Consider the following 72089-nt stretch of genomic DNA (forward strand, 5'->3'; position numbering starts at 1 on the left):
GGGAGCATTTAAAGGCTCTACCTACTCTACAGGGCACCCTCATTTCTAGGGACAGTGGGTGGTGGACAGAGTGCTCCTCTGCTGCAAACAGGCCACTTAGCCAATGTGGGGATTTGAGCCATGGCAGAGGTGGGTCAATGAGACATATTGTCCACCCACCCTTTGATGGTAAAGGGAGTTCTTACCATGATCTGCTGCTCCTTTGTACGAGGTTCTAGGGAGGAGGGGCTTCCCTGGTGGCTTAGACAGTAAAGAATCTGCCTGCAATGCAGGAGACCTGGGTTCAATCCCTGGATCTGGAAGATCCCCTGGAGAAGGGAATGACTACCCACTACAGTATTCTTGCCTGGAGAATTCCATGGACAGAAGAGCCTGGCGGGCTACTGTCCGTTAGCTTGCAAAGAGTTGGACACGACTAAGCGATAAACACTTAAAAACTAGGCAGGAGTGCTGTGTACACTGCTAAGAGCTGTTCCCCTGTGGAGGTATATTGGGTTTCTGCCCCTTTCCAAAGCTGGAACCAATATCCTAGGGATTCTCTCTGTTTCTAGCTCAAGATGGAATCACAGACACATCTGATTCAAACGGTAGCCCTATTTGGGAGAGGCCCAGTGCTTTCATCTGTTTTGCCAGTACTGTCCTCCCAAAGGCGGCTTCCTGCCCTGATTTCTGGTCCCACACCTGCCCAACTTACCCAGGTAGCACTAAGGGAAGAAGGCACTTTGCCAGACAGGAAGTTTAAGTCCTAGCAAACCCCAAAATCCCCAGAAGGCTTGCTCCTCTTTCACGTACTTAATGGCTGGATAGGCTGGCATCTTATCAATCCCAGCTTCTGAGACAACACTTGTCATACCCAACCCGATGAATCCCAAAAACTGTGTGGGAATCTTCTGTGGGTTCAGGACACAGCCTCTCCCTGGAAGATGTTCCGGAAACATCTGCAGAGTGCCCTGCAGCAGAGGTAAGTCTTCACACATCAGCACTGTAAGATCCATGAAATGAGCCCGTTTCATGATGTGGGGAAGGAGAACAGAAAGAGATCTCAGGCTAGCATCCCGTGCCACAGTGTGGAACTGTACGGGCAGCCTTGGGGAAGCACTTGAAAGGCCCATTACTGCCCCTCCCTTGTGAAGACAAACTGATCTTGTGACTCAGAGGCCAGGAGTATATTGAAAAAAAGCAATGACCAAGGGTAGCACAGGTCCTCTACTAGGACCTGCACCTGTACACTCATGGCACCAGGACCAGGGGCAAAGGATCTATGGTGATGGCAGTTTGGGGCACAGCCACTGTGGTTAATGACAGCTTCTTGGTAGACGACAGTTATCCACCACGAGTCAACTGTCTTTTTTACTGGCCATACGAGGCTGCTGAAAGCACTGTGTGCTGGGTGTACAATACCCACTCAGCACAATTCTTGGATAGCTTCCCCTCTTGCCTTATGCCCAACTCCCAAACAATTTATATTGTTTGACAGGTACCACTCTTCCCAGGAGTAGCAGATTTACTGGTTCCCAGCTGTTACATTCCCCTCGGCACTGGTTTGATTTCTCTGACCTGGAGGCAGAATTTGCCACCAGAGGTTGGCAGATTTTGATCTTGTAGAATATCAGTGTTCGATATATCCTCTGGTATTGGAGAAATTAAAAATCTCGTATTCTCACAGGGAGAACACCCAGTGCACGCACGCCAAGTTCCTTTGGTCGTGGCCAACTTTTTGTGGCCCCCTGGACTGTAGACTGAATGGAATTCTCCAGGTAAGAATACTGGAGTGGGATGCCATGTCCTCCTCCAGAGGATCTTCCTGACCCAGAGATTGAACCTACATCTCTCAAGTCTCCCGCACTGTCAGGCCGGTTCTTTACCACTAGCACCACCTGGCGGAGAAGGCAATGGTGCCCCACTCCAGCACTCTTGCCTGGAAAATCCCATAGACGGAAGAGCCTGGTAGGCTGCCGTCTGTGGGGTCACACAGAGTCGGACACAACTGAAGCGATTTAGCAGCAGCAGCAGCAGCAGCAGCAGCACCACCTGGGAAACCCAGAACACCCAGTTATGCGGCATCAAAGAAACCTTTCCTTATGGCAACTGTGTGCCTTCTGTAATTACTGATGGCACTAAGGGCACCAGAAAACTCCTGAGAGATACCATGTATTCTGCTCCAGTATCAACCAAAGCTGTTAGCTTTCACTTATTTCTGGGGGACCAGTGACTAGTGAGCTCACCTCACTAGTGAGGCCTCCAGTTGCCCTCAATGCTCATCATCAGAAAGGAACACTAGCCTGCATCCTCAGCCCAGGGCATAGGAGGCCAACACCCAATAGGACTGCAGCCCTGAGGCCACTGCTGGAGTAGGCAAAGCAGCAGGTATGGCCGGACCAGGTGGGGCAGAGCTGAACTGGTGTGCAGATTGTAAGGCTTGTCCTGGGCCAAGCAGCCCAGCCTTGGGTTGCTGGACTATCTTTTCATGGAGGGTCCCACTGGCAATGAGGTCAAACCACGTTTGCTTCCAGGGTACTTTCACCAGACTCTTTCTTCACAGCTCACCATGGATATCAGGGTCCTAGAGCAGGTACTGGGGACGTAATGGAGTATCCTGGCCTTATCCTGCCATGAACGAGGCCCAGTCAGGGCCTTCAGAGACAGCAGACGGCCTGTTTCATTCCCAGCTCCCTAAGGATTTGTCGTACCTTCTCTACAGATTTCCAGAGTCCCATGTGCTCAGGAAGATCCCTCTCTTTGAGCCAAGTGTCCTTGCGAGCTAGAATAATCCAACCTATGAGGGAACGAGTACCTTGAACCCCAACAGTCCCCTCCAGCCCCGCTGTGCAGGCACAGCCAAGGGCAGGGTGTGTGGTCATGCTGTTCATTTTCTCTGCCTCCCCCACTCATCAGAGAAATGCCACCACCTGCCTCCCACCCCTACCCAATTCCACAGCCACATGAAACCTGGCCTGGACACTTTCCTGACCTCTTGTTGGAACCTGGCAGCTGTGTCGATAAGCTCAGCAGAATATGGATTCTCTCACCGTCAATGCTTCCTGAACCCAGGACGGTCCGACCGCTGGGGCTGTCACTGTGCTTTGGCCTTCCTTTGGACCAGGGAGCAGACAGCATGGAGCATCTTGTCCTTTTCACTTCAGTCACCACAACATCCTCCTCTTTGTTCCCCTCACTTTCCCAGGGTTCCCACCTCTTAGCATCCCAAGCACTGACACCTTAATCCGAGGCAGTCTGCACTCTCCTGGCTTTGCAAAACGGCACGCTAAGGTCTCTGAATTCTTATCCTGCTCTCCCACCTTGTCTGCCAGCCCCAAAGCCAGCAGAGTAGTGGACAGCTCCAAGTCCTTCTCTCACCTCAGATTTTCTTGATTTTCTAACTTGAGCTTAAGCCTCTAGTAGAGTATCAGTGTCCAGCCCAACTGCCCTCAGCAGAGGCCAGCCCACCACACAGCATTCCATTTCCTTCCCTTGCATGCTACAGTGTGCTGTGTGCAGTTCCTCAAACAAGGACCTCATAGCCGTCAGTGTCTTGGGCGTCACTCCCATATTCACACAATGGCCTGCAGCATCTGACATGCAGCCACCCCGCCCCGCAGAGAGATGAATGGCCAACTCGGGATCCCCCAGGGAAGCCTCAGTCCCAAGACCCAGTTCTTTGGTCTCCTGTCCAGCTCACCAACTGTCAGTTTGCAGTCTCCAGGCACAGAGGGCAAAGAGAGACTGAAAAAAGAGGCAGCCTGCTCCAGGTTGGTAGGTGGCAGGTTTAATAAGCAAAGAAACTACTTACCTGGCCTGCCTTGGGTGGTCACAGGATGAGTAAATCTCCTCGCTCACTTCAAAGTTTACACAGAGGCTGTAACTGGGTTTAGTCCCATATATTACCCAGACAGTCTCAACAACACACTTCCCTCCCCAAGTTGCACCCTTGAAAGTAGCTCCCACTGTGGGGGCAGTGGCAGAGAGTGTACAGAGAGTGCCTGCCAAGGACAGGCTCAGGGTGAGGAGCCTGCCACACCTGGATCCAGCTCACAGGTCAGCCAGCAGTCAGGTCCTCTCAGTGATCTCCCCCAACAGCACCCAGTATTTGTATCTGCTGAATCTGGCAGCCAAATGTCAATACCTCCAGTAACCTTAGAAGCAATAACATGCTGAAGTGGGCAGAGCCACTGTCAATGGGAGTCTGATGACTAAAACCTAGGGCACCTGCTCCTTTAGGTTTTACATGATGAGAGATCAAGGTCTACTGTGTTAAGCCATTAAGATTTGTGAGCTAAATTGGGGCTCTGTGACTACCTAGAGGGGTGGGATGGGTGGAAAGGAGGTTCAGGAGGGAGAGGACACGTGTATGCCTATAGCTGATTCATGCTGATGTATGGTAAAAACCAACAAAATTCTGTAAAGCAATTATTCTTCAATTTAAAAATAAACTTTAAAAAAAAAATTTGTGAGCTAACACAATACAAACAATAGTAACATGATTCATTCTAATATAAGTGCCAAGAATTTACCATCCAGGCCCTACAGGAAGGCCACACAGAGAATGAAAATTGCTTGGGTCTGGAGTCACACCAATATGTCCTGGGTTCAAATTTCTGCTGTATCAGGTCCTAATTTTGTTGCTTTAATAGCCTCAGTCTCTTCATCTAGATAATGGTAAAGTCAATGCCTTCTTGAGAAAATATTTTAAAAATTAAGCAGGACAATACATGCAAAACAAAAACCCCAAAATGATATCTGGAACAAAATATATCAGTTAATGAATTTATTATCTAAAACATAGGATAATTTTGTATTTTGAATATTGAGCTGCAAAATGATTAATTCTGTGCCTTTTAAATTAAGCTTTATTTTATTATTTATCATTATTAAATCCTTAAGACTCAGTCTTATAATTAGCACTTTTTTATCTCACTGTCTCTGAGCTTAGTCATTGGCTTTACTGATTTTTCAGCTAAGATCAGTCTTTTCTCTGAGTTTTCCAATTGGACTCTCACCACAAAATGGACTGGTTTCCGTTCACCATTCTCAACACAAAGCCCAGCAGGCACTGTGGGCAAAGTCTGAAATCTGACTTTCCTCTTTACTGCTGAGCACATCTCAAATTGATCAGCTCACTAGGTAGAATTTGAAAGTCACTTTCATTAGAAATAAGATAACCATCAAATCACCCTATTACTATTAGAAGCCAGGATGCTTGCCATCACAAATCCCAAGACTGAGGCACATGCCCCAGACAATTCAGAAACTGGGTGCCCAGAAAGCATAAAACATTGGCCTGGTTTCTGACTTAGACACTTACTGTATAACAGGAAAATTGAAGACTAATTTGAAATCAGGGTTTTTTTAATGGTTATTTGTTGATAAACCATTTTAATCAATCCTCTAAGTCTTGAAGGTGATCAAAATTATGTTTCAGAAGCAGACCTGTTCTCATAAATCTCTTCTCAAAGAAAGTAACTAAAAATTAAAGTGAATCCCTGATTCCTATTGCTCTGGAATTAATCATTTTCTGCCACTTTCTAAATGTAGTTATAAACTATAAAAGCCAATAGTATAATATAGCACAGGGAATATAGCCAAGACTTTATAATAACTTTAAATGGAGTATAATCTATAAAAATTTTGAATCACTATGTTGTACACCTAAAACTAATATAAAATTGTAAATCAGATATATCTCAATTTAAAAAAACAGTTTAGGAAAGGGGCTTAACCTGGAATGCATGAACCTCCTGAAGCTTTAAAACAGCATTTTGAGAGCCTCTAAGAATGATCCAGGTCTGCATGGGTATCAGTAGTAGGGATACAAAGAGCACCCCCACAATCCTATTTCCCACACTGCTGAGTGCAGCCAGCTGCAAGAGTGCACATGGCCACCAAACAGTTGTAGAGTCCTTTTATTTTTAATAGTCACCTGCTTAATGTACACCCATTATGGATTATTGGTTAAGCTCAGCAAGTTTAAGAAACATCAACATTAGCAACCAATTCAGCATAAAAGTGATAGTAATTCTCACATTTCACCTCAAAATGATATTTTACAGAATGCTAAACTACATCCTCTGATAAAGATTTTTATATAGTACTTCAAGATGCTTTCAATACTTAAAAAAAAAAGATTAAGAAGATGAAACACAGCTTCCCAGGTGGCGCTGGTGGTAAAGAACTCACCTGCCAATGCAAGAGACCTAAGAGATGAGGGTTCCACCCCTGTGTCAGGAAGATCCCCTGGACAAGATCCCCTGGAGCAGGAAATGGCAGCCCACTCCAGTATTCTTACCTGGGAAATCCCAAGGACAGAGAAGCATGGCAGGCTACAGTCCATGGGGTCACAAAGAGTCAGACACGACTGAAGCGACTCAGTACTCACGACTTAGGATGCAAGAAGATGAAACAGAGTGACAGTTATATTAAATGCGGTATTTTAACTCAATGGACATAAAGGTTCTCCACACCTGCAAAGCAGTATAGAAAAGCGTTTACAAAAGAGAAGGCATAAAATTTTTTGTTTCTCATCAGAGGGAAAACAGAACACACAAAAAAGATAGCAAATAAAGCAAATGCTTTTTATTTAAAGCACAAAATGCAAGAACTCCATACATCAGGTTTTTAAGCCCAGAGATAAATCCACACACATATGGACACCTTACCTTTGACAAAGGAGGCAAGAATATACAATGGAGTAAAGACAATCTCTTTAACAAGTGGTGCTGGGAAAACTGGTCAACCACTTGCAAAAGAATGAAACTAGATCACTTTCTAACACTGCACACGAAAATAAACTCAAAATGGATTAAAGATCTAAATGTAAGACCAGAAACTATAAAACTCCTAGAGGAGAACATAGGCAAAACACTCTCCGACATAAATCACAGCAGGATCCTCTATGATCCACCTCCCAGAATTCTGGAAATAAAAGCAAAAATAAACAAATGGGATCTAATTAAAATTAAAAGCTTCTGCACAACAAAGGAAAATATAAGCAAGGTGAAAAGACAACCTTCTGAATGGGAGAAAATAATAGCAAATGAAGCAACTGACAAACAACTAATCTCAAAAATATACAAGCAACTTATGCAGCTCAATTCCAGAAAAACAAACCACCCAATCAAAAAATAGGCCAAAGAACTAAATAGACATTTCTCCAAAGAAGACATCCGGATGGCTAACAAACACATGAAAAGATGCTCAACATCACTCATTATCAGAGAAATGCAAATCAAAACCACAATGAGGTACCATTTCACACCAGTCAGAATGTCTGTGATCCAAAAATCTGCAAGCAATAAATGCTGGAGAGGGTGTGGAGAAAAGGGAACCCTCCTACACTGTTGGTGGGAATGCAAACTAGTACAACCACTATGGAAAACAGTGTGGAGATTCCTTAAAAAATTGCAAATAGAACTGCCTTATGACCTAGCAATCCCACTGCTGGGCATACACACCGAGGAAACCAGAATTGAAAGAGACACATGTACCCCAATGTTCATCGCAGCACTGTTTATAATAGCCAGGACATGGAAACAACCTATATGTTCATCAGCAGATGAATGGATAAGAAAGCTGTGGTACATATACACAATGGAGTACTACTCAGCCGTTAAAAAGAATACATTTGAATCAGTTCTGATGAGATGGATGAACCTGGAGCTGATTATACAGAGTGAAGTAAGCCAGAAAGAAAAACACCAATACAGTATACTAACACATATATATGGAATTTAGAAAGATGGCAATGATGACCCTGTATGCAAGACAGCAAAAAAGACACAGAGGTGTATAGCGGACTTTTGGACTCAGAGGGAGAGGGAGAGGGTGGGATGATTTGGGAGAATGGCATTGAAACATGTATACTATCATGTAAGAATCGAATCGCCAGTCTATGTCCGATGCAGGATACAGCATGCTTGGGGCTGGTGCATGGGGATGACCCAGAGGGATGTTGTAGGGAGGGAGGTGGGCGGGGGGTTCATGTTTGGGATCGCATGTACACCCAGGGTGGATTCATGTCAGTGTATGGCAAAACCAATACAGTATTGTAAAGTAAAATAAAGTAAAAAAAATAAAAAATAAAAAATAAAAACATACACATATTTTCTTCTATTTTATATACCTCCAAACAATGTGATGGGGCATTATGTCTGCAGCCTGCTCTTGGAAGGGTCAAGGGAAAAAATTTCTTTGTCCCATTCTTATAACTCTTCCAGAGGCTTTTAACTAGTTCAAAATGTTAGAAACTAAGTTACTCTTAAATATCTATTTTATCCTAAAATCAAACACAAAATAGTCATTTTCAATTTATTATTTGTTGAAAAGCCTCATTCTAATGTATCAATTTAAAATAGTTCATGTTTCTTGCTAAATACATCTAAATATTTTAGATCATTACATTTACATGTATTACGTGTATTATGTGTATTTAAAGTATGTTAAAGACTTCAGTTTTTAATATTCTTATCTAAAATAAGATCTCTTTAACTCACATTAGTACCTCATCCGATAACTTTCAAAATAATGGATTGAAATGATAAGATTATATTTTACCGTGAAAAGAGCCGGGGTATCAAATAGGTTTGCTCCTATCCAAGCCCCATCGTGTTCATTATGGATCAACTTCAGAATGGGGAAAATGAAGCTTTCAGTGTCTCAGCTCCAGCACAGATACGCCATCTCTCACAGCAGAGTACAGAAGGGTAGATTTGGAGCCAAGAGACCATGGCTTCACAACTGGAAGCCATAATTGGGAGTTTCCCAATGGATGCAACTGTTCCATTTTCTCCAGTGAGTGAGATCAGAAGGCAGATGGTTACATTGGTCTAGAGTTGCAAATTTGATAAGCGGGTGCCATGGAAAACAGATGGGAAGAGAGCTGAAAGTTTCAGTGAGAGAATAGTTTAAATTATTCACTGCTAAGGCAGGTCCTAGATAGACTTTTTTTTTAAATAAAGAGAAACGAGGTGGAGGAATGATAGACCAAAAGAAAAACTGGACCTTGTGAGGAACATACCAAGGTGGTGTGTAGGTAAAGATCATGATATAAAGAATGGCAAAACAGTTGTAAACTGGGGAGTTGGAGGGATTGTCCGGATGGATATTTTAAACACCCAGATTGACAGGGGCATGCATGCTAAATTGCTTCAATCGTGTCCAACTCTTTGTGACCCTATGGACTACAGCCCACCAGGCTCCTCTGTCTATGGATTTCTTCAGGCAAGAATACTGGAGTGGGTTGCCACGCCCTCCTCCAGGGGAATTTTCCTGATCTAGGTCAGACTCACATCTCACTATGTTTCCTGCACTGGCAGGCAGATTCTTTATCACTAGCACCACCAGATTGACAGGAGTTCAAGGTAAAGAGAAATTTTGTAATCCAGATGCCAGGGTACGTAACAAATTCTGAAAATCAACCAGAGAATGTTGTTAAAAAGATAAATTTTGGAGTTTAAATAGCAAGACTTCAGGTCCAAGTTCCTCCATTTACTAGCTGATCTGGGACACATTATTTATTCCCTACACATTATTTACTCTCCTTTTCCTTATATGCAAAAACACCACTAGTAAATTTCACAGATTTTTTGTGAGAACTAAGGACTATTTAAAGAAACTTATAACAGTGTCTGAATAGAAAAACCTGTTCCTCTATGCACTTTCCTTTCTGCTTGCCCACTTGAGCTTATTTCTTTCTTGTATTACCTTGACCAAGGCACCCAGTAGGGGCTTGTACTGAATGAATCTTGGTTTTCCAGCCTCCAGTAATTCTCACTGACCACCAATCAGCCTTAAGCCAATGTCCCATATTTTAGATGTGTCCAAGGCAGCACTACATTTCTGGGTGTAAAATTTATTATGATTAGGATACTTAATGCTACTGCTAGCATTAAAAGTTCAGAGTGTAGGTCAAAGTGCTGGAAGAAAGGGCAGCCCTGGAAAGTCGAGCCAGGAGGGAAGAAAGGAAGAACAAACATGAAGGAAAGGAGAGAGGCGACACAACGGGCTTGCATCCTGGGCGGGGACCAAGATTCCAAGAATGTAATTACCTGGCCTTGAGTTCCTCTTGGATTCTGGGGACACACTAACTCCTTGGGTGGTGAACCTGGGTAGGGCTCCAAGTGTGGTTTGGCTTGATGGCTAAGAGGCTTCATTTATCAGAATTCTGGTATCATTCCCTCTCTAGGCCCTTCAACTTTGAATTTTTGAGGTCAGGCCTGCTACAGAGCCTCTAATCCCTATCCAAGTTTTGATACCCAAGCCCATTTGACAAGTGTGCAGTATGCACAAAAAAGAGGGTACAATTGACTTCTATCAGATTAAACCTGCAGTTGAATTTTATCATGAATAAATTTACTCCTTGAAAAGAAACTGAAAATTTGTTCCAGGATGATGCCTTTCCCTAAAAGGTCCTAATTCTACCCATAATATATAAAAATTGATTCCTTAAATTTTCAAAACCAGAAAGTATTGTCATCACTATCATGTAATCACCATCACGCTGCCACCTCCATCCATTGCTTTCACAGCCATCATCCTTATCATTCTCTTTCTTCCCCTCCCTCTCATTACTGAATATTTTTGAGTGTTTACTGTTGTAGGACATCATGCTAGGTGGCATCTTTGCCTCGGTACACAAGTGCAGTCTTTAGTCCTCTAGGACACAGTAATGAGGAATGAGGGATCTTGTTTTTGCTTTAAAGCCATATGTACTCAGGAAGGACAAGCAGCAGATTCCTCTTGTCCCATCTCAGGACTGACCCAGTGGAGTCTACTGAGTCAGACAACATTTCTTCCACATGCAGTAGTTTCATTGTGTGTTTATGAAATTGAGCTCTCCCAATGTCCCCAACACTGCTATTAAAAAAAAAAAAAAAAAAAAAGGAAGGAAGAGAGGGAGGGTGGTGGGGAGGAAGCAAATTCTAATATACCTGTGTCTATGAAAAGAAGTGATTCAGTTCAGTTCAGTTCAGTCACTCAGTCGTGTCCGACTCTTTGCGACACCATGAATTGCAGAATGCCAGGCCTCCCTGTCCATCACCAACTCCCGGAGTTCACCCAAACTCGTGTCCATCGAGTCGGTGATGCCATCTAACCATCTCATCCTCTGTCGTCCCCTTCTCCTCCTGCCCCCAATCCCTCCCAGCTTCAGGGTCTTTTCCAATGAGTCAACTCTTCACATGAGGTAGCCAAAGTATTGGAGTTTCAGCTTTAGCATCAGTCCTTCCAATGAACACCCAGGACTGATCTCCTTTAGGATGGACTGGTTGGACCTCCTTGCAGTCCAAAGGACTCTCAAGAGTCTTCTCCAACTCCACAGCTCAAAAGCATCAATTCTTCAGTGCTCAGCTTTCCTCACAGTCCAACTCTCACATCCATACATGACCACTGGAAAAACCATAGCCTTGACTAGACGGACCTTTGTTGGCAAAGTAATGTCTCTGCTTTTGAATATGCTATCTAGGTTGGTCATAACTTTCCTTCCAAGGAGTAAGCATCTTTTAATTTCATGGCTGCAAGAAATTATTACATTCAGATAAAAAAAAATTGGCTGCTTCACAAAGTATGCATAAAAATATCAACAATTTACCAGAACCACAAATTCCTCAGAACCCCTGAATATATTACCTCTCTAAAGATTAAGTATTAAATACACACACTGACACACACACCACAGCTTGTGTGCCCCCTGTCAAAAGCATATTTAAAGCCATTTACATTATCACTGTGAATTGAGTTTTCCTTACATTGAACCTAAATAACCAGAATCCACCTCTTTGTAACTTCTGTCCCATTTGTCCTGCTTTTACCCAAGATGGGGCAAGTCTCATCTGTTATTATGACTAAGTCTGTTACTATAATTTCTATACATCTTTACAAGCTGAACACTCCGGGTTCCTTCTACTCCTTCTTGACTGACAGCACTTCCATTTTCTTGGCTTCTTTTCTGTGAGGTATTCCCTTTGTCCACATCACTTCTGAATGGAGTACCTATGCAGAGTGGACTGATGTTCTCAAAACCAGATTTGTAGTGCCAGTAGGACCATCTGAAGATGGCACCATTTTTATCTCATTTGAAATTTTTAGCTAAAAACTCAATTTTGAATTTGCTATGAAAACACATCCCACCCTCACAAACTTCTGTGCCTGCTGAGTCTGCCAGTGGCTATTTCTCAGCATTCAACTACCTCATGCTGTTGAAAGATGTGCTGCCATGTATTTAGAGGGATGGAGTTAGATCCTGGAGTCCACGATTACGCTCTGCAAATAAAGCATTGTTATGGCTGTTAAAACTTTTACAAAGGAAATGCTCTCCAGCTGCTCTCCTTTCCCTGAATTAATTAGCTTTGCTAGAGATGATTAATGTCAGCAGCTCATTCTATAAGGTATGCAGGATTCATCCCTATGGTGCTGTTACATTTCATATCTTAGGTCAGGATTTGTTTGGGGCTGATACAAGATTTAGAAAATAGAGCAGATATATGGCATGATTTTTTAAGATGGTAAGAGTCAAACAGCAAAAATTTGTTTATAACAAATTAAGAGGCAACAGTATACAAACCAACAAGATGACATAGAACCAATGTATCCACACATCATTTTAAATATGTAATTAGTAAAATAGCTAATGTTTGTTTACTGCTTTTTAATTGTCAGAGACAGTATAATAACTCTGTAAAATGGGCATTTTTAGCTGCATTTACAGATGAGGAAATGGAAGCCCTCTGGGGTGCTCTGTGTCACAAAACTAGTGAGTATCAGAACCAAGATTTGAAACCAAACTATGCTGCTTCCAAATCATCTCCTGGTTCCTGTTAGCTCCAGTCAAAGCCACTCTGAAAAATCCAGTGATAGTAAGGACATGCAGTACGAAGAGGCTTCAAAGACTACTCGCAAGAGTGTCAACTGGTACAATCTTTCCAAGAGTATTTTCACATTCTGTGTCAAAAACCTTACAATTTACCCAACAGAAACTGAACATACACTGACATACATATGTTCAGCAAGGTCAATGGAAGCATGTAAAATAATGTACATGTACTGTTATAATCATTGCAAAATTAGTAAGAATTATGTCTATAGAATAAAAGTTATACATACAATTTACTTAAATGCACATATAAAACAGAATATAAAGTATATTGTTTATAAAGATGGACATATATACACATATTTTTTCCAGTTTCATTGAAAAATAATTGACATACATCAATGCATGAATTTAAGGTATACAGCATGATGATTTGATTTGCATATATTATTAAATGATTACCACTATAGGTTCAGCTAACATCCATCTTCTGATACACATATAATTTTTTAAGAAAGAAGAAAGGAAAGGAATTCTTTCCTTGTGATAAGAATGCTTAGGATTTATTCTCTTAACAAGTTTTATACATTCATAAAGCAGTGTTATTCTCAGAAGCGAAACTTCTGTTATCATATGGTAGTTCTATTTTTAATTTTTTGAGGCAGTTTCATACTATTTTCTATAGTGGCTGTGACAATTTACAGTCCAACTAACAGTGCACAAGGATTCCATTTCTGAACACCCATGCCAGTATTTGTCATCTCTTCTCCTTTTGGTGATGGCAGTTTTAACAGACACGAGGTGATATTTCATTGTGGTTTTAATTTGCATTTTACCCCAATGACTAGTCATATTGAGCATTTTTCATGTACCTGTTGGCTCTTCATGTATCTTCTCTCTTCAATCTTTTATTTGGGTCCTTACCCTTGGGTTATTTGAGTTTTTGCTATTGAATTGTATGAGTTTTTTATGTTTTGAATATTAACCCCTTATCAGATATATGGAGTTATATATATCAGATATATATCCCCTTATCAAAATATGAAAACATTTTTCTCATTCTGTAGGTTATCTTTTTATCTGGTCATGGTTTCTTTTGTTATGCACAACTTTTTAGCTTGATATAGTCTCAGTCGTTTATTTTTCATTTGTTGCTTATACTTTAAGTGTCATATAAAAAAAGATCATTATCAAGACCCATGTCAAGGAACTTTTGTTTCAATGTTTTCTTCCAAGAGTTTCATGGTTTCAGGTCTAACATTTAAGTCTTAAGTCATTTTGAATTAATTTTTGTGAACAGTATAAGATATGGGTCTGGTTTCATTCCTTTACACATAAACACCCAATTATCCCAGTATTATTTATTGAAAAGACTAACTTTTCTCCACAGAGTATTCTTGGCTCTCTTCTCAAATACTATAGTTGACCATATATGTTTGGGCTCTTGATCCTGCCCCATTGGTCTATTTGTCTATTTTTATGCCAGTGTCTCAAACTCTTGAGAGTCCTCTGGACAGCAAGGAGATCAAACCAGTCAGGACTAAAGGAGATCAACACTGATTATTCACTGGAAGGACTGGTGCTGAAGCTGAAGTTCCCATACTTTAGCCACCTGATGCGAAGAGCCAGCTCACTGGAAAAGACCCTGATGCTGGGAAAGATTGAGGACAAGAAGAAAAGTGGCCCACAGAGGATGATGGTTGGATGGCAACACCGACTCAATGGACATGAGTTTGAGCAAACTCCAGGAGACAGTGAAGGACAGGGAAGCCTGGTGTGCTGCAGTTCATGGGGTCACAAAGACTTGGTAACAGAACAACAAATGTCAGTGCCATATTATTCTGATGACTATAGTTTTATAGTAGAGTTTGAAATCTAAATGTGAAATCTCCTGCTTTGTTCTTCTTTCTCAGGATGTCTTTGACTATTTTAAGAGTTTTCTCTACTTCTATAACAAATGCCATTGGGATCTTCATAGGGATTGCACTGAATCTATAGAAATGGTTTTGGTAGTATTGACATTTTAACATATTATTTCTTTCAATCCATAAACAAGGCATTTTCCATTTATTTGAGTCTCCTTTGATTTCTTTCATCAATGTCTAACAGTTTTCACCATAGAGGTTTTCATCTCCTTAAATTTATTCTGAAGTATTTCATTGTTTATGATGCTATTATAAATGGATCACTTTCTTTGCTTCTCAGAAATGTCACTGTTATAGTAATGCTACTGATTTTTATATGTTAATTTTGTATCCTACAACTTTTCACTGATTAGAGCCAATACTTCCTTGGTTGAGTCTTTATGATTTTCTATATATATATAAAATCATATCATCTGCAAATAGAGACAATTTTACTTTTTCTTTTCCAGTTCTCATATCTTTTATTTCTTTTTCTTGTCCAGTTGCTCTACCTAGGACTTCCAGTACTGTGTTGATAAGAGTGGTGAGTGGACACCCTTGTCTGTTCCTTAGAGGAAAAGCCATCAACCTTTTACCATTGAGTACGATACACATTCATTTTTAGAAACTCAAGTACATACAGACTAAAATGAAATCAAAATATATCTCTGTATGGTTATATTAACCATTATTTTTTCATTATTATCATCCATATTAAACATGTATTTTATTATAGAAATTAAAATTTTAATTCCTATCTTTAATGATAATTAAAAATAGTAACTGATGAGATGTATGCTGCTGCTGCTGCTAAGTCGCTTCAGTCACGTCCAAATCTGTGCGACCCCATAGATGGCAGCCCACCAGGCTCCTCTGTCCCTGGGATTCTCCAGGCAAGAACACTGGAATGGGTTGCCATTTCCTTCTCCAGATGAGATGTATACTATCTCTTAAATAACAAAGATGACTCCAAAACAGGATAATATGATCTCATCTCTGTAGTAATCTATATAGTTTATATTATAGCCTAAGAATGCATATCATATATATATATATATATATATGTGTGTGTGTGTGTATATATATATATGTATATATATACATATACATATATATAATCATTTCTTTGGAAGGAATGATGCTAAAGCTGAAACTCCAGTACTTTGGTCACCTCATGCAAAGAGTTGACTCATTGGAAAAGACTCTGATGCTGGGAGGGATTGGGGGCAGGAGGAGAAGGGGACGGCAGAGGATGAGATGGCTGGATGGCATCACTGACTCGATGGACGTGAGTCTGAGTGAACTCCAGGAGTTGGTGATGGACAGGGAGGCCTGGCGTGCTGCAATTCACGGAGTCGCAAAGAGTTGGACATGACTGAGCGACTGAACTGAAGAATTCATAATAAATCCATCATTATCTCTGAGTGGTAGGATTAAGGATGAATTTTATATTTCCTCATTTTACTTATCTATACTTTAATTGTATGCTGCTTTTTAATTAAAATGTGTTACTTTAAAGGAATCTATTATTAATGATGGGCTTTCTAGGGGGCTCAGTGTTAAAGAATCCACCTGCCAATGCAGGAGAAGTTAAGTTTGATCCCTGGACTGGAATGTTTCCATGGGGAAGAAAATGGCAACCTACTCCAGTATTCTTGCCTGGGAAATCCCATAAACAGAGGAGCCTGGTGGGATACAGTTGCAAAGAGTTGCATGGGGTTGCAAAGAGTCAGTCATGACTTACCGACTGAGCATGGCACACACACTATTAATGATATGCCGACAAAGGTCCATATAGTCAAGGATACGGTCTTTCCAGTGGTCATATACAGTTGTAAGAGATGGACTACAAAGAAAGCAGAACGCTGAAGAATCGATGCCTTCAAACTATGGTGCTAGAGAAGACTCTTGAGAGTCCCTGACAGCAGGGAGATCAAACCAGTCAACCTTAAAGGAAATCAACCCTGAATACTCATTGGAAAGACTGATGCTGAAGCTGAAGCTCCAATATTACGGTCACTTGATATGAACAGCCAACTTGTTGGAAAAGACCCTGATACTGGGAAAGATTGAGGGCAAAAGAAGAAGAGGGCGTCAGAGGATGAGATGACTGATGGCATCACCGATGCAATGGACATGAACTTGGACAAACTCCAGGAGATGGTAAGGGACAGGGAGGCCTGCGGTGCTGCTGTCCATGAGGTCGCAAAGAGTCAGACATGGCTGCATGACTGAATAACAACATCAATAAGTTGTATGAAAAATAGACTTAAAAATCATATAACCATGGCACAAAAAAGTATTAGTATACAAAACTGGTTAAACAAAAATAAATTGTTAATTCTCTTCCAGCATGAAGCGACTTGTCCACCATGATGCCCTGGTAAGACGATTAAAATTATAGCACTAATACAATTTGAAAAGATGAGGATTTCAGCAAGCAACCCTGAAATGTCTGTTAAATAGGACACAGGGCTTCCCTCGGTGGTAAAGAAACCATGTGCGCCACAACTACTGAGCCAGTGCTCTAGTGCCCAGGAACTGCAGCTACTGAGCCCACATACTGCAACTACTTAAGCCCAGCTACAACACGGGACGCCACCGCGATGAGAAGCCCAACTAGAGAGTTGCCCCTGGTCCCGAAAACTAAAGAAAAGCCCATGCAGCAGCAAAGGCCCAGCACAGCCACAAATACATTTTTTTAATTAAAAAAAAAAAAAAACAGAACATATTGAAAAGCCTCAATTTGTCTCTAGGACTTTTTTAAAATAACAAATGCGAAACATTATAGCTTTGTTATCATGTGAAAGAGATTCATTCAATAATAGCTGTAGTATTTACCAAATGCAACTATCTTGAAATTTCCCCACAACATAAAAATTAATTTTCAATCAAATATATGAAAATTGCATATTGTACATTTGTGAAATAGTAATTCCCTGTTGTGTATGCAAGAAACCTGTCAAAATAGGGAGGCATAACATGTTAAAATACAGACTCTGATTGAATTCCAGTATAGTTCATTATGTTCTTTCCAATAACTACACTAAATTGATGAACAGAAGGCAGGAATAAGAAAAATAGCTAAGTGCAAGCTGAACAAAGCTTACACATGGGAAACAATTTGCTGTCAAAGAACAAAAAAAGATACATGCTATTTAATGTTAAATAACAAACAAGGGACACCAATTTTTTTTAAAAAATCAATAGTTTTTACAAAGTCAGGGCAATTACTGTGTAGAAGAGAAAATCATGGAAGATAATGAAATATTTTACAATAATAATGAGAAATTCAGAGTTACTTGAGTCTCACTTTAGTCCAAAAAAGTAGTCATCTGCCTACCTTAAGAATGAGACAGAACAGCAAACAATGAAAGCATTGCAAAATGCAGAGTGGAAAAAAAATTCTGAGAAACGCCGACCAAAAACCATGATGGACTCCTAATTTTCTCCAGGGTAGAAGGTGCAATCAATACTCTTTCCAACCATTTGATTAAATGACTAAAGAGTTAAAGATGCCCAAATACTAAAAGCTTCCCCTGCCTAAGATTAATGTGTATCTTTGCCAGAAAACAGACCGTTTCCAAAAATAATGAATAAGTGGAACCAACAGAGGCTGAGCTGGGCAAAGTTTTGTTGTCTCATAAGCAAAGAAAAGAAATACTTTAGGAAAAGCCATTGTAATATGTGGTTTCAAGGCAGAAGCCATCATTTCCCCCAGAAGAAGCACTGCTGTGGAGTAATTCTAAGGGCACAAGCCCCGTAGAACTGCCTCTGGAGCAAAACACTGACCTGATACTAGGGCAATGCGAAGAAAACGCTGATTAACAGACCCACTGACACACAACAAATGCGCAAAAAGAGAACATTTTAACCTCACTAATGACAAAGGACTAGACTCTCTACTGACCAAGCTAAATATCTCAATTAAAGAAGCAGTGCTTAAATGCACAAGAAAGATTCTTTTTGTGTGAAAAGTGAAAGCGTTCTTTTTTCATATAATTTTTCAACCAACTCCCTGTTCCATTAGCTAGCTTCATCACAGAAACACAACTACATTCAGAGGCAACCGCAGTTCAACTGACTCAAATTCATTCCTTTTTGCGGTGATCCTAGAGCCTGTTAAACAGCGTGAAGTCAGTCAGGATGTAAAAAGCAAATATCACATGTTAACACACATATATACGGAATCTTAAAAAAAAAAAATGGTACTGATGAACCTATTTGCAGGACCAGAAGAGAAAGAGAGACGCAGAGAATGGACTTGGGGACCCAGCAGGGGAAGGAGAGGGCGAGACAAACTTAGAGAGCAGCACTGAAATATACGCGCTGCCACGCGAAGAGTAGCTACCTAGTGGGAAGCTGCTGTATAGCACTGGGAGCTCAGCCTGGTGCTCTGTGACCATCTAGAGGGGCAGGAAGGATGTTCAAGTGGCAGGGGACATACGAATACTTGTGGTGATGCACACTGATGTATAGTAGAAACCAACATTATAAAGCAATTATCTTCCAATTAAAAATACACTTTAAACATTAATAGGAGGCAACCACAGAGTCAGTACAAGCAGAAGGTTAGCTCTATACATGGTTACTCAGCCAGGATGAAGGCTCAAGGACACCAAGTCCCAGCAAAATTTATTTTCAATATGCCCACCATGAGAGTCACTCCTTGGAATTAAATCATTACACCTCTTAAATGTCCCTAACTAAATGTAACTAGAAAACACCTGAAGAATTTGTTAAGATGGCATTCAGTGACAAATACCAAAAGCCTACCTCACTCAAGAGGGATTCAGTTATTTCCAGCCACAAGTTTTAAAGGAATCTCTGCTGAGCTGGTATGTTGCCAAGGACCCAGATGCTTCTATATTTTTGCTCTGCCTCTCTTGGTGTGTGACTTTCTCCCTTAAGGTTATAGGATGGCTGCTGCCAAGTTCTATCTGCTGTTAAAAGCCGAAAAATAACAAGATGTAGACTGGTAACTCTAGAAACCAGACTGTCTTTTAAAAGCCCCCTACCCACTCTTCCCAGACAAGAGTGAGACTAATTTCTGATGCATATGATTACTGCCTATATTAGTTTCAGTTGTAGACTTAGAATAAATATTCCCTCTGAGTTAGCAATGCAATTTAAGAGTTCAGTTATCAAGTCCTATCTTTCAAGTTTCTATAATACAGAAATGGGGAAAGACCTCTAGGTAAGTGCCAAATGTCTCAAAGGCAAGGATAAAATACTCATATCTCTTCAGTTCAGTTCAGTCGCTCAGTTGTGTCCGACTCTTTGTGACCCCATGAATTGCAGCATGCCAGGCCTCCCTGTCCATCACCATCTCCCGGAGTTCACTCAGACTCATGTCCACCGAGTCAGTGATGCCATCCAGCCATCTCATCCTCGGTCGTCCCCTTCTCCTCCTGCCCCCAATCCCTCCCAGCATCAGTCTTTTTCAATGACTCAACTCGTCGCATGAGGTGGCCAAAGTACTGGAGTTTCAGCTTCAGCATCATTCCTTCCAAAGAAATCCCAGGGTTGATCTCCTTCAGAATGGACTGGTTGGATCTTCTTGCAGTCCAAGGGACTCTCAAGAGTCTTCTCCAACACCACAGTTCAAAAGCATCAATTCTTTGATGCTCAGCCTTCTTCACAGTCCAACTCTCACATCCATACATGACCACAGGAAAAACCATAGCCTTGATTAGACGGACCTTAGTCAGCAAAGTAATGTCTCTGCTTTTGAATATACTATCTAGGTTGGTCATAACTTTTCTTCCAAGGAGTAAGTGTCTTTTAATCTCATGGCTGCAATCACCAACTGCAGTGATTTTGGAGCCCAAAGAAATAAAGTCTGACACTGTTTCCACTGTTTCCCCATCTATTTCCCATGACGTGATGGGACCGGATGCCATGATCTTTGTTTTCTGAATGTTGAGCTTTAAGCCAACTTTTTCACTCTCCACTTTCACTTCCATCAAGAGGCTTTTTAGTTCCTCTTCACTTTCTGCCATAAGGGTGGTGTCATCCGGATATCTGAGGTTATTGATATTTCTCCCAGCAATCTTGATTCCAGCTTGTGTTTCTTCCAGTCCAGCGTTTCTCATGATGTACTCTGCAAATAAGTTAAATATCTCTTCAGTTCAGTTCAGTTCAGTTCAGTCGCTCAGTCATGTCCTACTCTTTGCGACCCCATGAATTGCAGCATGCCAGGCCTCCCTGTCCATCACCAACTCCCAGAGTTCACTCAGACTCACGTCCATCGAGTCAGTGATGCCATCCAGCCATCTCATCCTCTGTCGTCCCCTTCTCCTCCTGCCCCCAATCCTTCATAGCATCGGAGTCTTTTCCAATGAGTCAACTCCTCGCATGAGGTGGCCAAAGTACTGGAGTTTCAGCTTTAGCATCATTCCTTCCAAAGAAATCCCAGGGTTGATCTCCTTCAGAATGGACTGGTTGGATCTCCTTGCAGTCCAAGGGACTCTCAAGAGTCTTCTCCAACACCACAGTTCAAAAGCATCAATTCTTTGATGCTCAGCCTTCTTCACAGTCCAACTAGCAAAGGGCCAACAGGGCAGAACTGAAATACTGACCAGCTTTCTAGATAGACAAATAATTGCCCCCTCCCTTCTCCACGGTATCTTCCCAACCCAGGGATTGAACCCAGGTCTCCCACACTGCAGGTGGATTCTTTACCAGCTCAGCCACCAGAGAAGCCCAACTACAATAAAGCAAGTCCTAACTGTATAATGTTCTTTGTTGTTTAGTTGCTAAGTCATGTCCGACTCTTGGGACAGACACTAGGCTCTTCTATCCATGGGATTTCCCAGGCAAGAACACTGGAATGGGTTGCCATTTCCTTCTCCAGGGGATTTTTCCAACCCAGGGATTGATCCAGAATCTCCTGCACTGCAGGCGGTCTCCTGTATTGGCAGGGAAATTCTTTGCCATCCGAGTCACCAAGGAAGCTAATATATAGTTGGGCTTCCCTGGTGGCTCAATGGTAAAGAATCTGCTTGCAATGCAGGTGACCTGGGTTTGATCCCTGCCGGGGTCCAGCCCCAGTGGATCCAGGATAATTCAAAGCAGGGATGGAGTCGGCGTCTAGAGGAAAATTGTTTAATTAAAGATATGGAGAGAGTTAGGAAAGAATAGTGTAGTAGGAAAATTAGTAGAGAAAAGAGGCTGAATAACTTAATTTACGTGGAGAACCAATAAAACCCCGAGACAAGGGGTTTTCACCACCTACGTAGGCCACAGGCGTCTTCCCGATCTCCCAGAGGAGTGGAGACACAAAGTGCCTCCCTGTTCAGATCTTAGAAGCCCAGGTAAAATTCGTAGGCTCGGCGAGTTTCCACACTCCAGATGGGAATTCAGCCAGAAGAGAAGAGAATGAGAAAAGACGATATGAGGGAAACCAGTCTTTTCAGGAACTGGTCCTTTTCTTTATTTTCTAGGGCCACTATTATACTTTAAGTTATACACAGAGATAAATGGAAAATACAAAGTCACGCGGGGTCAGCAGTCCTGACCCTTATTGAAACCACGCTTTCTTTCTGCATTCCTTCCGATATACAAAGTTCTCAGGTGATTTACATCATCTTCTGGCCAAGAGGCCTGCTAACATTTTATGACCCTTTCTGATGATGATTAGTCAACCAGAAAACTTATTTTCTCCAAAGGTGATTTTTCTTAAGTCAGGCACCACCCTCCAAAAGCACCAGATAAAGTTGCATTCCTACAGGGCAAATGTGCAGTGGGCTATAATCAAGAAAAGAATTTACTTAGCCTGAGGTCTAATGTGCTTAATATCAAGGTTAATACTTATTTCTCCTATATGCTAGTTATATCAATTAGTGTGTATAAGGGGCAAGGGATATGGAAGCTTAGCAACAAATATTGGCTCAACAATGAAACCCTCCACCGGTATAATTTCTAACTAACTCACTAATACTATACTAATAATTTTCTAACTTCTCAAAAGAATCTGTATTTAGAAAGTTTATGGCATCTCATGCCTCTCACGGTTGGGAGGCTGTGAACAATCACATGTGGCCGGATAAACCTGTCAGGCAGGCTAGAGAGCCATCAGAGGAGTTTTTGGACTGAAACACTCTTGTTACGCCCAGGAGATTTATTAACTGGAGCTCTAAGTTAGCTCCTTTTCAGAGAGAGGTGGTGGGGGATAGCCCCCCGTAATGTCAGAAGTGTAGGTGAAAGCATACTGCAGTAAGGTAGGCAGACTCTGGTTTTGGGGGTAGATGCTTGAGAATGTCCAGGGGGACCCCTGAAGCCTGATCCCGCCTTTGCTTATGTCAGGCCTCCTTCCTCATGACCTTTGCCATGGGCGGGATTCCTCACGCTGGCTCCCAGCAGATCCCTGGGTCAGGAAGATCCCTGGAGAAGGGAATAGCTACCCAGTCCAGTATTCTTGCCTGGAGAATTCCATGGACTAAGAAGCCTGCATGGGTTGCAAAGAGTCAGATATGATTGCATGACTACACTTTCACTTTAAGTAGTTTATACTTATCACATGAAATCTGAGCAGTACCCTTGCATTTGAGATACTTCTGTTAGCTCAATGCTAAAGTAGTACCTAAGGATTATGATTAAGTAATTTATCAGAAAGCACACAGCCAGTAGGTGAAAAAGTTGGATTTAAATCCAGAGTAGGAATTCCCTGGTGGTCCAGTGCATGGGGCCTAGATTTGATCCCTGATCAGAGAACTAGGTTCTCTGATGGTAAAGAATCTGCCCACAGTGTGGGAGACCCAGGTTCAATCCCTGGGTTAGGAAGATCCCCTGGAGAAGGAAATGGCAACCCACTCCAGTATTCTTGCCTGGAGAATTCCATGGACATGGGAGCCTGGCAGGCTAGGGTCTATGGGGTTGCAAAGAGTCAGACACGACTGAGCGACTAACACACCCACACATACAGAACTAGATCCTGCATGCCACAACTGAAAAAGAAACAAAGATCCTGCATGCCAAAATGAAGATCAAAGATCCCACATGCCACAACTAAGACCTGAACAAATAAATATTTTTTAAAAACCTAGAGTGAGTCAAGTAGGAGATTGAGACTCAAAGGTTCATAGTCTCTTTTTCAGATGGACTATGGTAATAGGCCAAAGACTTCTGTTAAACATCTGTTGCTCTCTCATAAACTGAGAATACTTTCACCTGAACTGGATAACGCAGCAATAAATTGCAGATTCAACACAGACTCTTAGGTTACAAAAACTATTAGTCTATATAGCATCATTTTGTGGGCCCAAGAATCCTGAGCCACAGGACTTTAAAAAAGATTTTTAAAGCAATATTAGTTGCTAAAACTTTTGTATAAGCTAGCATATTTTCCCATAGATTAAGTATGAGCCAATATAAATCCACAGCATCATCACCTTAGCTTAGATATTGCACTCAAATCTCAATTTGTTTATTGCTATAAGACAAGTCTGTTTGATCACCACACCAAAAGGATACATGCCACTGATGCTAAGTTACATTTTTCAAATTAAACAAATATATACTCATAACATAATAGAGGAGAGAATAGTAAACCAAAATATATATACAGTGCAAGTTATTAAAACCTGTGTCATCATAAGCCAAGGTTAAGGAGACACAGTAACACAATCAAATCTATACTTATAGAGGTAAAAATATTCTTTATTAAGTTAAAACAACATACTGGTGAACAAACACTATACAGACGACATAAGAAAACAGAACTGTTGACATTCCCCTTAAGTCAGCAAATACTTGCAGTCACAAAGCCTCAGAGGTGGCAATATAAACCACGATCTTCCAGGAAAGTGAGAAACACATCTAACAATTTTAAAGGTTAAATAACAACAAGATTATCCTTCTGTTTTCTGTTCTGTTTTGCAAGCAAATGGCCTATTGTTTTGTGAGGCCATAACCTGGGAAACTTGGGACTTGGAAGTTGTGTGTGTATGTTAGTTTGGTTCTTGCTTTCTCTCTATGAAGGTGAAACACATACCATGCAATGTACCACTTTATAGCGCACAATTCAGTGATGTCTAGTACTTTCACAATATATGCAACCGCCAGCTGTCTCTATTTTTGAAACATCTTCCTCACTGCAAACAAAACCCTGTACCCATTCAACGGTTACTCCCTTCTGCACCCTCCCCTTGGACTCTGGCAGCCACCAATCTGCTTTCCATTTCAATAAAGAATTCATGAAATGTATGTTTTGATAAGTTTACCCAGAAGCTGTAAGTACTTTTACAAGTGTTTATTTTATAATCACTAAATAGAAGGGACAGACTTACTAAATCAGGAAGATAGTACAATATAGATATAGATTTCCAAGAGAATTCTTCCACCTTTTTTTTCTTATTTTTACTCGCAAAATTAACACAGAGAGTCACATACTTGGGATGTAAGTAACTGCTCATGCTACAACAGAAAAGGTGGGAAGGCTACCTGGGTCATGGAAGTACGAAGACACTTCTGTATCCTTCCATGTCTATTCCAATTGTCTAGAATTTTGTTTGGCAGATTCTGACACACACCATGTGGTCTTTCAAGTGACATTCCTATACTTCACTTTACAAATGTCAAATCATCCCCCAAAACAACTGTGAACTAAATTGTTAACCAGAATATTCTGTTGCAGAAAACTATCACAATAAAATCTGCTATCTTCTGGGCTCAATTTTCCCCAAAGGGTATAGAAAATATGTTTATAAAACTTTCCTTTGTTGCCATCTCCATGCACAGATCATACTGTCATACCAGATACAAGTTCCTGTGAAGGGAGTGAAAGTGAACATGCCTAAAAGACATTCAATGATTCAGCCTCACAGAAGACACCTGGAATGATATCAGAAAATAACTGCAAACACATACATAGAGCTTACTCTGCTCCCAGTATTGTTCTAAGCTTTTATTGTTTATTTACCATGTAATTTATTCATTCATTTTATTAAATGACCTTATATATATTTCCATTTAATCTTCATAACAATCATGCAACAGAACTACTATTGCTATCATCCCCACTTTACAGACTAAAACTGAGACACAGAGAGATAAATGACTTGTCTGAAGTCACACAGCTCCAAAGCCAGGATGTGACCCAGTCCACTTGGCTCCGGGTCCACGCTGTTAGCCCCAAGGTCATACTGCCACTCTGCCCAAGTAAAGACCCTCAGAGAAGCCTGCTGTTTAGCTGCCGAAATACTCATAGCTGCTGTTTAGCTGCTGGAATAGCTGATTACACCTTTCAGAGTACAAAAAAAGGAGAGACTCCCATTTTATTTAGTGCCTTGAGTTATGTGAAGAAGTTAGCTGAACTATGGATGGGTCCTAATTTTATAATTAATTTAGAGTAAGTGTGCTTTTCACCTGCAAACAAAAAAATGCATAATAAATTTTCTCAGCACTCACCCAAACAAACAAACAACAACAAAAAATGATTTAGGGAACCATTTAGCTTAAAAGTAAATCTGAATTCTACACAGAGAAAACTGTGAGACTAAGCGACATTCACTGTCACTTTCAAACATAAGTAAGTGTTTCCCTAAATTTATAAGCCACTCTGAGAAATTAATCCAACCCCAGGAAAGGGTCATCTGAACCTCTAAGTTATAGCCAATCTGTTGGAAGCATAGCTGACAACCTGGCCTTGCAATTGGCATCTGAATTGGGGACAGTCTTGTGGGACTGAGCCCTTATTGTGGTGATCTGACACTATTTCCAGCAAGTGTCAGAATTGAGTTAAACTGTAGGACACCCAGCCAGTGTCACAGAATTGTTTTGTGCGGGGAAAAAAGTCCACACTTCTGAGGTCAGAAGTGCTATGAGAGTGGAGTGTGGCAGTAGGGCAAATGTTAAAGGAAATACTCAGGAAAGAAAGACACACGAGGTGGAGAGCGGGATTTTCCCCACTCACAAGGGAAAGACTGAATGTTTTTCCTAACGTAAGTACATATTTGGTTCCCTGAATTTTCCATCTCTTCTAATCTCTACTATATCCACTCTATCCTCTAATCTCTATTATATCCTTCTTGGCGCTAACTTGCCCATAAGACTCTAAATCTTCTACCATACACACAACCCTGCCTCAAACAGTTTTGAAAGCTTCTGAGTAAGTCACAAGAGAAAGCAAAAGTTGACGACTGCAATTTACAAACTACAATACTTCCTGGCTACACAGCACTTACAGTAGTTCTTTGGGTTTTCTTAGAAGAATCAAGCTACCAGTGGTATTTTTCACAGAGCTAGAACAAATAATTTCACAATTTGTATGGAAATACAAAAAAAAAAAAAAAAATAGCCAAAGCAATCTTGAGAAAGAAGAATGGAACTGGAGGAATCAACTTGCCTGACTTCAGGCTCTACTACAAAGCCACAGTCATCAAGACAGTATGGTACTGGCACAAAGACAGACATATAGATCAATGGACAAAATAGAAAGCCCAGAGATAAATCCACACACATATGGACACCTTATCTTCGACAAAGGAGGCAAGAATATACAATGGATTAAAGACAATCTCTTTAACAAGTGGTGCTGGGAAAACTGGTCAACCACTTGTAAAAGAATGAAACTAGATCACTTTCTAACTCCATACACAAAAACAAACTCAAAATGGATTAAAGATCTAAATGTAAGACCAGAAACTATAAAACTCCTAGAGGAGAACACAGGCAAAACACTCTTAGACATAAATCACAGCAGGATCCTCTATGATCCACCTCCCAGAATATGGAAAATAAAAGCAAAAATAAACAAATGGGATCTAATTAAAAGTAAAAGCTTCTGCACAACAAAGGAAAATATAAGCAAGGTGAAAAGACAGCCTTCTGAATGGGAGAAAATAACAGCAAATGAAGCAACTGACAAACAACTAATCTCAAAAACATACAAGCAATTTATGCAGCTCAATTCCAGAAAAATAAACGACCCAATCAAAAAATGGGCCAAAGAACTAAATAGACATTTCTCCAAAGAAGACATATGGATGGCTAACAAACACATGAAAAGATGCTCAACATCACTCATTATCAGAGAAATGCAAATCAAAACCACAATGAGGTACCATTTCACACCAGTCAGAATGGCAGCGATCCAAAAGTCTACAAGCAATAAATGCTGGAGAGGGTGTGGAGAAAAGGGAACCCTCTTACACTGTTGGTGGGAAGGCAAACTAGTACAGCCACTATGGAGAACAGTGTGGAGATTCCTTAAAAAATTGCAAATAGAACTGCCTTATGACCCAGCAATCCCACTGCTGGGCATACGCACCGAGGAAACCAGAATTGAAAGAGACACGTGTACCCCAATGTTCATCGCAGCACTGTTTATAATAGTCAGGACATGGGAACAACCTAGATGTCCATCAGCAGATGAATGGATAAGAAAGCTGTGGTACATACACACAATGGAGTATTACTCAGCCATTAAAAAGAATACATTTGAATCAGTTCTAATGAGGTGGATGAAACTGGAGCCTATTATACAGAGTGAAGTAAGCCAGAAAGAAAAACACCAATACAGTACATTAACACATATATATGGAATTTAGAAAGATGGTAATGATAACCCTGTATGTGAGACAGCAAAAGAGACACAGATGTTTAGAATGGACTTTTGGACTCTGTGGGAGAGGGCGAGGGTGGGATGATTTGGGAGAATGGCATTGAAACATGTATACTATCATGTAAGAAATGAATCGCCAGTCTATGTTCAATACAGGATACAGGATGCTTGGGGCTGGTGCACGGGGATGATCCAGAGAGATGATATGGGGTGGGAGGTGGGAGGGGGGTTCAGGATTGGGAACTCTTGTACACCCGTGGCTGATTCATGTCAATGTATGGCAAAACCAATACAGTATTGTAAAGGAAAATAAAGTAAAAATAAAAATTAAAAACACACAAATAGATGTATTTTCCCTTTAAAAAAAAGAAGAAGAAGAATCTAAGAATAGCTTAGAAACATTCATGCTGCAGAGCTTCAGTACTCCTGTATCTGATAAATTCAGTTTAAAAAAATTGAGCACACTATTTTAAGTATATTCCAGACATGTATTTTCATGTTTCAATTGACTGAGCATCATGTTGTCTAATTTCCCAGGATCACTATCAATCTCCAAAATCCCTTTCCATCCTTTCTCAGTACTCTCCTCCATGCTCCTTATGTTCCAGACCAGGCCTGTCCAAAGAAGTTTCTGTGATGAAGCAAATGCACTGCACTATGCAATACAGCAGCCATTGGCCATCTATGCCTATTGTACACCTGAAGCACCACTGGTTCAACTGAGGACCTAAAAGTTGAGTTTTACTTCATCTCAATTAACTGAATTTTAAATAGCCATATGTGGCTAGTGGCTACCATACTGGACAGTGTATTCTCTAGACAAAGAGACCCACTTGTCCTTTCTTATCCTTTACTCATTTACTCCGTTTGCATTTATTGCCCATCTGCTCTGGGCCATGCATCACGCTAGGTTCTGAGCATATAATGGTGTGCAGGACACCTCTGACCTTACCAAAGCTGAGGGAAACAGCTATTCCCCAATTACAACGAAGAAGTTCTTAATTTCAAATCGCAGTACATCTCATTAATTATAAGACATTAAGTTTTTCATATATTAACATTTCTACAGTCAGGGTGTATGCCTCATATTAATGGTGCTCTCACAACCACTGCCAGTCAGGCTAGTCATGGCAAACTCTCACTGCCTGCACATACAGGAACTCAGTCATTATTCCTAGCGGCATGACCAGGGAAAAAGGCAACCCCTCAACACTTCAGACAACAAATTACAGAAGAATCATTTAGAGAAAGTCCTGGTCATTATGAGAAAATCTTCCATTAACACCTTCAGGTAAGATCAAGAAGGCACTTCCTGTTAATATCTCCTGATAAAGTCAAGATGAGACCTGAATCAAAACTCACAAAGCTGGGATCTGTGACTTGGAATAAAATACAAAGACAAGAGTAAAGCACTCTGTTAAGAACTGCTGTTATCACCGAAACACCTGAAAATACAGGGATAACACTCTTTGAAAGAATGTGGACCACAAAAACTCTACATGATTTAATAATTCCAAAGAATCAGATTCTAAATTTTAAAACCTACCTGAAATAACTTACTCAATTTATTTTGTCTATATTTTCCTTTTTATGAATGCATAATAAAATATGATAAAATCCATGTCTATATAAATCTAAAAGAATCCTCTTGATAAGAATAAAATTTAAATTATGAAGAAAATATATGGTATCATGGATTAATTGGGAGTAGAGCTTTTCCTTTCCCAATAATACATAAAATAGTTGATTATTTGTCAACATCTGGTATCTTAAAAGCAAAGAATTTTAGTAAATGCAATACTCAAGTGTTCATGTTTCCAATCCTTTTTTTTTTTTTAACATTTTCCCCTTCTTCCTGGAAAGCCCTTTTTATTCATCTTTTTATTCCACTTATCACTGATCTTCATGTCTTTCCCATCACAAATAATTTTTCCCTCCACTGAATTCTCAGAGTACCTTCTCAAGACTTACTAGTAATGGAGTACTTGATATTTCGTTTGCTGAATTACAGTTACTGGTGTGTGTTCTTAGCTCCTTCAGTGGAGTACCTGGAGTCCAGACTCCTTAAAAGCCAACTGAATGTCTTATTTAAATCTTATATTGCATTTCAGATACTACTCTCCACACTGGAGTGTTTAGAGAAGGTACCAAGGCCACTACAGCATATAATGACACAAAAATACCCCACAGAGTGACGTACTGTCCTTCAGACTTGATATATGGCAGGTGCTATTTCTGCTTGTGTCAATATGCAGCACAGATGAGATAAACTGAGAATCATCCCAACCGACACATAACACACGCAATGGTCTGGGAACAATGCCATGAAGATGTCGGTTATTGAGACTGTGTTCAAAGATCCCACAGGGTTAAATACAGGTAATTGCACACATTTTTGTGTAAAAGGGATTATCTCTGCTTCTTCTCAAAAGCCCAAAAGATAAAAGTAAAGAAATTAACACCAATAAATCCAAAATACTAAGAAGTCTGGTAAAGGAAATGATAGTAAATAATGTCAACAAACTTTGAAAACTGATAAGCAGATGGTCAGGAAATTTTCACTAATGAGAAACAAAGTCTCCCTCATAGATGAAGTGTGGCATGGGGCTAACAATGGAGGGCTTTGTTGAAACTCTGCATCAAGAATAGTGTCCCAATTCTCCTCCTTCCAACAAACATGGGATAGGCAGAAGGTAAGTTTATTGCTAAACTGGAGGAGCTCCAAACAAAGCTATGGGTAACACTGAGATATAATTAAAGGAATCCTGCACAAGGGAGCCCGAGCCTCCTTTTCTCACTCAGCTCTGACAGTATGGGCTTAGATCCCTCAAGATGATCAGTGAATTCCTCCTCAGGGAAAGCAATCAGCCTCTTTTTAAAAAGTACTGCACCAGCTATTTTAAAAGATAATATTCCTGCTTTTCTGCTATTCTATATATACATAGATACAGGTGCTTGGACACATACGTGTGTGTGTGTGTGTGTGTCTGTGTCTGTGTATATATGTACATGGGCTTCTCTGGTAGCTCAGCAGTAAACAATCCACCTTCTTACAAAATGCAAGAGCTGTGGGTTCAATCCCTGGGTTGGGAAGATCCCCTGGAGGAGGAAATGGCAACCCATTCCAGCATTCTTGCCTGGGAAATCCCATGGACAGAGAAGTCTAGCAGGCTACAGTCCATGGGGTCACAAGAGGTGGGCACGACTTAGGGAGTAAACCACCACCACCATATATATATATACATATATTCAGAAACACTTAAGATTCAATTTCAAGTTTTAAATATATATATATATTTTATAATTATATAAATGTGTGTGTGTATATATATATATATCTCACTAAATGCTTAGCTTGAAGAGCTTTATGTGTAATAAGTACTTGGGTAAATACTGTTAAATTTAACAAGAAATGTTCAAAGAATTCAATATTTACTGCTATATGTATCCAGACAGGGAGTTCTTAACAATCAAGGGCTGTTCAGACAAAACTTTCTGAATCCAACCAAAATCAAAAATAAAACCAAAGCAGCCATCAGTATTTACTGTGTTCAGAGTAAACATACAGCACAGTTTCTTCTCAGCTCACTCCAGGGGGCTGATATCATAGCCAAAGATTATGGTTTGATGATTGGTGCCTACACAATCCAAACAAATCTATCAGATTTTCTGTGACCTGTTTAGCAACAATTTTTATCAATGACCACTTTATAAAAAACAGTTATAAAGATTTAGGAACATTCTCTAACAAGAAAAAGGCCCAGTCTACACTAATTTCATGCTGTCAGTTCTGGGAAGACATCTGTGGTTTTCAAAATTATCCATTAATATTAGCTGTTGATGAGCATCACTAAGTGATTTTAAGGTTTTATAAAGCAAATGAAGCCTTGGAAGTTCTTGCCGATGCTGTGCATCTACCAACAGCTGCCAATAGTTCAGGAATGGGGTAGTCAAGTGGCTGACCTCTTTCCTTTAAGCAATCTGAGGCACAGCAGAAGGAGAGCAACAATAAAGGAAAAAGCAGAAACCAAGAATCTTTCTCCCCCCCACAGATGAGATCTGCGCCACTTCAGGAATAAACTTTTACATTATGACGTGGGGTTGGAAAACTATTCTGAAACAAAGGGTATGTCCAAAGAGGGCAATTATAGCAGATCCGTGCAACAGCTTTGCCTGTTAGCTATTTGCACCTCCACCTTTGGCCCAGAGAGAATGAGTCCGAGTCCAGACTACCAGCGACTGCCTGGAAAATCCTCTCCCTCCACCCTAGACAGCTGGCGTGCTGAGACCCAGAGGCGTCTCGCTTCCCTTTGAGCAAGCACGCAGGAACAGCCTCTCTGAACCCCACATGCTTCTCCTGGCTGCCCACTAAGGACTCCACTTCTCTAGCAACCATCCGGGTAAAGGCTGCTCCTCATTCCAGATCCCTCGGAGCTGAGAAGGGTGCAGGAGCCTCCTCACCCCACAACTGCTCTTCGAAACCATGACTCCTCCGCCCTTTCAGAAAGTCACTGTCCATGCCTGGGACATGCCACCACCACACTCACTCTGCTTTTCTGTGACTCCATCATCCACCGAACTCCAAGCCAGACCTATCAAAGATGACTTTGGTGTGAAGATCACTATCCTCTCCTCTGACTGCTAGAAAAGTGAACCAAAGAAGTAGTGGGTGGGAACCAAAGTTAACTTCTACTTTGCCATTTTGTCTGTGGCTCTGGCTCAGTCATCACTTTAGATACCATGAGAACCACCTATGACCTGGAGTGCTCCCAGTGCTGGCATCTTTACCAGTTTGCTAATGACCAAGCTACACAACAGTAAACTATTATATATAATTATACATCATAAATGATAGAAATTTCTTCCCTGTTGGCTCAGATGGTAAAGAGCATGCCTGCAATGTGGGAGGCCCGGGTTCAATCCCTGGGTTGGGAAGATCCTCCTAAGAAGGAAATGGCAACCCACTTCAGTATTCTTGCTGGAGAATTCCATGGACAGAGGGGCCTGGTTGAGGCCACAGGGTCACAAGGAGTCGGACATGACTGAGTGACTAACACATGCACCATTCAAACATCCCACAATGTTTGGAAAACTTGGTCTAATTTTCAATATTATCGGTAACTTTCATTTAATAAAGACATGACTAGATTCAAACTGTCATTCACAATCTGATATACTACCATTTCAAGATCTAGGGAGGTGGCTGGGCAGGGACTGTAAGAGAGTGATGATGGGCAGGGGTCAGAAGAGAGCAAAGGTGGGCAGAAAGCAGCAAGACAATGAGGTGACTTCAAAGGCTGCCTCATGACAGGAGCAGCCCTTCCCTTCCACTCAAATCCTCTCTGTTTGGGACTCTCTGCCCTGAGGTATTACTGACTACCCTTCCCTGGCCACATTTCTAGTCAAGTCCTATGAAAATGTCCATTTCTGCTTTTCACAAACATCCCAACATCCATATTTCTTACATCTGTGAATTCTAATCTTCAGGTCTTAGCTCAAAATTTTCCTACTTGAAAAAAAAAATCAGATCATATGTATAGTATAATAGTCTCATGGAGACGACAGAGAGTGACATACATGTTATTTATTTACAGATACACATTTAACACAGCAGCCTACTGGGCAGGGATAATCTTCAACATTATCACCAAACACAGCACGATAAAAACATTAAAATTTTATTAAACCTGTATTATCAAGGAAAGTTATATACTTACTGCAAACTAAAAAGACATCTTGGTTGTTATTCAGAAATATATTATTAATTCCAATATAAATTTTCCATTCCCACAAGCTATTATTTTTTCAATTCTGAAATTTTATTTGCGATATATGCAAGAATTATATTTAATATAAATATATAAAGGTAGACCTAACTCAGCTTCATCAACATCACTTTTTACTAATTGCATTGTTTACTTGAATTTCTTATTCATAACAGCATTTTATTATTCAAAATAACATTGTTCAATTTTAATTGAATCCTCAAGCAAACCAGCATGCTGCTTCTCGGCTTGCATGGTAATTCATCAATACATTCATTATGCATTTCCTATGGACAGCACATGGATTAAAATGAGCGATGTGGCTGAAACCATGCCTATGTTTCTTTAGGCAGAAAAAAGGAGGAAAAATAAAATACATGCAAAAAGAGACTTTTCTCTAAGTCCAAGTGCTTCAAAATATCATATTAATTTCTTTTAACTTTAAAAGGCACCTGAATACCAGGGAATTAAAAACATAAATCTGTTTGTACCCAAAGGAGAGACATTTTTATCTACATGAATGACTTGAATCCCTCAACAGTTAATTAGTCCAGAATCACAGAAGTGTCAATGAGAATCTTCTAGAACCCTAAAGGCTAAACACCTTTCCTGTTCAGTGCAGTTTCTGCGACTTATACCACATGTTTACATTTATAAAAGTAATTAGAAGGACTACAATTACATTATCATAGACTCTGTATGCTGTCAGCAGTTGGAGACTGACGGAGCAGAATTCTGCTCTGCATTTAGAAGTGTTTTTGGTTTTGGCTTTGGCTAACGTAGTGTGCATGGTTTCTTGTTAATGGATTTGGATACCTTTGGGCCAGGATACACTCCCCAGTCCACCAGCATCTTTGCCATTGCCTAAAGTCTTACTTTGCTGACTAAGGTCCGTCTAGTCAAGGCTATGGTTTTTCCAGTGGTCATGTATGGATGTGAGAGTTGGACTGTGAAGAAGGCTAAGCACTGAAGAATTGATGCGTTTGAACTGTGGTGTTGGAGAAGACTCTTGAGAGTCCCTTGGACTGCAAGGAGGTCCAACCAGTCCATTCTGAAGGAGATCAACCCTGGGATTTCTTTGGAGGGAATGATGCTAAAGCTGAAACTCCAGTACTTTGGCCACCTCATGCAAAGAGTTGACTCACTGGAAAAAACTCTGATGCTGGGAGGGATTGGGGGCAGGAGGAGAAGGGATGACAGAGGATGAAATGGCTGGATGGCATCACTGACTCGATAGATGTGAGTCTGAGTGAACTCCAGGAGGTGATGATGGACAGCGACGCCTGGCGTGTTGCGATTCATGGGGTCGCAAAGAGTCAGACACGACTGAGCAACTGAACTGAAGGTCTTACCTAACTTTATTCTTCCACATGGCCTGTTGATGCCAAAGGCCTTTGAGTTTATGTCCTTGAGCTATATAGACTATATACTGTATTTCCAAGTTTAATCTTCATTGCCATTTATTACTTGTAAAGCCATTTTTTATTTTTTAAAGTCTTCTTACTGTCATTCACACAACCTTCCAAACCCATCTATCATAAATGCATGTTGTCAAATGTATTCATTCAGCAAATTCATATCGTATGGTCTAGAACCAAGGTCAGAGAGGTGACCAGTGGCAAATTCACCCATGCCCTTGGAGGGAAACAATAAGGACTTGAAATTTTCTCCAACTGTGATTAAGGACTGCTGGAGATTTTTAACAGGTGGTTGAGATAATCTGACTTGATACTTTTAAAGAATTCTGGCTGTTATGTTTAGAACAGACAGACAGAAACATCTAGCAGCCAACCACACTGATTCAGATGAGAGATGAGTAGATTAGATTCCGTGTTAATGGTTCAGGTATGGGCTACACCTTGGAGCAGAAAATGGGAAGTGATCAAATTTAGGATATATGTTGAAGGTAAAGTTTATAGGATTGGATGACACGAGATTAGAGAACAAGAGATGACTAAAGATGACTCCAAGATGTGTAGCCTGTTGAACAACTGTGTCTGTTCCTGAGATGAACAGGGCAGGAAGAAGAGAAGGCTGGGGAGTGGAATCAGGAGTTAAGTTTTGGTCAAGTGAACTGTGAGATGCCTATCTGACCCCTAGTGGAGATACCTTGTAGACAGGTAAACACAGAATTCTGGAATTCAGATGAGAAGATGGGCTACAGGCGTATATCTGAGCTGGGCTGCCGTCTATGGGGTCACACAGAGTCGGACACGACTGAAGCAACTTAGCAGCAGCAGCAGTATATATAATGGTATATAATCCACGAAAATGGAAAGAAACACCTAGGGAGTGAGTGTACATAGAGAAGAAGTCTGAGAACTGAGCACTCCCAATATTATGACACAATTTCAAATTAAGAAAGAAAAGGAGTGTTCAGCAGAGAAAACCTAGAAGGACTGGCCAGGGCAGCAAGAGAAAGAAGTCCTAGAAGTCAAGGGAAAAACAAAGTCTTCAGCAGTGAACCAGCAGCAACAGCATCAACTGGGAACCTGATAGAAACGCAAATCTCAAACCCCCCCTAGACCTACTGAATCTGAGGACTGAGTTTTAACCAAGCCCCCAGGATGTTCTGACACGTACAGAACTTTGAGAATCAAGGAAATTTAGTAAAGAAACAAAGTAAAGGCAATACTGAAAAGGTCCCCAGAAGTGTTTGCTAAGGCCCAAACTGAATATATATACATTGAAACTCTATGAGTTGTGCTAGATTTTAAAGCACTTTTTCCTTTCACAGTATCAAGTGATGTTTATTAACTAGCTGCTTTGTGGAAGAAATATCTTTAGGAGTCTCCCTTCATTTTAATTTTCACCAGATTTGTCTTATCATAGACAGTAAGCTATGGTTTCAAGGAGCCTGCTTCCTTCCCACCACTGCTTTTGCAAAAAAACTTCTCTTCCTTTTACAAACAGATCTGACCACTCTCCTTCCTTTCCACTATCCTCAGCCTTGCAGGTTGAGGTTCACCTTGCAGGTTGGACTTTAAAACGAACTCACATGAAAAAAACCTTCACACAGGACAAACTTTAAATTAGTGTTTCAGATCATTGGTTCCCAAATCTACCTGCTCATGAAAATCACACAGAAGTTATTTGCAGGGGGCGGGCAGGTTGAGGGGTTTTTTTTTTAAGTAGATTCCTGGGCTCCACTCCAGACCTACTCAAAATAGAATTTTGGAAGTAGGGCCCAAGAATCTATATTTAAAATAAATTTTTACATAATTTTTTTAAAAAAAACCTTTCCAGTTGATTTTGAAGACTGGCTGGGCTTTGGGAATCACAGTTAGAAACTGCAAATCATTTAGGAATTCAGGAACCATGAATCTGTCAGGACTGAGCAGGAAGAGAAATCTCTGTGGCCTAGGTCAGATTTGACTGGGCAGAATAGAGGCCATCAAATGTAGCTGACTGTAGACTGAGAGCAGGGGAAGGGCATGAGTTCTCTAGAAATGAGCATTAATCTGACAAATATAAGGACCAACGCAGGCTGATGCATCTCTAGTCCCAGGAGATGAGTATACCCACCAGAAATCAGAGAGGGTGAAGCAAGAAATGACAGGAAGTAGGTTAGACCGGAAGGTACCTTACAGATTATTTTAAAAAGTAATAATAGTTCAAGCTTCAAGATAGATGAAGGTGACACAAAGAATAGGATAAAGGGAGTCGTGACCCTCCCTGAGTCTCAGCTCGGCTCTAAACTAACTAAAGCCCCCACAAAAGGGATTCTGGCTATGACTCTGGGGTAAAGGAGACTTTATCCAGATTTGTGATTCTCAGTAAAATAAAAAGACAGACCTAAATGGCATCTAAGATTTCGTACAGATCTAACCTGTATGATTTCATGTATAAGTCCTACTATTTCATCAGTTCCGAATCCCTTTAAGCATTCTTTGCTGTTCTTTGAATTTTACTTCTCTTCATTGGTGGGTAATTTTCTTCATTAATCTCACAATAGGAAGTCCTGCATCTACATTTCAATAACAATCAACCTGGAACAATATGCACGCACCTTTCTCCAAGGTTTGCTCTAGAGACTTTGTGACTTTAATACAGATTTTTTTGACCGAGATAAGGCCTTAAAAACACAAAAAAAAGATGGATTCATATGCCACACTGACCGAGGAGAATAAAACTCTGCAGCAAATGCATTAGATAAATCTGATGTGACAAGCACCTCAGTGGTAGTAGCCATTTTACCCAAGGGACTTGGTGATATATGAAGACTAATATACTCATGGGATAAAGACTACAACCTTCTATTTCCAAGTACACTTGGCACAAACCAAAATCAATTTTATCCTCTCTTTGAAGTTAGTTCCATCTGTCAAGATCCATCCTTCTTTGGCCTCATCTCCAGCCACATCCCTTTCTCCGTCATATTATTTGATGACTACCATTGCAAATCACTGAGATGAAGATTCAACAGAAGATAAAACGTTGTTGAAGCAGAGAATTTGGTATTATTCACCTTAAAACTGTCTTGCTGAGGGCTCATGAGATTATTCCTATGATTCTCTGGAACAATTCTTTAGTGATTTTCCAAAAAGTATAGAATAATGTCCAAAAAAGATTTCAAGGAAAAGAGAATTATGATCAAGGTCTATAAATGAAGCAAAAAGCAAGATGAAGTTAATAAAGCCTCCTTTCCTTAAATCTGCTTAGTGCTATGACTCTACTATACTAGGAATATCTAATGGCTTATAAAAGACAGGATAAAACTTATAGAAGAAATAGAATGATTTACTCTGGAAGCCCTAGTTCTGTTTCTTTTTTATGATTTGTGTCCTGACAAATGCTCTCTTTAAAAGCAGTGCCAGGATGTAGGGGAAGTTGACTTTCTACTTAAAAAATCCCCAGGAAGAGTACCTGTACAAAATCCTTAATTGTTCACTGACTTACATTTTTTTAGGTTTAAAGATTTAAATATATATATTTATGATGGTGGTTGGTGGTATAGTTGCTAAGTCATGCCCAACTCTTGCGACCCCATGGACTATAGCCCACCAGGCTCATCTGTTCATGGGATTCTCCAGACAAGAATACTGGAGTGGACTGCCATTTCCTCCTCCAGGGGATCTTCCCGACCCAGGTATCAAACGTGCATCTCCTGCATTACAGGCAGACTCTTTATCAACTGAGCCACCCAGGGAAATCATATGTATTTATAAATTATATCAGCATCATATATAATACTATTATTAATTTATATAAAATAAAGTTACAAAAGCTAACAAGCTGGTAGATAAAAGATATACTGCAAAACAATAAAAGCCACTATATACCTATCACAATGGACATAAAGCTGACTGCATATGTAGTGAATAATGGTGTTTTTAACTGTAAATTATCAGAATTTTGTGGAAAATCAGATTTGAAGTAGACTTTGAGGGATCAGCAAAGTCAAAGACCTCAATGGCAACCCACTCCAGTACTCTTGCCTGGAAAATCCCATGGACAAAGGAGCCTGGTAGGCTGCAGTCCATGGGGTCACTAGGAGCTGGACACGACTGAGCAACTTCACTTTCACTTTTCACTTTCATGCATTGGAGAAGGAAATGGCAACCCACTCCAGTGTTCTTGCCTGGAGAATCCCAGGGACGGGCAGCCTGGTGGGCTGCCGGCTCTGGGGTGGCACAGAGTTGGACACAACTGAAGCAACTTAGCAGCACCCTCTGAATATCCTGTCAATTATACCCGCCTCAGTGGATCTGACATCTATTCCCTTCTTTCCAGCTCCTCTGCCATTACCCTAGCTCCAGCCATCATTATCTCTCACCTCAATGCCTGCGATGACCTATGTTCTTCTTCTACTCTGGCCCAATCCAATCCAAAATCTACTGTTTGTTCCTGGAGCATACCAAGTGCTTTCACATCATTGCCCTTGTTTGTAGTTTTTACTACTGGAGAGTATTTGGCACAGACTAACTACCCAATAAATATGTGTTAAATCAATGAATAATTGTTTCTTCTCCTAGTTTGTAAGCTTTACAAGGTCAGAAAGGTTTTATTCCCTACCCTATTCCCAGGAGCCAGTATAGCATGTAATGGATAGTCGGCCTTTCAAAAATAGTTACTGAAGGAAAAAAAGGAATTTAAGGAAAGAAGAGAGGGAGGGAGGGAGGAAAGACTGAGTGAAAACCAAATCTGCTGCATGAGCTTTGCTTTAAGGACATGTTATTATCCTTGTCACAGTTTTAATAGTTCTTAGTTCCCTTTGGAGGCATATAATAACACCACGACATACTACGGAATAAAGACAGGAACGCCTCTGTTGCTATTTGCCCTATTAGAATTGTTTTATAACTATCCATTTGACTAAATGTGCTGTTTAAGGTGAACAGTAATAAAGATTCCATAATTGCACCTAAATTAGCCCCAAAGCATTATTATGAATGCCTACTGTAATTTCAAATGCTTAACTAATAACCAAATATGCATGCTTTCAGTCATTTTAACAAGACTTTTACCTGAATATTAAAAAGACAAGGTACGTGACAGAAACCATGTTATTAACATCCATGAACAGTAGTTTTGTTTCTATAAAATAATTGCATATGCTCAGAGAAATATCATGTTTCTAATGCTGGAGGTAATATTACTCCAGTGATGCTATTAAAATGAGTTGTTCTTTTTTCATTACAACTACACATATGTCATTATCTGTTGGATTTAACAAACATGTACCATCAAAGCTGTTTCATATTTAGTACCCCAGGGTATACATGCAGTAATAATGTATTATGAAAGGATTGTTTTCCACTCTTCCCTATAAATTATTCTTTCCTTCCCATTCTCCATGTGTTAAGATTTATTCAAAGTTATATTTTTTAATTATAGAGATGTGAATGGTACTTGACCAAAGTTAATAACAAAAGTATAGTTAGCTTATTAGGAACTTATAACACAGTATAAAATAATGTAAATACAAAAAATAGGATGAGAAATTTTTTGGTGTAAAGAAGTACAAAGACTTCTTTTGGGTAAAGAGTTTAAAATAATATTATATACCTTGTGGGACGAACACAAGATCTCCAAAGTATAAGTTCTGCTTCATTCAACACAATAGAAATTTCAATCTCATAAAGAATTCCACCAACTATTTTTCTAAAATCAAAAAAAAAATTGAATTTAGTATAAGGTAAAAACAAATGCAACTTGAATGAAGGAAACTGGAACCAAAGTTTCCTAAAATTAGATACTCTGTGATTTTAACCATATTGATCCAGTTTTTATGAAATAAGACTTCTCCAAGGATAGTACACTGCCATCTTAGGAGGAGTTATTTCTCTGGGGTGGTAGCTGAACTAAATAATTTTCTTTGCTGTCAATACTTAGGATTATTTTGCTTGATCTTCTGATGATGAATTAATAATACAGTCCTTTTATTATACCTTGATTCATGGACCTAACATTCCAGGTTCCTAAGCAATATTGTTCTTTATAGCATCGGATTTTACTTCCATTCCCAGTCACATCCACAACTGGGTGATGTTTTTGCTTTGGCTCCGTCTCTTCATTCTCTCTGGAGTTATTTCTCCACTGTTCTCCAGTAGCATACTGGGCACCTATCAGCCAGGGGAGTTCATCTTTCAGTTTCCTATCTTTTTGCCTTTTCACACTGTTCACAGGTTCTCAAGGCAAGAATAGTGAAGTGGTTTGCCATTCCCTTCTCCAGTGGACCACATTTTGTCAGAACTCTCCACCAAACTGTGGAAAATTGTTAAAGAGATGGGAATACCAGACCATCTCACCTGCCTCCTGAGAAACCTGTATGCAGGTCAAAAGCAACAGTTAGAACTAGACATAGAACAACAGACTGGTTCCAAATAGGAAAATGAGTACATCAAGGCTGTATATTGTCACCCTAGTTATTTAACTTACATGCAGAGTACATCATGCAAAATGCTGGACTGGATAAAGCACAAGTTGGAATCAAGATTTTGGGAGAAATGTCAATAACCTCAGATAAAGCAGATGACACTACCCTTATGGCAGAAAGTGAAGAGGATCTAAAGAGCCTCTTGATGAAAGTGAAACAAGAGAGTGAAAAAGTTGGCTTAAAACTCAACATTCAGAAAACTAAGATCACAACATCCATCACTTGCCATGGTCCCACCACTTCATGGCAAATGGATGGGAAACAATGGAAACAGTGAGAGACTTTCTTTTCTTGGGCTCCAAAATCACTCCAGATGGTGACTGCAGCCATGAAATTAAAAGACACTGGATCCTTAGAAGAAAAGCTATGACCAACCTTGACAGCATATTAAAAAGCAGAGACATTACTTTGCCGACAAAGGTCTGTCTAGTCAAAGCTATGATTTTTCCAATAGTCATGTATGGATGTGAGAGTTGGACTATAAAGAAAGCTGAGCACCAAACAATTGATGCTTTTGAACTGTGGTGTTGGAAAAGACTATTGAGAGTCCCCTGGACTGCAAGGAGATCCAACCAGTCAATGCTAAAGGAAATCAATCCTGAATATTCATTGGAAAGACTGAGGCTGAAGCTGAAACTCCCATACTTTGGCCACCTGATGGGAAGAAACTGATTCATTTGAAAAGATCCTGATGCTGGAAAAGACTGAAGGAGGGAGGAAAAGGGGACGACAGAGGATGAGATGGTTGGATGGCATCACCAACTCAATGAACATGAGTTTGAGTAAGCTCTGGGAGTTGGTGATGGACAGGGAAAACTGGCTTGCTACACTCCACGGGATCACAGAGTCAGACACGACTGAGCGACTGAGCTGAATTGAAATTTTATTATACCACACTATTCAGTTTCATTCTTTGCTTTTCTTTCTGACTATTAAAAATAACAGTGCACATGGCTTTCTAAAATTCATTCTCTCTATGCCAATTTTAATAACTAGTGAGAAAATTGGAAAACAGAAGAGCTCAGGCTTTGCAGGAGGTGCTAGTGGTAAAGAATCCACCTGCCAGTGCAGAAACATAAGAGAACACGGGTTCAATCTCTAAGTCGGGAAGATCTTCTGGAGGAGGAAATGGCAACCTGATCAAGTATTCTTGCTTGGAAATTTTCATAAACACAGGAGCCTGGAGGGCTACCGTCCATGGGGCCGCAGAGAGCTGGACATGACTGATCGACTAACTGACTAAGCACACACCCACAGAAGAACTCTAAAATATCACCTCATTCTGCCTTCAGGAGTTAATCAGTGGTAATACTTTATGCATCCTTTTCTGTTTAATGCATTTTAAGTAGTCATTCATGCAATAAATCAACAAATACATATCAGTACCTGCTATGTGCTTGTCTTTACCCTAGGTATTAGCAATACTACAATAAACAGGACAGTTAGGCCACCTGCTCCTGTGGAATTAACATACTGGAAATGGAGACAGATTTTAAAACATATATAAATATATAATAAAGTCATATACATACTCTGAAGAAAAAAGATTTCAGCTAAAAAGCATCATTTACAGAAATGGGAACACTGGAAAAGGAAGGGAATCAAGAATCTGGTTTTACCTGTGAGATTCAAGTAAAGCAGTGCTAAGGGGAAGGTTCTTAGCAATACAAGCTTACCTCAGGAAACAAGAGAAAAATCAAATAAAAGACCTAACTTTACACCTAAAGCAACTAGAAAAAGAAGAAATGAAGAACCCCAGGGTTAGAAGAAGGAAAGAAATCATAAAAATTAGGGGAGAAATAAATGGAAAAGAAACAAAGGAGACTATAGCAAAATTCAACAAAACTAAAAGCTAGTTTTTTGAGAAGATAAATAAAATAGGCAAACCATTAGCCAGACTCATCAAAAAAAAACAAAAAGGGAGAAGAATCAACTCAACCAAATTAGAAATGAAAAAGCAGAAATCACAACAGACAACACAGAAATACAAAGGATCATAAGAGACTACTATCAGCAACTGTATGGCAAAAAAACGAACTTGGAAGAAATGAATTCTTAGAAAAGTACAACCTTTCAAAACTGAACCAGGAAGAAACAGAAAATCGTAACAGACCCGTCACAAGCACAGAAGTTGAAACTATAACCAAAAATCCTTCAACAAACAAAAGCCCAGGACCAGATGGCTTCACAGCTGAATTCTACCAAAAATTAGAGAAGAGCTAACATCTATCCTACTCAAACTCTTCCAGAAAAATTGCAGAGAAAGGTAAACTGTCAAACTCTTTCTATGAGGCCACCATCACCTTAATATCAAAACCAGACAAAGATGCCAGATAGATTCAATGCAGTCCCTATCAAGCGTCCAATGGAATTTTTCAGAGAACTAAAACAAATAATTTCACAATTTGTATGGAAACAAAGCTACAGTCATCAAGACAGTATGGTACTGGCACAAAGATAGAAATATAGATCAGTGGAACAAAATAGAAAGCCCAGAGATAAATCCACACATCTATGGACATAGCAGTGAAAAGAAGAGACACGAAAAGCAAAGGAGAAAAGGAAAAATATAAGCATCTGAACACAAAGTTCCAAAGAACAGCAAGGAGAGATAAGAAAGCTTTCCTCAGCGATCAATGCAAAAAAATAGAGGAAAGCAACAGAATGGGAAAGACTAGAGATCTCTTCAAGAAAATTAGAGATACCAAGGGAACATTTCATGCAAAGATGGGCTCGATAAAGGACAGAAATGGTATGGACCTAACAGAAGCAGAAGATATTAAGAAGAGGTGGCAAGAATACACAGAAGAACTGTACAAAAAAGATCTTCATGACCCAGATAGTCACGATGGTGTGATCACTCACCTAGAGCCAGACATCCTGGATTGTGAAGTCAAGTGGGCCGTAGGAAGCATCACTATGAACAAAGCTATGGGAGGTGAGGGAATTCCTGTTGAGCTATTTGAAATCCTGAAAGATGATGCTGTGAAAGTGCTGCAATCAATATGCCAGCAAATTTGAAAAACTCAGCAGTGGCCGCAGGACTGGAAAAGGTCCGTTTTCATTCCAATCCCAAAGAAAGGCAATGCCAAAGAATGCTCAAACTACTGCACAATTGCACTCATCTCACATGCTAGTAACATAATGCTCAAAATTCTCCAAGCCAGGCTTCAGCAATATGTGAACTGTGAACTTCCAGATGTTCAAGCTGGTTTTAGAAAAGGCAGAGGAACCAGAGATCAAATTGCCAACATCTGCTGGATCATCGAAAAAGCAAGAGAGTTCCAGAAAAACATCTATTTCTGCTTTATTGACTATGCCAAAGCCTTTAACGGCGTGGATCACAATAAACTGTGGAAAATTCTGAAAGAGATGGGAATACCAGACCACCTGACCTGCCTCTTGAGAAACCTATATGCAGGTCAGGAAGCAGCAGTTAGAACTGGACATGGAACAACAGACTGGTTCCAAATAGGAAAAGGAGTCCATCAAGGCTGTATATTGTCAACCTGCTTATTTAACTTCTATGCAGAGTACATCATGAGAAACGCTGGGCTGGAAGAAACACAAGCTGGAATCAAGATTGCTGAGAGAAATATCAATAACCACAGATATGCAGATGACACCACCCTTATGGCAGAAACTGAAGAGGAACTAAAAAGCCTCTTGATGAAAGTGAAAGAGGAGAGTGAAAAAGTTGGCTTAAAGCTCAACATTCAGAAAATGAAGATCATGGCATCTGGTCCCATCACTTCATGGGAAATAGATGGGGAAACAATGTAAACAGTGTCAGACTTTATTTTGGGGGGCTCCAAAATCACTGCAGATGGTGACTGCAGCCATGAAATTAAAAGACACTTGCTCCCTGTAAGGAAAGTTATGACCAACCTAAATAGTATATTGAAAAGCAGAGACATTACTTTGCCGACTAAGGTCCGTCTACTCAAGGCTATGGTTTTTCCTGTGGTCATGTATGGATGTGAGAGTTGGACTGTGAAGAAGGCTGAGCACCGAAGAATTGATGCTTTTGAACTGTGGTGTTGGAGAAGGCTCTTGAGAGTCCCTTGGACTGCAAGGAGATCCAACCAGTCCATTCTAAAGGAGATCAGTCCTGGGTGTTCTTTGGAAGGACTGACGCTAAAGCTGAGACTCCAATACTTTGGCCACCTCATGTGAAGAGTTGACTCATTGGAAAGACTCTGATGCTGGGAGGGATTAGGGGCAGGAGAAGGGGATGACAGAGGATGAGATGGCTGGATGGCATCACCGACTCAATGGATGTAGGTTTGTGTAGGCTCCAAGAGTTGGTGATGGACAGGGAGGGCTGGCGTGCTGTGATTTATAGGGTCACAAAGAGTCAGACACGACTGAGTGACTGAACTGAACTGAATTGAACAGATGGACACCTTATCTTTGACAAAGGAGACAAGAATATAGAAGAATATACAATGGAGAAAAGACAATCTCCTTAACAAGTGGTGCTGGGAAAACTGGTCAACCACTTGTAAAAGTATGAAACTAGAACACTTTCTAACACCATATACAAAAATAAATTCAAAATGGATTAAAGACCTAAATGTAAGAACAGAAACTATAAAACTCCTAGAGGAGAATGTAGACAGAACACCCTCTGACATAAATCACAGCAGGATCCTCTATGACCCACCTCCCAGAGTAACAGAAATAAAAGCAAAAATAAACAAATGGGACCTAATTAAACTTAAAAGCTTTTGCACAATGAAGAAACTATAAGCAAGGTGAAAAGCCAGCTTTCAGAATGGGAGAAATAGTAAATGAAGCAACTGACAAAGAATTAATCTCAAAAATATACAAGCAGCTCATGTAGCTCAAAATCAGAAAAATAAATGACCCGATCAAAAAATGGGCCAAAGAACTAAACAGACATTTCTCCAAAGAAGACATACAGATGGCTAACAAACACAAGAAAAGATGTTCAACAACACTCATTATCAGAGAACTGCAAATCAAAACCACAACGAGGTACCATCTCACGCGGGTCAGGATGGCTGCTATCAAAAAGTCTACAAACAATAAATGCTGGAGAGGGTGTGGAGAAAAGGGAACCCTCTACACTGTTGGTGGGAATGCAAACTAGTACAACCACTATGGAGAACAGTGTGGAGATTCCTTAAAAAATTGCAAATAGAACTGCCATACAACCCAGCAATCTCACTGCTGGGCATACACATCAAGGAAACCAGAACTGCAAGAGACACATGTACCCCAATGTTCATCACAGCACTGTTTACAATAGCTAGGACATGGAAGCAACCTGGATGTCGGTCGGCAGAAGAATGTATAAGAAAGCTGTGGTACATATACACAACGGAATATTACTCTGCTATTAAAAAGAATGCATTTGAATCATTTCTAATGAGGTGGATGAAACTGGAGCCTATTATACAGATGAAGTAAGTCAGAAAGAAAAACACCTATATAATATATTAATGCATATATATGGAATTTATAAAGATGGTAATGAAGACCCTATATGCGAGACAGCAAAAGAGACACAGATATAAAGAACAGACTTTTGGACTCTGTGGGATAAGGTGAGGGTGGGATGATTTGAGAGAATAGCACTGAAACATGTATATTACTATATGTGAAATAGATCACCAGTCCATGTTCAACACATGAAACAGGGAACTCAAAGTCAGTGCACTGGGACCACCCTGAGGGATGGGATAGAGAGGAGGTGAGAGCGGGGTTCAGGATGGAGGACACATGTATACCCGGGGCTGATTCATGTCAATGTATGGCAAAAACCACTATAATATTTTAAAAGTAATTAGACTCCAATTAACATAAATTAATTTTTTTAAGTTACCAAGATTATTTTTAAAATTTTTAATATAATTTGTACCTTTATGTTCAGAAAACTTACTAAGCACACAAATAAAAAGGTCTAATCCATAAATTTTATAAGAAAATAGGCAACTTACACTTCCTAATTTTCAGTTTTATATTTCATAAAAACTTAGAAAAAGAATAAAACAGAGATTCTGACTTTTAAAAAAACTAATTAAATAAACAAACAAATAAATTGGAGGCTCCACAGTTGGTCACAAAGGCTGTAAAAACTCTCCCTGTGGCCCTGGGAGCCTTGTTTACTGCTCCTTGATCGCCATGACAATGCTACCATAAAGAACCCCAAATAGACTGCTATGCATAGTCACAGAAGACATCCATATGCATGAAGCACCTGTCAGCACTCCAATCCCATCATTTTCAATACCTGTCAACAAGCCATCAAGGACTCTCTGAGTCTGTGACACAAACAAAACTTACTGTCTCAAAAAAGTAGGCAGCACTATACGTATTTTGGGAGTAGAAGGAAACAAAACAAGAAATGTCCACTATTTGGGGTAAAGAACGTGTATGGGTTTGCCAGTTCACTAGGAACTGTTCTCTGACCCATACCCCTCCCCCAGCAGTGCAAGGATCCATTTTCATGGATAAAAATTCAAACCCACTTTTCATTTGTGCCTGACCAATATACACTGACTCACTTCTCGTGAAAGGCAAGGCAGAGAATTCTCTCAGAATGTTCTAGAACAAACTACCAAATGGCAACTAAACCTGGCATGGTGTATATCAGCCACAGCAATTTTGCAGGAAAGGCTTTGGTCACTTGGGCAGAATTAGTTGTAATGGGTTAGTAGGACCAGAAAGATGTTTAGACTGAGAGGCTACTGATAATACAAGGCCAGGTGAGAATCAAGAGTCAGGACAGAAGGGTCAGCCTCCAGGCCAGCAAGATAAACAGTATGCAATTACTGAACCCAGGAACAGGACAAGGGATAAGATTTTACAGCCAAGAGCTAGGACTCAAAACAATTCACAGTGAGAGGAGAGACAGGCAAGCAGTAATTCACGGAGAACGATCCATAGGTGGGGGAAGCAACGAGCAGAGGTCCAGTACCAGCAAGTAAAAGATCCAAAGCCTGGGGAGAAAAAATGGGTCATTTCAAGGCATCAGCAGTCAAGGCCTCATGTTGTAAATCTGACTCTGATACAAAATTTGTCTCAGCCAAGCATCTCATATGCTGGCTGCCAAGTCTCTGCACACAGCTGCAAAGAGATAAGTGGCTTCTGGTGGTTCTGAAAAAGAGAAGGCAAAAATAAAAGCTGAAATAAGAGTGTGCATTTTTATTGATCTAGTAACATATACATAAATAAATGCATGTGCCATTTAAATAAGACTAATAAAGCTCAACATTCAGAAAACGAAGATCATGGCATCTGGTCCCATCACTTCATGGGAAATAGACGGGGAAACAGTGGAAACAGTGTCAGACTTTATTTTGGGGCGGGGGGGGCCTCCAAAATCTCTGCAGATGGTGACTGCAGCCATGAAATTAAAAGATGCTTACTCCTTGGAAGAAAAGTTATGACCAACCTAGATAGCATATTCAAAAGCAGAGACATTACTTTGTCAACTAAGGTCCATCTAGTCAAGGCTATGGTTTTTCCAGTAGTCATGTATGGATGTGAGAGTTGCTGTTGATGTGAGAGTTTTCTGTGAAGACAGCTGAGTGCCGAAGAATTGATGCTTTTGAACTGTGGTGTTGGAGAAGAATCTTGAGAGTCCCTTGGACTGCAAGGAGATCCAACCAGTCCATTCTGAAGGAGATCAACCCTGGAATTTCTTTGGAAGGAATGATGCTAAAGCTGAAACTTCAGTACTTTGGCCACCTCATGCGAAGAGTTGACTCATTGGAAAAGACTGTGATGCTGGGAGGGATTGAGGGCAGGAGGAGAAGGGAACGACAGAGGATGAGATTGCTGGATGGCATCACTGACTTGATGAACGTGAGTCTGAGTGAACTCCGGGAGTTGGTGATGGACAGGGAGGCCTGGCGTGCTGCAATTCATGGGGTCGCAAAGAGTCAGACACGACTGAGCGACTGAACTGAACTGAATAATGCAGAAAACAGTACCCCTGAATTTGTTTCACTTATGTCTACAGAAAATGACTAATGTGGGTAACAATAATGACGACAGTCATAACAAAAAAATTTCTACATGGCAGGGACTTTTGTGAGTAACAAGAAAATAATAGGAACAATAGTAGTATCTAATATCATTAAGCACTCACTAACAACCAGGCTCCGTTTCTAGGTGCTTTTCATGCGATGTCTTTTACTCATCTCAACGATTCTCAGTTAGGTACTATTATTATCTCAATTTTACAGATGAAGCACACAGACATTAATTTTCTCAGAGTCACACAGCTAGCGAGTTTTCATTTGAACACGTTTCCAACTTCAGTAGCCACGCCTAGGAGGAAGAATTAACATGACACTAGATCTTGTGATGGATCAAAGGAAAGAAAAAACAAAATGTTCACATTCCAAAATCTCCCTTCTCAATTCCGATTCTGTACCTCAAACAGCCTAACAGTCTCTCCTCTACCATCCTCTCCTTCTGACATCTGAAAATGCTAAGCATGGAAAACTTGCAAGGGATTAACATTTACTGAAATACATAGCATTACCTGATGTCAGGTTCCACGCTCAATACTTTATATATATGACCCCATTCAGCAGGTGGCTTTAAGAGTGTTGAATCCTCCAGTCAGTCCCCTCCACAGACCAAAGTATACTTTTACTAGCAGCTATTATTGCATAACAGAGAAGGCAATGGCACCCCACTCCAGTACTCTTGCCTGGAAAATCCCATGGATGGAGGAGCCTGGTAGGCTGCAGTCCATGGAGCCGCACAGAGTCGGACACAACTGAAGCAACTTAGCAGCAGCAGCAGCAGCATTATTACATAAAGCCAGAAAACAAATCCCAAGTTCATGCCAAAGGTCATAGCCAGAAAGATGGGTTTCAGAGGCTGGGGCAGATCAAAAATGAAAGGTAGAAATAGGAAGAGAACTTCTTGACAGTCTTGATGAAAACTATAGAAAATGAGCTTGTACCGTGTGCCTGGCTTGTGTGTTTATGACAGACCTTCATCTGAGGAGGTCAAAAGTATCTGAAGGGTTCAGGATGAAAGCAACAAGTTCTTTGAACTTCTCAAGGCTGGGCCATGCTTAGCTTTCTGTACTTCATGTGTGATGAGAGAGTATAAAATTTACTGAGAATCCCAGGGACAGGGGAGCCTGGTGGGCTGCCGTCTATGAGGTCGCACAGAGTTGGACATGACTGAAGCAACTTAGCAGCAGCAGCAATACTGTCTTTCCAAACAATGACAAATATATGGGGGTGGGCAGTTACTCCTTGTCTATAATCAGATGCTGAAAATTGTAATAAACAGTGAATACATTAGAAATAAAATGAGAAAGAATACTATCATAAGGATGAGTCAGAGGATAGTTAAATGGCTGTTTCCATTCAATCTGTCTACTCTAGCCCTTCTCTTAAGGGCATCTCACACATTAAGAAGTGACAAGAAAGCAACCAATTAAACATCTGTCACCACTTTCCCTTTAGTATTTAATCTACAACAACTTTCCATTTCCTTCTAAATCAGAGTTGATTATCCAAGGGAATGCTGGCTGCATTGTACATGACTTTGACTTGGCCCAGACTAGCATTAACCAGCCAACATATCAACACTGAAACTCACAAGTTCAACACAATGGAAAAGGAACATTTTCACCAGGGTTCAGTGAGGTTGCCTGTGTAAGCATTCCATTCACTGACAGTAACAAAATTAATGAATATAGTGACCTAGATGGTGCTTTCAATGCTACCCTTAAACTGATTTCCAAATACTACTAACTAACCAAATGAAACAGATCGTATCTAATGTCTATATAGTAACAGACCTTGTCTATTAGGAAATGTAGAAAATGTTTCAGGTTTTAATTTCAATCTTAAATTTTCAGGTCCTCATTATAAGGGGTGGCTAGTCCAACTGCCTTTGTGACATAAATCTATTTTGACCTTAGCTCTCTCCTCCTTAAGGAGCCCCCCAATTTTCCCAGTCCTGCTCCTTTTGCTCACAGGACCCTATGATCAATATTCAAAACCCAAGAGGTATTAAGCCAAGTGGCCATTTGCCTTCACGGTTATACAGTTACTCAAAGAATGCACTTAACTCAAGAAGGCAATGGCAACCCACTCCAGTACTCTTGCCTGGAAAATCCCATGGGCAGGGGAGCCTCGTAGGCTGCCGTCCATGGAGTCGCTAAGAGTCCGACACAACTGAGCGACTTCACTTTCACTTTTCACTTTCATGCATTGGAGAAGGAAATGGCAACCCACTCCAGTGTTCTTGCCTGGAGAATCCCAGGGACGGGGGAGCTTGGTGGGCTGCTGTCTATGGGGTTGCACAGAGTCGGACACGACTGAAGCGACTTAGCAGCAGCACTTAACTCTCTCATCTCCCACCACACCCCCTCCTACGTCCCTGTCTCCAGATTCACAGAGCTGCTCATCTTCCCTTAAATACACTGTGTGGCTCTATGAGTTGTTCACTGTTCTAGTCTACTCTGGCCACCACAACAAAATGCCATCGGCTGGTGGCTTAAACAATAGAAATTTATTTTCTCACAGTCCTGGAAGCAAAAACTCCAAGATCAAGGTGTCAGAAAGGTCTCTTTGCAACTTGCAGGCAACCACCTTCCTGCTATACCTTTAAATGAATTTATTCTGTGAGCACATGAAGAGGAAGAGAGCTCTGATGTCTCTTTCATTTCTTATAAAGACATCTGTCCTCTAAGAATCCCAGCCTCTGACTTCAATGGATCTTAATTACCTCCTTAAATATATAGTCACTTAGGGGGTGGTTATGGCTTCAACATATGAATTTGGTGGGAACAAGTTTAGTAGATAACATTCATGCAATATCACCAGTCGAGAAAGGTCCTCCCTCTCTTTTCCCCTGAGAGACATTCCACTCAGTGTCCACCTAAATGTTATCATCTCCAAGAAGCCTTCTCCAGTTACATTCAGGAATAATTTATTACCATTGTGCCATTACATTTTCCCTCCCATTATATTTTCCTTCTTGTTAGCAGCTTATGTGCCTCTCCTCACTAAAATACTATGAGTCCTTTGAAAACAGGGACTCTTCTCAGACTTATCATGCATTGCCCAGGAAGCCTAGCACAGTCATTCACTGTCTCTGCAGTGTCTAGCACATGACTACACACAACAGGCACTCAGTTTTAAAAAAAAAAAAAAAAAAAGAACTTTCTTTCTCTTTCTGCTATTCACATTTTCTGCAATTCCCCTTTAGTCCTTTTTGTCCTCTTTATGAACTCTCTTCTTTCCCTTTTTCCTTTCCACAACATTAACTTTTTTTTCAAGCCCCCCACCCCAAAAATATAACTTGCTCTCTCTTCCCTTATTTCCCCTCCTACACACTTAGTAAAAAAAAAAAAAAAGATACACAAGAAAGACTTCACGTATGATTCCCAAAGTGCATCTGCATCCCAGACCTCTCTGCTGAATTCCAGCTCCACGTGCCCATATTCCTGATTGACAGCTCTACTGGATGTCCCACAAGCAGTCCAAATACAACAACCCATCCACGCATGGAGAAGGAAATGGCAACCCGCTCCAGTATTGTTGCCTAGAGAATCCCGTGGACAGAGGAGCCTGGTGGGCTGCTGTCCATAGGGTCACACAGAGTCGGACACAACTGAAGTAGCAGCATCTACCATAGTCATCCCACATCAAATCAGTCCCCAAATCCTGTAGATTAGACTGCCCCAACATCTCCCTTTCTGCCACTTCCTTAATTGAGCCTGGTGTGCAACTTGTCAGAATGATAACAATGATGGTGGGTGTGAGGGCAAGGTGGTGATGATGTTACTGATGATCTTGATGACAATTACTTCAGCAACAACTTAATTATTTGCCCAACTGTGGGAATAGGCTCATTCCCACCATTCTCCTACATTCTCTTTTTGATCCCACTAGACCAAATACAATTCCCCAACTAATGTGATCTTTCCTGCTATGTTTCTATACACTCCTCCCTTACCCAACAGTATCAACAGTATCACCCTCCACCTTCTGAATCCAGTTCATTCTCACTCATCTTTCAAAACAGGTCAAGCTGCCACTTCCTACAAGAGGACCTCCAGGATATTCTTTGTAGCCAATGGCACTGCAAGCAATATCGCCTATGTGGAAAGATAAGCTAATTTTCCTTGCTGATTCCTGACTTTCCTCTTCTGAGTCAAAGGTCTTCACTGCCCCAGGAAAAGGAGTGTTATATACACACACACACACATGTACATATGACAGGAACTAAAGAGTCATCTGACTTTATAAATAGAAATTGGATATCATGTTGCTTTCCCTAATCACAAATTTGAATTATCCAGAATATATGAGAACTTTGGCTCAATTTTAAAAATAAAAAACTATGTATTCTATCATATTAGATATTGTTTTCTCATACAGAATAAGCAGAGATCCTTCTATAAAACTCTTTCTGGCTGAAATGAAGAAACGAATGAATCTCAACTGAGAGTTACTCTAACAACACTGAGATATTCTTGAAACCGCCATAACTACAGTTAGTCTCAAAATAAGTTTAAAAGCAATAAAATACCTTAAAGAGTTGCAAGGTAGTCATGTTTGGGTCACATCCTTCAGAAAAAAAAAAAATGGTGATATAAGCCTTAGTATGACTGCAAAATCTGCAACTGCCATAGATGACATACACAGCTCCTTGAGCAGGGTCATCAATGTTGCTAAGCACGAAACGATGAGACAGATCACCAATACTCAGGGCCTGAAATGTAATCAATATTACAACATAGAAACTAGGCTTATTATGTTTCAACATGGCCATGTTTAAAAGGATAACAGCAGAATACAAAAACAGTTCTTTATTTACTTTTGTGAGGAGACGTGGAAGAAACCCTTAACAAGTGGGATAAGACCCAGCTGCATGAGCAAAAAGCTTGTATCTGAGCAGCCCCTCTCTGCTTGAAGACTACACTAGACCTGACAGCTGAGATCTGCCGAAAAACACCAGCACAGGCAGCCACAGCAGTGAGGACTGTGGGAGGTGTGGGTTCCATCTGATGGAGATTTCAAGCTGACCACTCATAACTGTCCACAAACTGACTAAGTGTCAGGGGTTTTCATGTAGATTTCTTCATCAAGCAATTTATTCTGAAAAAAGAAAAAGCTATAATCTCACTGACTAATAATTAGGTTTTTAAAAATTTAATCCTATAAATTACTTTCAAAATGTTTGATTGTGCTCAACCTACATAATTTTTCACAAACTGATATTCTAAGGGAGAAAGCTAAGAAGCCATGTAGAAAAGAACAACAGACTTCAGTTGTGACTACTCAAGCAAGCCAAAAAAAATAAATAAATAACCTTCTGGGAACAGAGTGTGGAAATGTTCTCAGAGCGTCCAGTATATGCACAAAAAGTAACCATAAGCCATTTCTCTCCTTTCCAGACGAAGAGTAAAGAGATCCATATAGATAATATATCAAAGATAAGCATAAAATGACAGGACTGATTTTCTTATACAATTTACACTGTCTCATTGCTCTATAATTATACTAGGTATATTTTTTGAATTACAAACCTTAATACCAAACAACCTTATTTGCATCCTAAGCTATAGATTACCAAGTACTTTCTTATGCATTAAGTCCAGTGATCCTTAAAATATTACCCTGAGATATATCTCTCATTTCTGCTGAAGAAACTAAGGTTCAGAAACGTTAAGGGGCTTGCCCAAGGTCATGCGACTGGTCTGAGCCAGAGCTCTGCCATAAAATCTAATTCCTAATCTAATCACTTTTTGCACTGCACCCCTGTTGCCTCCATGTACCTACGTCTATCCAATCACATCTGCACGCCCAATACTATGAATCCACCTCTTCAATAAACACTGATCATCTACTCTGTGCCTAACAGTATGCTAAGGTATTCACATCAGCAGATTAAACCAACCACAGACAGAATTCCAGTTGGCTGAATCCCTGGATAAAGAATCCACAGGCTTGGAGGACTGACCGTACAATGCCATTTCACATAATGGAGCATCCTCACGTTTTGGTATCCACAGAGAGTCTGGACCCAGTTCCCCACAGATACCCAGATACGGAGAGACAACTGCAATGAGAGTCCCATAAACAGAGACTAACAGCTGCTCTCCAGGCTAACTGTGCAGCACTACCCCATCAGAGAAAATAGCACATAACTTTTTAGGCACCTGGACTCAAAATAATGTATACTTTTTTTCATGTTGAAAAGTGTATTGTAGAATACAATGGCCTCAAAAAGGGCTTTTCCCAATCTGTAAAATGTGGGCATTTAGGAGATTTTTGCAAAAAATTAATAAATTCAAGCCCTCCCCCCACCCCCAAGAAAAAGCCGGGCATCCAAAGGTGACTCAGATAACATCACCGACCCCTCAGAGACACAAAATCTACTAGAAAGGCAGTGACATCATCAGCATTATCAAAAGAGCTAATTTTTTTTTTTATATTACCCATGGGCCAGGCACAATTCAAAGCACTTTATAAGTATTCATTTAATCTCATAAAGCTATGAATTGGGTAATTTAATACCTGCATTGTACATACAGATAAGGAAACCAAGGCGAAAACCAAACTGACACAAAGGATTAAAAGTAGTAAAAAGAAGAGTTTGGTGCTAAAACAGTGTTAAAGACATTTCAACAAAGTAGATCCTATTTGAGCTGAGCTGTAAAAAATGAGTTGGGCTATGAAAGACAGAAAGGAAGACATTTCCAGTGGCAAGGCTGGAATCTTGGCAAGGCTGAAGAGCTGCCTCAAATGTGCGTCATGCTCTTTGGCCTCCTTGTCTTTCTGCTTTCCTTTAGCTACAAATCTCTTCCCTCTTCTCCAGCTGAATATATCCACCAGGGCTTATTGGCTAATTGGAAATGGCTGGAAAGAAGAAGGAAGCAAAGGACAACTCAAAAACATTTGACTAAAACAACAAGAAAGATGGAGCTGCTGTTAGCTGAAAAGAAAACTAGGGGAAGGAAAAATCACCAAAAAAAAAGGGGAGGGGAGCCAAAACTGTGCGCCCTACACAGGGAGCTTCTGTTTAGAGAAAGATAAGTCTTTCTCTAATCTGCATAAAACACATGTATAACAACTCCAGGAAATATTGAGAGTTTGGTTTCAGGCATGTTAAGGGATTTATTAGACATCCAAGTTAATCTCTCAAGTAACTGAATAAACAAATCTGGAGTTCCCTGAATAGGTTCAGAAAGGAAATACAATTTAGGAGCTGTGAGCTTAATTATACTGCTTAAAACCATGAGACTGGATAAGTTTATCAGTGAAGAGGGAAAAAATAAAGAAGAAATCGAAGGACTGAGGTTTAGAATATCCAATGTTAAGAGATGAGAAAGATGAAAAGGAACCAGCAAAGAAGATCAAGAAAGTAGAAGTATCCTGGAAATTTAAAGAAAAGAGTGATAATAATACTGCTGATTGATCCAGTAAGGTAAGCACTGAGAAGGGACCACTGGAGTTAATGATATGGCGGTCACTGGTGACAGACAGGAGTAGAATGAGCAGTGAGGAATGGGGGAGAGCAAGCAGAAGCAACTGTAGAAGTTTCGTAGAGGAAAGTAGAAAACGGAGCAGTTGCTGGCAGTTGCGCTAATTATCATTATGTTGCTGCTGTTGTTTTAAGTTGGGAGAAATAGTTGCCTGTTACTAATGGAAACAATCCAACGGAGGAAAGGGAAATGATGGTGCAGAAGAAAGAGGACAGAATTAATGGAGCAATGTCCCTGAGTAAATACAAAAGATGGGATCTAGGGCACAAGTGGGATGATTGTCACAGTTTAGAGCACGAACAGTTCCTCCACAATAATGGAGCAAAGGCAGACTGCAGGGGCACTGATGCAGGTATGCAGGTAGAAGTAGTGATGGGAATGCGGCCTATCTCTTCTGATTATTCTGTTTTCTCAGAGAAGTGGACAGAAAAGTCATCATCTTAGAATGAGGACTACAAAATATTGCAAGCATTTCTGGCAAAAAAAAAAAAAAAAAACCGAAATACTAGAGACTGACATACCAGAGAAAGGAGTTGTCAATGATGTGAACCACAGAAACTTGCATACACTTGTTGTTCAGTCACCCAGTCATGTCCGACTCCTTTTGACCCACGGGCTGCAGCACGCCAGGCCCCCCTGTCCCTTACCATCTCCTGAAGTTTGCCCAAGTTCATGTCCATTACATCAGTGATGCCATCCAGCCATCTCATCATGCTCTGATGCCCTCTTCTCCTTCTGCCCTCAATCTTTCCCAGCATCAGGGACTTTTCCAACGAGTTTTCTGTGTGTGTCAGATGACAAAAATACTGGAATTTCAGCTTTAGCATCAGTCCTTCCAATGAGTATTCAGGGTTGATTTCTCTTAAGATTGATTGATTTGATCGCCTTGCTGTCCCAGGGACTCTCAGGAATCTCATGCAGCACCACAGTTCAAAGGCATCAAATCTTCTGCGCTTCACCTTCTTTAAGGTCCAGCTCTCAGAAGCATATGTGACCACTGGGAAGACCACAGCCTTAACCATATGGACCTTTGTGAGAAGAGTAATATCTCTGCTTTTCAACACACGGTATAGGTTTGTCCTAGCTTTCCTACCAAGAGGCAAACGTCTACCGATTTCATGGCTGCAGTCACCATCCACAGTGATTTTAGAGCCCAAGAGGAACTCTGTCACTACTTCCACCTTTTCCCCTCTCTATTTGCTATGAGGTATTGGGGCTGGATGCCATTATCTTAGTTTTTTTCATAGTTAGTTTTAAGCTGGCTCTTTCACTCTCCTCCTTCACCCTCATCAAGAGGCTCTTTAGTTCCTCTTTCCTTTCTGCCATTAGAGTAGTATTATCCAGTTGAGCTATTTCAAATCCTGAAAGATGATCCTGTGAAAGTGCTGCAATCAATATGCCAGCAAATTTGAAAAACTCAGCAGTGGCCGCAGGACTGGAAAAGGTCCGTTTTCATTCCAATCCCAAAGAAAGGCAATGCCAAAGAATGCTCAAACTACTGCACAATTGCACTCATCTCACATGCTAGTAACATAATGCTCAAAATTCTCCAAGCCAGGCTTCAGCAATATGTGAACTGTGAACTTCCAGATGTTCAAGCTGGTTTTAGAAAAGGCAGAGGAACCAGAGATCAAATTGCCAACATCTGCTGGATCATCGAAAAAGCAAGAGAGTTCCAGAAAAACATCTATTTCTGCTTTATTGACTATGCCAAAGCCTTTAACGGCGTGGATCACAATAAACTGTGGAAAATTCTGAAAGAGATGGGAATACCAGACCACCTGACCTGCCTCTTGAGAAACCTATATGCAGGTCAGGAAGCAGCAGTTAGAACTGGACATGGAACAACAGACTGGTTCCAAATAGGAAAAGGAGTCCATCAAGGCTGTATATTGTCAACCTGCTTATTTAACTTCTATGCAGAGTACATCATGAGAAACGCTGGGCTGGAAGAAACACAAGCTGGAATCAAGATTGCTGAGAGAAATATCAATAACCACAGATATGCAGATGACACCACCCTTATGGCAGAAACTGAAGAGGAACTAAAAAGCCTCTTGATGAAAGTGAAAGAGGAGAGTGAAAAAGTTGGCTTAAAGCTCAACATTCAGAAAATGAAGATCATGGCATCTGGTCCCATCACTTCATGGGAAATAGATGGGGAAACAATGTAAACAGTGTCAGACTTTATTTTGGGGGGCTCCAAAATCACTGCAGATGGTGACTGCAGCCATGAAATTAAAAGACACTGGCTCCCTGTAAGGAAAGTTATGACCAACCTAAATAGTATATTGAAAAGCAGAGACATTACTTTGCCGACTAAGGTCCGTCTACTCAAGGCTATGGTTTTTCCTGTGGTCATGTATGGATGTGAGAGTTGGACTGTGAAGAAGGCTGAGCACCGAAGAATTGATGCTTTTGAACTGTGGTGTTGGGGAAGACTCTTGAGAGTCCCTTGGACTGCAAGGAGATCCAACCAGTCCATTCTAAAGGAGATCAGTCCTGGGTGTTCTTTGGAAGGACTGATGCTAAAGCTGAAACTCCAATACTTTGGCCACCTCATGCAAAGAGTTGACTCATTGGAAAAGACTCTGATGCTGGGAGGGACTGGGGGCAGGAGGAGAGGGGGATGACAGAGGATGAGATGGCTGGATGGCATCACTGACTCGACGGACATGAGTCTGAGTGAACTCCGGGAGTTGGTGATGGACAGGGAAGCCTGGCGTGCTGTGATTCATGGGGTCACAAAGAGTCGGACACAACTGAGTGACTGAACTGAACTGATCCATATATCTGAGGTTGTTGATGTTTCTCCCACCTGTCTTGATTCCAGCTTGTAACACATCCAGGCCAGCATTTCTCATGATGTGCTCAGCATATAGATTAAACCAACAAAGTAACAACAGAAAGCCCTGTCATACTTCTTTCTCAGTTTTGAACTAACTAGTTGTTCCATACAGGGTTCTTCTGACTGTTGCTTCTTGACCCACATACAGGTTTCTCAGGAGACAGGTAAGATGGTCTGGTATTCCCATTTCTTTAAAAGCTTTCCACAGTTTATTATCCATGCAGTCAAAGGCTTTGGCATAGTCGATGAAACAGAGATAGATATCTTTCTGGAATTCCCTAGCTTTCTCTGTGATAGAATGAATGTTGGCAATTTGATCTCCGCTTCCTCTTCCTTTTCTAAACCGAGCTTGCACATCTGGAAGTTCTTGGTTCACATAATACTGAAGCCTAGCATGCAGGATTTTAAGCATGACCTAACTAGCATAACCATACTTTGACCACCTGATGCAAAGAAGTGACTCATTAGGAAAGACCCTGATGCTGGGAAAGATTGAAGCCAGGAGGAGAAGGGAACAGACGACGAGATGGTTGGATGGCATCACTGACTAGATGGACATGAGTCTGAGCTAGCTCTGGGAGTTGGTGATGAACAGGGAAGCCTGCCGTGCTGCAGTCCATGGGGTCTCAAAGAGTCAGACATGACTGAACAAATGAACTAAACTACTAGCATGGGAGATAAGTGCAATTGTCCAATTAACATATTCTTTAGTACTACCCTTCTTGGGAACTGGGATGAGGACTGACCTTTTCCAGTCCTGTGGCCACTGCTGGTCTTCCAGATTTGCTGACATATTGAGTGCAACACCTTGATGGCATCAACCTTTAGGGTTTTGAATAGTTCTACTGAAATCCCATCACATCCACTAGCTTTATTAACAGCAATGCTTCCTAAGGCCTACTTGACTTCTCTCTCCAGAATATCTGGCTCTAGGTGGCTGACCACACCATTGGAACAATCCAGTTCATTTGGACCTTTTCTGCACAGTTCTTCTGTGTCTTCTTTCCATCTCCTCTTGATCTCTTCAGCGTCTACTAGTCTATACCATTTATGTCCTTTATTGTGCCCATCTTTGGGCAAAATGTTCCCTTGATATTTCCAGTTTTCCTGAAGAGCTCTCTAGTCTTTCCTTTGGTTGTTTTCTTCTAGTTTTATACACTGTTGATTGAAGAAGACTTCTTGTCTCTTGGTGCTGTTCTTTGGAAATCTTCCTTTAATTGAATATACCTTTCTCTTTCTCCCTTGTTTATCACTTCTCTTCTTTCTCTAACTGTTTGCAAGGACTCCACAGATAACCACTTTGTCTTCATGCTTTTCTCTGCATACACTGAAAGTGAAATTGACAGTGAAATTGCTCAGTTGTGTCTGACTCTGCGACTCCATGGACTATATATAGGCTACCAGGCTCCTTCCTCCGTGGAATTTTCCAGGCAAGATTACTGGAGTGGGTTGCCATTTCCTTCTACTGGACAAGAAAATCGGTAGAACCACTTGGAAAACAGTGTGACAAAATTCAGTAATGGCAAAGATGTTCATATCCTGTGACCCAGCAGTCATTCCCAGTTATACATATTATAGAAACGTGTGTGTGTGTGTAATCACGGCCCCATACAAGAATAATCATGGCATGACTGCTCTTATGTAGGTAGTAAAATTATTTTTAAAAAAATGAAACAACAGACAATCATCAACATAGTGGCTACCATTAAGAGGAAGGAAGGGGGCTATGACCATGAATGAACATACTAAAAGATTTTCAAGTACTCACAATGTCTTATTTCTTAATCTGAATAATTTGTTAAACTGTACACATACAGTTTATGTACTTTCACAAGCTGTTCAATTTCAACATTAAAAAAATGTTTTTAATTCCTTAGTCTTGCCACTTTTTATTTATACCTGTCTCACTGGGTATTATATCAGTTCAAGAGTCTCCCATTCCCCTCCACCTTCCTTCTCCTCTGAAGAAAGGTGGTTCCCAAGGTGGTTGCAAGAAATCTTGGCAGCCGAAGTATCTGGTCCAGTAGCATCTAGCTCACCCACCTGGTCACAGGGCATCATGCACTGGTATCTGATAAATATGAGTTCAATTCCTGCCTCAACTCCAATCCAATCTGGAAGGCAGCATATTCTGAAACCTCCTCACTGAGACCTGGGCCCTCGTTTAGCCTACCAGCCCTCTCAGCACTTATGCATGGCCCTGCTGGCTCAGAAAATCTGAGTGAGGCTTCCCCAAGCTTATCCATTTCTCTGTCCTTCGGTTTCCACCTTCCCGCACCATGCTATGGGAAATACAGCACAAATCTTTACACTCTGAGCATCTCCCTATAAATATCCACATCCTACATCTTTTCTATTTTCAGGTTCATTTGTACTTAGTCCATCAGACTCTGAATTTTAATAACAGTTAGAAAAGCTTTGGGGATCCAGAAAACTCTCAAGTGCCTCAGTTCAGTTCAGTTCAGTTGCTCAGTCGTGTCTGACTCTTTGCCACCCCATGAATCGCAGCACGCCAGGCCTCCCTGTCCATCACCAACTCCCGGAGTTCACTCAGACTCACGTCCATCGAGTCCGTGATGCCATCCAGCCATCTCATCCTCGGTCGTCCCCTTCTTCTCCTGCCCCCAATCCCTCCCAGCATCAGAGTCTTTTTCAATGATTCAACTCTTCTCATGAGGTGGCCAAAGTACTGGAGTTTCAGCTTTAGCATCATTCCTTCCAAAGAAATCCCAGGGCTGATCTCCTTCAGAATGGACTGGTTGGATCTCAAGTGCCTAGTGGTTGCTATTACCTTTAATTCTGTCCAGTTTTGTTTCATGTACTTTGAAGCTCCGCTATTAGGTACACACTTATTTACGACTGTTACATTTTTAACACTAATAATAACTTTTGTCTTGAAGTCTAGTCTATCTGATATTAATACAGTTTACTCAGCTTTCTTATGGTTATAGTTCACACACTATCTCTTTTTCCACCCATTTATTTTTAACCTACTTTAATACTGCCCTACAGGTCTGTGATCTCTGGCCATTTTTTAAAACCTTTTTTCTATGTCCTTCAGAAGAGATAATTTTTATTGATCTATCTTAAAGTTCACTGACTCTTCTGTCATTTTCAATCAAGTATTAAGCTCATTCAGTGAATTTTTATTTCACGTATTATACTTGTCAGTTCTAAAATTTATATCTGGTTCTTTTGTGTAATTTCTGAGATATTATTCTGAGATATATCTGAGATATAATTGTTGAGATATCATTATTTATTACAGAAGTATCTTCCTTTATATCCTTTACATAGTTATAATCACTGCTTTAAAATCTGTTTGCTAAATCCAACATCCAGCTATCTTTGGGTCAGTTTCTCTTCAGCGCTTTATGTGTCATTCAGGGCCCATCTAGATATTTGGGCAACTGATACAAAGAATTTGGGGCTCCTTTTCCACGGCTCTCTCTTATTCCTGCCTTACTCTTCGGCTGCTAAGGTTATCTCAGATCCTATCTTCAGTAAGGCTATGGGTTTGCTATCCATGGTTTGGTTTCCGAGTGTGCCAGCCTGGGACTTTCCTTCAGGCTAGAATCTATTAATATGAGAAACTGTAAACCCAGTCAGTGCTGGTCCCTTCCTCTAAATGTCCATATAAAACACATACAAATATGCCTCTTTGGTTTGCTCTCTAACGCCTTCAGATGATTGTGTTTTCCGTTTTATGTGGTGTTTATAGTTATCTGTGGAAAGGTTATCCTGACAGGAGCTTCTAAGCCATTGTCAGAAGCAGAAACTAGCAGCTGCTATTAAAGTCCAGGAATTCTGTGCCGATTCCCTCTAGTGTCATTGCTGTTGTTTAAATCTCGAAAGAAACTCAGTGAAGTCCTTCCTTCTCTCCTTACTTGTGCGTATACGTCTTTTCCCTGAGAGTAGAGAATTCAGCTTCACTGTCTCATTTTAGTGCTGAAAGGACTAAAGGAAATAAGAAAGGGAAACATGAATACATCCCTCTGTAACTGGAGATCTATTATGGAAGAGGTAGCACACTAAAATCATCATTTGAACACATTAGGTTTCTGGCCTAGGAGGTCCTGAAGGAGAAGAATGCGTGAGAGGACAGAGTACAGAGGAAATAAACACATCCATGGCTGAGTGAGAGACAGATCTTGGTGGAGCCCCTTAGCGAGGTGTGAGATGGGGAGGAAAGGCTGGCATCTCATAGATGAAGGAGGAGCCCCAAAGACAGCTTGTTGTCTGCTGTTACTGTTTATTTGCTCAGTCATGTCCGACTCTTTTCAACCCCATGCGCTGTAGCCCACCAGCTCCTCTGTCCATGGGATTTCCCAGGCAAGAATACTGGAGTAAGTAGCCATTTCCTTCTCCAGGGGATCTTCCCGGCCCAAGAACTGAGCTTGAACAGGCAGATTCGTTACCCCTGAACTACCAGGGAAGCCCAAAAAGACATTTTACAACCCAAGAAAATGGAGAATGCCTAAATTTTAGACTTATACCCTCATGACATTTTAAACCTAAAAGATATTTATCAGAGCATCTAAATCCAAAAGTCTTATTTTGGAGACAAGGAAACTGAATCTCACATTTTTGCCTGCCTCATAGTTTAGCCAATTTAACCCTGTCAGTACAGGGTTGGCAATATTCTATTCTTCTTACAGCAGCCTGGGGCCTGCTCACATTTGTGTTTTGACTAATCAATGTTCTGTATGATAGCTTTAGGTCTGAGCCACTCAATTCATTCTTCAACATGCCAGAGAATTCTAATATAGAGCCTTCTGTTCTTTCTCTGTATATCTTGGAGGTTTAATCACAGCAGAGTGCACTGAGGCTCCTTTATGGTTGCACAGAGCACACCAGGCTCCAACTCTTTTCTAATTACGACAAAGACATGTGGCCTCTCATGGATTGCTCAGTGGAGTGTCCAGGTATAGATGGCTCGCAGGATTTTATAAAGATTAATTCAGATTAGCTCATAAATTTATTGAAGGAGGTACCTATTAGGTGTTCCTGTCTGTCTGTGTGACTGCTATTGACAATAATAAAATGATATGAGTTTCAAACTCCTTTGTCCCATGCTGCCTTCAGATTTAATCATTAGTCAGAATCTGCCTTCTTCCCTAAGGTATTTTTTTTATCATTTCAAATAAGAATGACAAGCTGAGATTAGTGAGCTTAAGAAAATTTATTTCAAATACTACTTTTATCTCCACAGATTTATCCTTTCCTCTCAATATCTGGGTTATAAAACAAATTGACATCTTCTGGACAAATTAATATATAATCAAGATGCGTATAATTGTTTTTTACTTGAAAGATAGCTTGTGCTTCCAGTGACAGTGGTGGCCAAGTGAAAACAGAGTAAACCATTGTTCACAACCCAGGGTCAATAGTTACTAGGTTTCTTTCAAAATGATGCACTCCTGTCCACCTGCCAACCAATAAGAGCCCAAATAGAATATAACAAATAGTCCCAAGGTATCCAATGTAACCAAGAATAACCTAGCTTTGGGGAAGAATAAAAACAAGGAGTGAGGTTTATTTCCCTTCCATAAATAAAAAATAGAAATGCTAATATTCTTTTTAAAATCTACAAATATTCATATTATTTTTGAGGCTGAAATTATATAACCCAAAGGCAATTCAAAATTCAGCACTTGGAAATACAAATAAGAGCAGCATTTTTTAAGCAACTATTATATGTAGAGCCAACAGCCGAGGCCATGTTATGTCTCACCCACTGGGGACTTTGGTCTCTTCTAATCCTAGAATCATTGATCTTCTTTTTAAGATTTTTGCATTTAATATTAAAATCCTCACTAAGAATACTTTCTCCAATCCCAGATTACTGCTGTTAGTTTCAGTGACAAGCCTGATGATCTCCACAATACATAATCAAAATTCATATGTAAATAAGACACTGAATCAAATCACTTTTTTAAAAAGATAAATTATTATTTCTCAATAGCCACGTATGCAAACATACTACAGGATAAATGAAATCTGATTAAGCAAATTCACAACATCAGTGACAACCAACTCCCACTTAACATTTCAGACACCACTATCAATACCCCAAGCATGGGTCCCGATCAATTTCAGCGGTCAGCATGAATGAACAGGAGCAGGAGGGAGAGAGAAAACAGGCATCCTTTTGATGCTTTCACAGTATCTCTTCTACTCTGGTATGTTTTCCCCCCAACATGACCCTGGTAGTTACTGGATTCTATCTTCCTTAGCCTGGAGAAAAATAAACACTGCCAGCTCCCTTTAGCCTCCTAACAACTTTATCCTATCTGAATATAATTGGTGTGTCATATTAATGGACACACTTACACTGACTTATTTTCTGCTGCTTCCTCAGGCTTTAAAACCTCCTCTCCTGTTAATTATTGCACATATTCACTCGATGAACAAATATTTTGATGTGGGCTGGGTGTCAAGCAACATAGAAAAGCAAGACTGAACTAGACAAAGAAGGGAACATACATTCCAGGCAGAAGATACCCATTAAAGAGAGATTCTGTAGCAAGAAAAAGAGGTTCCGTCCTATAAAGACTTGCTATTTTAGTGGCAGCTTGTAATTCAGCCCACGTTATTGGTAAATCTTAAAAATTAGCCCATCAAGCTAATTCTCAAGAAAAAATGTGACAACCACACAGTATGGTTAGCAACCAGGTAAGTGACTGTCAGTGTGATAGCACCAGATGGTCATAGGGAAAATGCATCTTTGCACATATGTCTCAGCGGGGTTAATGGTGTGAGTGACAGGCGAGTAAAATGCAAATGACAGGTAAAAACATTCAGTGCTCTCAATATGGTTTGTAAGATGAATTACATTTTAAATAATTTTGAAACTTCTCTTCAGAAACTCTAATACTCTGACTAAAATGCTTAAGTAGATAAATTATCATCACTAACATATATGAATTTTTGGCTTATGATGCTTTAGTAACCAAAAAAAAGGACCTGTTTTCAATATCTTAATTCCTTGAGTTTTTACTGAACTAATATCTTGAAACAAAATGAAAAATATAAGCTGAGGCCCATCCTTGGTTAGACTGGAAAAGATTTGCTTGTAGTTTGGCACTATAATTATATCTTTAACACACAAAATGTCCCTGAGGGTTTTACTTCAGATATAATCCCCTGGGAATTTACTACAAGACATTAATATATATGTATATACAAAATATATTAATATAAAAATGTGATGTCTTAAGCTTTAAACAAAGTAAATTTATTTCCTTTTTTAAAATGAACTTATAGGACTTTCCTGGCAGTCCAGTGGTTAGGACACTGCACTTCCACAGCAGGAGGCATGCATCTGATCCCTGGTCAGAGAACTAAGGTCCTGCATGCCACCCATGGCAAAAAGCTAGAAAAGTTAAAAAAACAGAGAGCAAAATAAAATGAACTTTTACATTATGTCACAAAATGGCATTATGAGTACAATATTTAGTACCAAAACTCACATATAAAAATTAAATGCAAAACTACATCAAATGCATTCCCTTAAATGTAAATAAAAAAGAAAAATATAATAACCAGATGAAGGTGCTATCAAGGAGATTATAAGCATCCCAGTGGAAAAACAAAGAATGTTACCTGATTGGGATTAAAAACAAAAACAGGTGGAGAGTTTAGCTCTTCCTACTCTAAGTTTTCTATAAACAACTGAAACGGAGAAGGGGAGATGGGCGTTTCCAGAAGACCCATCCTGTGCAGCCACTGCAGTGGGCTCTGAGGGTGCAGCAGGGAACAAAACATATGTCCCTTGCCCTCTTGGAACTGACATGAGACAGACGAGAACTGAGAAAAGATAGTTTTTCTAAATTGTCTTTCTTCCCTCCCAAGCTCCCCGTAGCTTCCTTCCAGTATAAGGAAGAGAAATGCATCTGGAATTCCCTTTAATCACTTTTCATTTTCTACAGAGTTCCAGCTCTCTGACCTGGTTTCCCAGGGCTTCCTTGGGCTATTCTCAACCCACAATTGCAATCTCATCTCCCCGACTTTTTCACATGCATGTTTTTCTCAGTCAGGTTTATCCAGTCACTATTTCAAGATGGCTGTTTTTACTTTTAATCAAAACAATTCACCAAGTCTTTTAACAGCTTCTCTTCTCTCAAGGGCACCTGGAAGGGCTCCCTTTGTGGACAGCCCTGTCCTACACCTAATGAAGATTTACAGAAAGAAGCAGACGTGTTCCCTGACCTTGAAGAGCTGTTGGGAAAATGAGGAGAAATGGGCAGAGTTGATCTCTTTGCATTAGCTGTCTTCATGATCAATATCTGTCTCCACTAAATCGATTTTATGGAGCCTCAAACTGATAGCTAAAAGAACAGTTTGAATATTGCAACCATGCTACATATGTCCATTCATATTTTCCATGTTGGCTGGGCCAAGGGCTACACATTCTATATGGTACCATTATTGGGGTTAAAATTAAATATATATAGAAGTCAATCTAGAAATGAATTGCTATTCTTCATAATTTTTCAATATGAGTAAACACGAAGATCTTGTTACAATTTAAGAAAAAAAGGAGTCAGGAACTATAGCCCAGAGACAACAACTTTAAGATCTAGATAAGACTTCTTAGACTTTCATAATGTCATTCACTTTTTTCACTCTCCATAGGAATTAACAACAGAAACATTAAAAGAAACAACAAAAAGACTCTGCTTTTTCTTTATCTTTGGGAACTGGTGGCCAGTAGGTCCTAATCTAAAGTAAGCACTCAGTTGTTTCATCATGATTTGTAACACTGTGGTTTGCAGGGAGAGAGCTGGGGAGGTAAATACCCTAACTTCCCTCCCTCCAACTTCCTGCCAGGGCTGAACCCAACCAGAAGTCACAAAAGCCCACTGAAGGGTTTCTACAGGTCACCCTCCTGGGATGTGGAGCCGAATGGAGAAGAGTAGAAAGGGAATCCAAGGAAGCAAATGCAGGCTATCTAGCCAGAAGACTTGAAAACCTTTAAAATTAAATTCCAAAAAATTCTTGTGCTTAGACGCAGTTGGTGGCTCAGATGGTAAAAAATCCATCTGCCTGCAATGCAGGAGACCCGGGTTCAATCCCTGGATTGGGAAGACCCCCTGGAGAAGGAGATGGTTACCCACTCCAGGATTCTTGCCTGTAGAATTCCATGGACAAAGGATCCTGGCTGGCTAAGTCCACGGGGTCACAAACAGTCGCACACAACTGAGTGACTAGCGCTTTCACTTTCATGCCACGTTAAAATGGTTAGAAAGATGGGGTCTGGAGTATCAATGACTCATTCAAAGACATAGTACTTCTTTTACGAAATATGGAAGAATTGGAGACTGACATGTACACACAGCTTTATTTTAAATGGATAACCAACAAGGACCTAGTGTATACCCCAGGGAACTCTGCTCCATGTTATGTAACAAGCTAAATGGGAAAAGAATTTGAAAAAGAATAGGTCCATGTACATGTTTAACTGAATCACTCTGCTGCACACCTGAAACTAACATAACATTAATTAGTCACTTATACTCCGATATAAAATAAAAAGTTTAAAAACCTAAAATAAATATGGAGGAATTTGAACCACTTAACAAGAAAGAGACATCTATTAAGTTGTCTTTGAAGTGAGAAAGATTCTTTACTTTAATAACTCATAGCTAGGAAATAGCACCCCAATTTTCAACCCTTCAGGCCAGGTGATCTGGGAGACGACAATAAGTCAGTTATCACACAGGGATAAGTAAACCCACTGGGTCTCTCACTTCAAACGCAACTTAATGGATGTCTCTTTCGTGTTAAGTGGTTCAAATTCCTCCATATTTCTTATTTTATTTTTTAACCTTTCATTTTATATTGGAGTATAAGTGATTAGCAATGTTGTGTTAGTTTCGGGTGTACAGCCTTTGTCAGCAACAAAGGCTCCTGCCTCTGTGATACTGTGCTCACAGAATCTGTTAATTAACTGAGAAAGAATGGAGAATTGAGCCCAAAAGCACAGATGTGAACACACACAAATACCCAACACCACACTGAAAGAGCAGAAGGAAAATTTCTACACCAGCATGTATCTTCCTCGAAAGAGGGAAGCCCTTATCTCCAAAACTCTCTCTGCTTCCCCTGCCTCAGCAAGGACAAACCATGCACTAACGGAACCAGACATGGTGCTGGTGAGTTCAGCATCATATTCTGTGAATTAATCTGGCTGTCACGTGTGGGTTGTTTTTCTAGAACACACGATTACTACATTATGAAATGCTAATTGTTTCTGCTACCCAGCATGACCTGCCTGGAAGATGAGATGCAAATTAAGACATAATGTTGATATAATTATGGCTGTTCTCACGCTATTCCAATGTATTTTTCTTCTCCAACAGGCTCAGGTAAAGTGGTCCTTATTTTGTTTAATTCCCGTAAGTCTCAACTCCTGCAGCCTATGGACTCTACCCGGTGAAATGTCTAACATTAGTATAAGATAATGAGGCTTCTTGTTTCCAACAAACATATCAGAATTTCTGTATCCAAACAAGTCTTGTTTCTAAATAATCACCTTGGGAGGATAATTATTTAGGTCACATGGCTGCATTTTTATACCCGTGAGATTTCATGAAAATACTGTGTCAAGACAAACTCTGAAAGAGAAAAGAGGCACCATCAGAGAAGGATGACACACATCAGCTTGCGGGGGCATGTAGAAAGGCGGGGCTGTACACTGCCTTAATGACCATGGGGAGTTAGCCAGGCAGAAACCTCTCTTCCTTACCAGCAGCTTTTAAAGCATCCTCGTAGCCTCCTTAGCCAGCTGCCCACCCTGATTCAGGCTTGGTATCTTACCAGAACAGAATGAAATACATTGCTAATGGAAGTGTCTCTAAAAAAAGAAAGAGACAGAGGGGAGTGAGAAGAGAAAAGAAGTGAGGGCAGGAACAGAATGAAGGAGAAATAAATGTGTTTTGGCAAAGTATCTGAAAATCTCCTGTCAATAAGACATTAAGCACTTAAGAATGTTGTAGAGTGTGAAGCTGTTTATGATAGTAAATACTTGAAGTTGCTGAACTGTAACTGGTAAAATAGTTTATGGATTATCCATGCATTAGAGTAATTGGCTGTGATTTAAAGCTATTGTATACATCTATTTTCATTGACATGGACAGTTGTTAGAAGAGAAAATCACATCACAGACTACATGTACAATGTGATCACCTTTTTAAAATATGTATGTTTGCACATATAAATGTATATGTGTACACAGGGAAAGAGAGAGAAAACTACAGCAGAAAGAGAGGAGGAAGGGAAGAGTCTCAATAAACATCAAGATGAAAATGGATATTTTTGAGAGGTAAAAATTATGGTTTCTTTCTTCTTGCTTATTTCAATTATTTTTCTATAAGAGATATGACTTACAAATGTAAAAAGTAAAGAAGGCTGCCATAAAGAAAACTGAGTAGTTGTGGCTGAAGATTATCATTCAAGTAGTTTCCCAGCATTTGCTTTTGTTTGTACCAGTGTCTCTTTCTAAAAGCAGGCAATGTTATGCTGTAGATACAGTGATGAGATTTGTACATAAACCTCGAGTCCACATAAAGTGCTCTTTTAAAATCATAAGGCTTCTCATCTCTAACGTGTTATTAAGTGAAAAAGCAAACTGAAGAAGCAGAAAATGTATAAAGTATGCAGCCAATTGCTCACAAAAGGATATATCAGATTGGCTTCCATGTGCATAAATATTATCTGAAAGGATAAATAAGAAACTTAACAGTGTTTGCCTATGGGGAATAATGACTGAGCTGATGGGGGACAGAGATAAACCTCTGTGTGTTGTTTTACATTTGAAACTT

This window comes from Budorcas taxicolor, chromosome 21 (genome assembly GCF_023091745.1).
Source record: "Budorcas taxicolor isolate Tak-1 chromosome 21, Takin1.1, whole genome shotgun sequence".
NCBI classification, from domain to species: Eukaryota; Metazoa; Chordata; class Mammalia; order Artiodactyla; family Bovidae; genus Budorcas; species Budorcas taxicolor.